The sequence below is a fragment of the Natator depressus genome, chromosome 20, assembly GCF_965152275.1.
Source record: "Natator depressus isolate rNatDep1 chromosome 20, rNatDep2.hap1, whole genome shotgun sequence".
Taxonomy (NCBI): Eukaryota; Metazoa; Chordata; order Testudines; family Cheloniidae; genus Natator; species Natator depressus.
The window spans coordinates 19,609,206-19,679,460 of NC_134253.1; the positions used below are offsets into that span (position 1 = coordinate 19,609,206).

The 70,255-nt window shown below is 52.4% G+C and overlaps 2 protein-coding genes across 2 annotated transcripts; both read right to left on the reverse strand.

Moving 5' to 3' along the window:
* Positions 1-30,680: 30,680 nt before the first annotated feature.
* LOC141974837 (ultra-long-chain fatty acid omega-hydroxylase-like) lies at positions 30,681-31,390 on the reverse strand. Its single transcript, XM_074934848.1, has 2 exons — positions 31,332-31,390; positions 30,681-31,003 (listed from the first exon to the last, which is right to left on the reverse strand). Exons 1-2 carry the CDS (start codon positions 31,352-31,354, stop codon positions 30,799-30,801), a joined length of 228 nt encoding a protein of 75 aa, XP_074790949.1. The 5' UTR covers positions 31,355-31,390; the 3' UTR covers positions 30,681-30,798.
* Positions 31,385-50,799, reverse strand: LOC141974836 (ultra-long-chain fatty acid omega-hydroxylase-like). Its single transcript, XM_074934847.1, has 11 exons — positions 50,615-50,799; positions 48,641-48,896; positions 47,113-47,257; positions 39,814-39,867; positions 37,648-37,775; positions 35,599-35,720; positions 33,964-34,231; positions 33,269-33,335; positions 32,711-32,840; positions 32,112-32,245; positions 31,385-31,414 (listed from the first exon to the last, which is right to left on the reverse strand). The coding sequence occupies exons 2-11, from the start codon at positions 48,893-48,895 to the stop codon at positions 31,407-31,409; spliced, it is 1,311 nt and encodes a 436-aa protein (XP_074790948.1). The 5' UTR covers position 48,896; positions 50,615-50,799; the 3' UTR covers positions 31,385-31,406.
* Positions 50,800-70,255: the final 19,456 nt, after the last annotated feature.

Here is a 70,255-nt window from a genome sequence, read left to right on the forward strand (position 1 = left end):
CTTGGACCTGGCCTCTGTTCAATTCCAGGGTTAGAGATGGAAAATAAACTGAAAAGTGGAAGCTATTGAAACAATGGACCTTCTTCCATTTACAGCAGAGTGGATGACCTTCTGGTCGAGTCAGGGTCTCCCCGCTTGTTGGGAGCACGGAAGGGAGCCAATGGAGGAACCTGAAGCTTTCTTTGTATTGGAGAGCTTCTGTAGCGTGGTATTCAGAGGTAATAAGTCTCCAGCTATTTCAGGCACAGGTGACAATATGAAAAGTGAGGCTTATTCATCTCTCATGTATTTTCCATCTCAATAGAAGGACTGAGCCCAGTTTCACATTTTACCATGTGATCATTCTGCTCTGGTACTTCAAGATTCTGTGACCACGCTTAGCTGTGATTTGACAGTCTGTTCACTAACATGTTGTCCTCTGTCATTTCAGCTCTCCAGGTCCTCGAGAAAGACCCAAGTCCCTCTGTCCAGCTGGTGGCAACTGAGGTCATAAGTGACATCTGTCCTGGCCGAGTGCTTGGGGAATGAAGCGGAACAGAGACAAACAGAACAAGGCGCTCCAGTAGTATAAGGGCCCTACTGTCAATCAAACGTTAACCCCACCCTTGGCCCCCGTAAGCCCTGCCCACCAGTCACTGGAAGTCCCAAGCCATGAGGTATTACTTCCAGGTTCAAGGCGGACAAATGACCGGAAGCAATCTGTGTCATGTGACCCCTCTAAGAACTCCTCCCATTCTCCTCTACCAATCGGGATGGGTTTCGCCCTGATAGGAACGCCCCAAGAGAAGATTTGACCAATCGGGGGAGTTCTGGGGCAGGGTGACCTGTCTGGAAGTGGTTCGTGTGACCCCTCTAAGAATTCCTCCCACCACCCTCTACCAATCAGTAGGGGTTTCAGCCACTGGGGACCACCCCGAGAGGAGATTTCACCAATTGGGGGGAGTCAAAATACCTTTGACTTTCATACAGGCCTTTCCTCCCGACAGCTTATACCTGTATGTTTTCGGGCCTGCCGACACAAACTCGGTGATGTGTTGATCTGGCGGGATCTCGCTCATGAGGGAATTTAGAAACAGTTTAGCGATTTGGCGTTTAGCGGGGTTAAACCTGATCTTGTGTTGGCACAAACGCACGCCTTCTTTCTGATAGAAATCGTTCATGTACTTATTTTGTTTTTCTTCATCTGTGCACCAGCTGGGATACCCTGAAGCCTCTTGTTTCTGGCGGAGGTGTCATTTGATGTACTCTGAAAAGAGTTCATCAGATTTTTCATTAAAAAGCCAGATTTCATATATTTTTGCCACCGCGTACCCCTTCGCTATGGCCACGTTCAATTCCACCGTGCACCAAGTCCCCAGGATGGCCCCCTCCTCGTCAGTATGGATGCACGTTGCGCGGTTTCCGCACAGGTTCGGCATAGCGGGAACATAAGCTTGCCACCCACTCTGACAGGTGACAATGGGAAAAAGAAGCCTTGTGTGGGGTACACTTTAACTTTTGCAATTCCAAAATAATTTGCAAGGGGTCCAAATTTGTCATAAACTATATCGGGGTGTCCGATAGGGTATTCTTTGGTTTTCTTTACAAAAGGGTAGAAGCTGGTAAAGTCATAATAGTGGATTTCTTCCCCGGAGTTAAGTTTCTAATATAGGCGCATAGCGTTTGTCCTCCCCCCAAAAAGAGCATCCCTAGGCACGAGAGGCTAGGGCAACTGGGCTCAGTTTAAAAAACCTGCAAGCTCCCTGTCTGTTTCTTTCATCACTTCCCACTCTTGCTCCCAAAGAGTCCTCACTATAAAACCAAGTTGTTTCAGATAGTCGGTCTTGATCTGCGTCTTGTAATAAAGAAACCCAAAAGTTGTCCCCGTCATAGGGTTTTGTGCTTTTTCACAATGACAGGTGACACAACTGTGGAAAAGAACACCCGTTAAACTCTAAGGCTGTGTGTACCCTGTCAACACTGGCATAACCGTCTAAAGAGTAGGAGCCTACCTGTAGTTCCCCACCCTGTAAAGCATGCCGTATTTGTATAGTTTCTTTGTGAGAGGTATACAACAGCCACTGAATAGATGGGGTCGAATATCTTTTTCTGCCTGTGATCATTGTCTGGAGGGAGAAGAGCTACCGTGTTAGGCTCCAAAAACATAAACCTGTACATAGCCATGCAGACAGATGCCAGTGTTATGTACCAGAATGGATCTATACACGGTTTTATCTCGGTGAATTTACCAGGTTCTCTCTCTACTAGATCTCCCTTCTCCATCATTTTCATAATCTCTTTTCTGTATAGGATACAAGGCTGTCTCAAAATGTTGACATCCTGCTGACAGTAATACGCGAGCTCTTTCTGCAAGTCTCTGTAGGGAGCCAGGGTGGCTCCCCTCCGAACCAGAGGGTAAAGAGCCACCCTCTCAGCCTGAGTGGGCGGGGCCAGGCCAAGCTTCCGCCAATCCCCGGAAGGGGAGGGGTGGGACAGGAAGTACAAAGGGCGGGGCCCTTTGCCCAGTGAGGAGAGCACCAGGGAGGGAGACAGACGCAGGCTGCTCCCTCGCGATCCTGCTGCTGACCCAGGTGAGGCCCTGGGCAAGGAGGAACCGGACTGGGAGGAAGGCCTGTGGCAACCAGGACTGCCAGCCGCTGAATACCCGGAGGACCTGGAGGGGCTCGGCTGCAGCCCGGGCCGGCGTGAGTCCGACACAGAGGGAGAGCTGGAGCTCCAAGCAGTGGAATACCCGGACGAGCTGGAGGGACCGGAGAGACCCGCAGGAGAGACCGGGGAGGAAGTAGCCCGGGGCAGAACTGCACTGTGGGGTGGGTGTGTTTGGTCAGCGGGCGCGGACGGCCCCGCTGACCCAGCGGCAGGACCTTCGCCTCCCGCCACTGACCGGGCCCAGGGTTCTGGAACGCAGTGGAGTCGGGTGGGCCTGAGTTCCCCTACCCCGGCCAGCCTGCCTTGGGAAGCAGAACTGTGTGCTGCAGACTCGGGCCGGCGCCCTCTCTGCCTGAGGGGCGCGCTGCAGACTCGGGCCGGCGCACCTTCCCCACTAATTCCCCAGCGCCCGAAAGGTGTGACTGAGGCCTGCCAGTGGGATCATAGCTCTCCATCGCCCCTAGGGGCTCAGAGGACCGACTGAAACCTGTCACAGTCTCCTACCTGTGGGCCTGCTACCAGTCGAGAAACTCTGCTTTTTCCCTGGGCATCATGCTTTCTACACCATAGTGCTCCACACCAGGCATAGGCCCCACGTCATTTTGATTTTCTAAAGTGTTCAAAAAATGTGGAAAATACCCTTTGCACCCTTCAAACCCCATCACCTGCAGGAGCTTACCAAGCTTCATGGGCAAGAAGTTTAAAGAGTCTATAAAACGTATGCCCAGGGCCTTAACTTCCAGACACATTAGCTTACTACCCTGAGTGATCAGTTCTAGGCACATCTTTTCCTTCAGTAACTGGCTAATGATGAAGTATGCATCGTAACCTTTGGAATTGTGCGCCTGGAACGTGTAGACCTGGAACTCTTTGCCAATAAAGATCTGAACAAACATAGACACTCATCACCCTTAAATTCCCAGGACTTTTCCGGCTTGAGGGACACAGCAAAAATACAATTGGGAGTGTGCAACCCAGTCTCCTGTGTGTATTCAGAATCATAACAAATACACTTTTCTGAAGATTCGGGCTTTCTAAGCCTGTCCATAAAACCGAGGTGACCGTCTACATCACCAGCGATCAAACCCTGACCCTGCTTACAGCGCCTCCCTTTACACCTGTGCCACTTGTCCCTTATCGGACAACGTTTTAGACAGGCATTCAGCTTGTTCTGTCGATGCCCAGTCGATGTGTCTGTCTAAACGCTCTCTGGACTGACAATACAGTCTACGGCGAGGACATCTCAGCTGCATGTCCACGCTGTCTGAGCATGTTACGCTCAAGCAGAGGCAGCAGCTGGACCTGCAAGAGTGGCCGTGACTGTGCACTGTGGGGCAAAACTCACCATAATTTTTTGCTCCCAACAACTTTTTCACAACCAGAACCCCATAGTAATGCTCATCGTGCAACAGGATGAAATAAGTCTTGGGGTACACTGCCCCCCCCGTTTTAAAAAAGCCCCTTTCGCCGCATACAGCACCACCTGTATGTTGACTCCTAAATGCTGTTCAGACATTGCTACGTCACTGAGCATAATCTTTTTTTGATCCGACCAGCCCAGTTTCTCATGCAACTTTCTCGCCCCCGCTAACGATTCCGCGTCCGTAGGTTTATGGTCGGACATGACGGCCAAGAGCCTATGTACAAAACACAGATGGGTTCCCGTGTAAGTCAGGTCTACTAAACATTGTCTCTTTTTTATGGATTATTTGACTACTGAGGATAGAATTTAAAACTCTACGAGCGGCCCCCACCCCTGTTTTTTTACAACTGTCACAACGAGGTGCAATGTCCCATTGACATGCAGCTCTATTGCTCTGTAGCAGCTTTGAGGTCTGATTGAAGAAATCCTCAGCAGACAGCTCATCCCTAGTTCTTCAGACCGAAAACAATGGGTTAGTTAAATTACGGCTCTCTAAATGTAACTGAACATAATCATCAAGGCCTACCCTACCATTAACGTCATGGAGAACTAACTGTATCCCCCTGTGTATGGCTTCAACAACCTGCTGAGCTTAATTTATTCGCTCAAGATTGACAAAATGAAATTCCTCACAATACACCGACCCCCCCAAATCTAGGTAATTCACGTTGCCAACTTCTCACTCTCTCCATACACACCTGTGCATTTTCAGGGTTACTTGGGGGTTCCTCTACGGGACCATCAGCGGCATCTTCTACATCAGGTGCTATTTGAGAGTCAGACTCTGAGGCGCCTCTGTGAGGGTCATTGGGAGGAGATGGGGACCCATCATTCTAGAGAGCCCTCTGGGGAATTTTCTAAACCAGACTCTGTGTGAGAGTCTGATTCCACCTCCCCATTTTCAGACATGCCAGTTTGAGAGCCTCCAGTCGAGGGCATCTCTTTTTGTCCCCCCCTCCCCATTACCTCTTTAGCCCTTTTTAAAATTTTTACAGCGACCCTGGCCTGGAACTTTTTGGCAGCCATTTGTTTGTCCACCAAGCGCTGTCCCCCCTTTTGTTTACACCTGAGCTGATGTGTATCCTTGAGGCTGCCCCTTTTACCCAGGCCCCTTTCCACGACTAGTCACGCCTGCGCAGAGCCAAAAATTGAAGTATTTTTCAAAAAGTCACCCGCCAAAGCTTTTGCTTTGTTGATGTGCTTTCCAGCCCTCCTTTCTTTTAGACCCCTGAAGATACACCGTTCACCGGTATTCTGAAGGAAGCATTATATTTTCCCCAAACCTTTTTAGAATACCGTTCTTTTAGAACCCCCGAGAATACAGCGTCCCTCGGTCTTCTGAATGAAGCATCGTAGGTGGGCGTTTTCACTCACGGTTTTCTCAGGGCTTGGTGTGGAGGTCGCCGCTGAGGAACTGGAGTTGTGTTTGCGTGGTTGGTTTTTACCAGAGTCTTTTGTCCTTGGGTTTGACGTATTTGAGGTTTGGACTGCCCTGATGCTTCATCTGCACTCTTGTGCTGTTTTGAGTTGTTAAAGGTCTCAAAGCAGATTTCTGGTTCTTTGGCTGGTCTGGTGGAGGTGTCTCTGTAGCTCTGACTACAGCATTGTCAGGAGAACTGCACATACCCGATTAGGGGGGAAGGAACATATAACAAAACTTAACTTTACCATCTTTCTCACCCACACCGATGTATTTACTTAAAATACAAAACCTCATAACCTCACAAACACAGTATATTTACTGGGCTTCATCCATCCATCTGGTGAATTTTTCTTTTCAGCTGTCTCTTTTCTTTTTCTTTTAAGCTTGTTTACCCTCTGGTCTAAGGGTCTCTCATGTTTTGACCGTACTCTGGAGCAGACAATATTATTATGATTATTATTATTGTAAATCACATGAAACTGTCTTGTAAACTTAAAAATAAAATATTCATTAGGGTGTTTTTCTATTTAAAAAGTCAGAGCTTTAAAACAAAATAATCCATTTCAGGCTGTACAACAAAGAGGAGTTTTGAGTTTATTTCTACCACTTTAAAATAAAAAACAACAAACCCGCAAACATTTTTTTAAATAGACCTCATTTTGCAAAATAAAAACCAAACTGCTTTTAAAATCAACTTTTAAAATCCAGTTTAAAACACATTTTGCACATTAAAAAAACACCCTGTTAGTTTGAAACACACCATTACCATCAGTTTGCAGCCATATACTTTAAAAAAAACCCACCTATGGTTTTTTTACACATACAGAGAGAGAGAGAGAGTTCAAAGCACAAAAAGAAAAGTAAAAAAAAAGAAAAATCCAGGTTTTCTCCCCCCCCCCAAAAAAGAAAAGAAAAACCCACTCTCCTGTTGGTAATAGCTTATCTAAAGTGATCACTTACATTGTAAGGAAACCTGGATTTGTGCTGGAAATGGCCCACCTTGGTTATCATACACATTGTAAGGAGAGTGATCACTTTAGATAAGCTATTACCAGCAGGAGAGTAGGGTGGGGGGGAGAGAAAACCTTTTGTAGTGATAAACACCCATTTTTCCATGGTTTGTGTGTACAAAAACATCTTCTGTATTTTCCACAGTATGCATCCGATGAAGTGAGCTGTAGCTCACGAAAGCTTATGCTCAAATAAATTGGTTAGTCTCTAGGGTGCCACAAGTACTCCTTTTCTTTTTGCAAATACAGACTAACACGGCTGTTACTCTGAAACCTGTCTTTAAAACACAGTTTGCAACAAAATACTTTTCAATAAACCCACATGCATTTAAAAGCCAATTGCAGAAAGTTACGCCCCCCCCCCCGTGTGTGTTTGGGCCTTTGGATTAAAGAACAAGCAAAAATGTTAGTTAGTATTACCCCCAAATCCCTATCCAACCTGTGTAATACCTGAAGTTATTAAGCAAAACTACAGTTAAAATGGTTTTTACCTTGGCCCGGTGATGAAATGCAATTTAAAGTTACTGGTTCCATGCTAAACAGATCACTCTGCAATAAACATAGGCACCATTATTTACTAAGACAGCATGGCCAACGAGTGATATAATAGAATATATATTTTCAGAGTTAAAAACAGGGCGCATGGGACCCTTTGCAGATCTCAGTAAATGTCTTTGGGGCTTGTTTTTTTAAACATGTTTCTTTCATGCTTAAAGTTTGGGGTGGGGGGTTGAAATAAAATGGTTGTATCACAACCATAATAAGCACCCACAGCTTTTAAATGTTTGTTTGTCTTTCGAGCAAATGCTTGTTCTAAAGCATGGTGAAGGTTTGTGAACCCTTCAAACATTTCAGTTTTGGGTTAGACCCGTGTGTGTGTGTGTGTGTGGTGGGGTTTTTTGGTTGGTTGGTTGGGGTTTTTTGGTAAATATAGTATTTTAAACTTTTAATGGCTTTGAATTGCTAGAAAGAGTGACCCATAGCATTCAAACAACTCCTGGGTCATATTTAAACTGTCCAATAGAGTTCTGCCAGTTCCTGGGTCCTTTAAACTGTCCAGTAGTGCTCTACCAACTCCAGGGATTATATTTTAAACTGCCCAATAGCATCTGCGAATTCCTGAGGTTTTATTTCATTTCATATTAATCCGAACTCACCCACCCACCTCCCTTACTATGGGTGCACACCCATCAAATTTATCCCTATAGCAACAAGGGTAAGGAATCACAGTTACCTTCGCTATTCAGTGGGGGTGTGGTTAAAACCATTCAGTTCAACAGGATGAGTCAACTCTGTTGTACTCAAACACATGTCTGAACCATCCCTGTTTTGTTTTCGTGTTGTCAGCAGAGGCAGGATGAGCTCTACCCTGACATCTGGTGGTGAGTTGTGGAAAAGGACTTCAGGAGCTGATCTCGTTTGCACAGGCACACCCACCCCGCCTAGCATGAGCCCACAGGAGCCCAAATGCTCACTTTGGCTGCTGTGGGATCCCCAGTTTCTCTGTTCTTGGGGCAGGAAGAATAAAGTGTCGTTATCCTGATTATGTGAATCAAGGACAGTGGAACTGTCCTTGGCCTTTTATGACGGAGGGACTCGCCATCAACTAAGTAGCACTCGCTAGGCAAGGGACAAGGATTCCAAAACCCAGTGAATTGAGAGAGTTTTTGAGGATGGAGGTTTGTGCCTAATGGTGTGAGCCCCCTTCTGAGGGCCCCAAACACCAATTGCACTTTCTCTCCATTGTGTAATGTCAGAGATAATTTTGATTCTATTAAGAGTTTGGTTACAGACTGCAGAGCTGAATTCACTTTGGGTTCATGGTGCCCCAGCTCTGAGGCCCCCTACTACTTAACACAGTATTCAGTGATTTCAACTTGTCATAGGGGAGCTTCAGTGCCCCACTGGTGGAGGCTTGACCTGGTTTTGCATTGTGTTACTGGAATGGAACTCCTAGATACTGAACCTAGCCCCTGTTGTTGCCAACTCTGGGCAGAAGGGTTACACTGTAAACACATTTTTAGGATTTGTTCCCCTCCCACTTCACAGCTTTTTGCTGTAAATGGGTCTCTTTTACACAAAGACACAAGACCTAGGTTCTCACAAACCATTTTTTTAATTTAAAAGTCATACAGCTTCTTGAAAACAAACCCAGATGCTCCATAAAAACTTTTAGCTCACTTAAGGGCCAGAGACCTTCTAACAGAAACACAGATAATCACAAAGCCCTTTTCATTCGATTTTTTTAAAATGTACAGTGACCAAGTTTTGTATTGCATGTTTGTCCCCTCATCATTCTCTAAATTAATCCTTTTAGATTTCTTACAAATAGTCTTTTTCTTAAGCAGGGTTCTGTCACTTTTTGTGTGGACCAGACAGTCAATGTAACGCTGTAAGCAGGCATCTTCTGGTTTGGACATTTTCTTTAAAACACAGTCAGGGCCTCCACTGAATTGCACAGCATTTCTCAAGGTCACCCCTTGCGCTAAATGTTCTTGGGTTAGGCACAGACGTTGCATAACATAACCTATGGCAATAATAGTGTTCAATAAGCTTTCCAAAGACAGCTCAGCACACAGGCCCCAGAGCTTGCAGTTTCTAGCCATTGAAGTCCAAGTCACAGTCATGGTGCCATTGGGCTGGGGCATCTATGACACAGCCCTCACAATTTTCAAAAAGCTTTTCCCTAAGACAGTGATGAAGAACAGCATAAACAGCAACGCGTACAATAGTCCGCATAACATTTTTACGCTCGTGACGTGGCACTGGCTCAGCGAGTTCCATGCCAAGCCTTCTCCTAAACTCCTCATAGCCGTCCCCCTCGGAGTCATCTTCAACAATTTCTAGCGGTGTTGAGCAAACACAAGGTGGGCCTGGTTCACCTTCGCTGCTTGATGCAACGCCATCCAGGGCCTCCGGGTCTTCTAGAAAGGCATCGTCAAGCTGTCGAGAGATTTTCAGACAAGAAACAAGTGTAAGTTCCCACTGTTTGTTTTTAGATTTACACAACCCCTGGTTCCTAACCCCATTACACCCAATCATCGACCGTCGCTTCTTAGTCATTCATTTACCTGAGCTACGTCTTTTCCATTCACCTTGTCTGCCAGTGCCTCCCTCGAGCCATGATAGCCTTCCTCCTCCAGGGTGACAGATGACGAGAGGCCACCATGCTCATGGAGGTGTCTCATGAGCAGTTGGGCTTCAGGTTCGGATTCTGGCATATCCATCAATGGCTGGGCCAAAGGAATCCCCTTGGCTTCTCTCTCATCCTCTTCAGAACTGTCGCTGCTGTAGTGCTTTCTCCACACAACTCCAAAGGTCCTCAGGGCTAAAACAAAGTCCTAAGTTCTCACAGGGGTGGTAAAAGAGTCCACATTTCCTCTCAGCCTTTCCAAAATTTCTAAAACACGTCTTCTTGGTAAGAGATGGCCTCCTCTTCCCAGCGCTGGGACTTATGAGGTGATGGTGCTGCACTCTGATTGGCAGAGGGCGTTGGAAGGAGTCCTTAGAGGGGTCACACGCCCCTCTTCTGGGCGGTTGACCCCGTCCCAGAACCCACCCTATTTTGGTCGAATCTCCTTTCGGGGCTGTCCTCTGTGGCCAAAACCCATTGGGATTGGTAGAGGGTGGTGGGAGGAGTTCTTAGAGGGGTCACATGAGCCACTTCCTGACGGGTCACCCCACCCCAGAATTCCCCCCAATTGGACAAATCTCCTCTCGGGGTGGTCCCCAGCGGCTGAAACACCTCCTGATTGGTAGAGGGCAGTGGGAGGAGCTCTTAGAGGGGTCACACAAACCCCGGAACTCCCCCTGATTGGTCAAATCTTCTCTTGAGGTGTTCCTGACGGGGCAAAATCCATCCTGATCAGCAGAGGACAGTGGGAGGAGTTCTTACAGGGGTCACATGACACACCTTGCTTCCAGACATGTGTCCGCCTTGACCCCGGAAGTAATACTCCCATGAGGTGGGACTTCCAGTGACCTGTGTGCAGGGCTTACGGGGTCAAGAGGTGGGGTTAATGTTTGATTGATGGTAGGGCCCTTATACTACTCGCTCCCACTACCCAAAATTGGAACAAAAGAGACTATAATACTGGAGAGAAAGAAAGGAATGTTTTCAATGTTTTAAATTCTTGTACTGTGCTGTAAATTCTTTCCCCCAAATTAATTAAAAACATTAATTTGTATTTTTTATTTTTCTATTTTTTTGTTGTTGTTTTATAACACAATACAGCAACTATAATACTGGCCAGTATTATACTTTTTATAAATATAATACAACTGGCCCGTATTAGCCATTATCCTACTGCTCAGATGCTGTAAGGGAGAGAAGGATCAGGCCCTGTAAAGTAGGCTGGGTTGATTTTTTTTATGACTCAAAGTGTTTTTATTACACATCAGGACATCTAGTCATTCTGATGGACGTGCAGCCTCTGGACAAGCTCAGTGATAAGCATGTACATTACACTGCTTGCTCAGGGGTCATTACTATAGAAACAGCCAAGTACGGGCCCAGATCCTCAAATACACCCGCGCTTTAGACTCTGGGTTGTTCTAAATGATGCTGTCTTGTAACAGCCATTGCTGCACGGGAGATTGCTGTAGTACCGGGGTCGGCAACGTTTGGCACACAGCCCCCCAGGGTAAGCCCCCTGGCGGGCCGGGCCAGTTTGTTTACCTGCCATGTCCGCAGGTTTGGCTGATCGCGGATCCCACTGGCCGCGGTTCCCCGCTGCAGGCCAATGGGGGCTGCAGAAAGCCGTGGCCAGCACATCCCTCACCCCCGCACCGCTTCCCACAGCCCCCATTGATTTAGGTGCCCTAATCAACACCACTGCAGGTGGCTATAATGGGTATTTAGGCATCTAACTGCAGATTTTAGTGCTTAACTTTAGTCACCCAAAGCCTTTGTATTTGTATTGCCCAATCCTATGAGTTGCTGAGTGTTCTCAAACTCCCACTGATGTTGTTGGGAGATAAGGATGCTCTGCCCTTCAGAGAAGGCACTCAGCAGATATAACTCATCCTCCCAAGTTACCTACTGTGATCCTCCACCTCCATATAAAAAGGTCACTGAATGGTCAGGTTTCTAGTCTCCATCACCACCTCATTCTCCAGTTTACTGGCCCCCTGGGTTCAGGGCCTGTGAGGATTCCTCAGTTAGCAGAGGAGGGCGAAAGGCAGAGGGAGTCTGGGATGTTATTGCTTGCAGCTCTCAATGGGGAGACAATGTTCCTCTAACAGTTAGATATTGGAAGGAAATCAATAGAGACCCCTGTTGAATTGACACATTCTGCTCATTCAAAAGCCACAATATTAAGTAATATGGGTTCTCCTAATCTTGTAGTCTTTCCTGTTCTGGTGATTGCTTTCTATACCGTATCTAGCAGCTTATTCCCGGTCCATGTCATCATATTATTGTTCCCTAGTATTCTCCACTCTGTTTATGTGTAGTAAGGGGCACTCTACAAAAGACTGATGACTCTTCACATTTCTTTTTCAGGTGCTGGCCATGTATCTCACAAACAAGGTCAGATGTAAATAACCCAGCCCCAGACTTTGTATTTACTGTGCACACATTTCCTACGAAACTGTTTAAAGTATCTGCTTCAATTGCTCAGAGGCCTGATTTCTTCTTTCAGAGAAATTGGGGCTTCCTGCCTGTCCACTGTAACCATGATGTGCGGGCTTCTTCCCTTGCCCGTTCTCCACGGAGATGGAAGAAGACCTCAGTGCCTCTCTGGGGTCTCTAACCACTCTTTCGGGATCCTCACAAAGCTAGATCTAATCTCTATAGTTCGTGATCTGGGGTCTGGTTCTTAATCATATTCTCTTCTTTGTTTTTCTGGGAATTCAGTGTTGCTGATGAATTCTGGCTTGTAAGTGGCACGGACTGTGTTCTGGTGAGTTAGCCTCCCTCCTGTCTAGCCTATTTCTGGGTCAGAAGGCTATCTGTGAACTGCATCTGTTTACTTACAGACTTAGGATAGGTGCCTTTAATAGTGTGTGTGGGAAGGCATCTCTGCTTTTCTAAGCCAAGTCCCTGTTTGTATACTGCAAGACTTTATCAGAGAGGACCCATAGGATTCCCTAACTTCCCCCACTGCACTACAAGGGAACGACTGTCACTGGGTATCTCTGATAGGGTATGTCCTGCTGTGCTGACTGGTCTTGTGACTTCTCCATATCAGGGACCAGCTCATTTTGTTAATAATTCACATTGGACTAGAGCTGGGTGAAGGCTGAAGGGTCAGTTCACTGTAGGGCTCACCAGTTAAACTCCACAGTTCAGAGAATCCTAGAAATGTAGGGCTGGAAGGGTCCTAGAAAGATCATCCCAGTCCAGCACTATACTTAGACTCCCTTACAGTTCTTTGTCTAATGGGTTCTTAAAAACTTCCAATGATGGTGTCATAAATATAAAGGGAAGGCTAACCACCTTTAAATCCCTCCTGGCCAGAGGAAAAAACCCTTTCACCTGTAAAGGGTTAAGAAGCTAAAGATAACCTCGCTGGCACCTGACCAAAATGACCAGTGAGGAGACAAGATACTTTCAAAGCTGGAGGGTGGGGCGGAAAACAAAGGGTTCTCTTGGTCTCTGTGTGGCCTTTGCCCGGACCAGAGCAGGAATGCAGGTCAGAACTCCTGTAAAAAGTCAGTAAGCAATCTAGCTAGATGTGCGTTAGATTCTGTTTTGTTTAAATGGCTGATGAAATAAGTTGTGCTGAATGGAATGTATATTCCTGTTTTTGTGTCTTTTTGTAACTTAAGGTTCTGCCTAGAGGGATTCTCTATGTTTTGAATCTGATTACCCTGTAAGGTATTTACCATCCTGATTTTACAGAGGTGATTCTTTTATTTTTTTCTTCAATTAAAATTCTTCTTTTAAGAACCTGATTGGTTTTACCTTGTTCTTAAGATCCAAGGGTTTGGGTCTGTGTTCACCTATGCAAATTGGTGAGGATTTTTATCAAGCCTTCCCCAGGAAAGGGGCTGTAGGGTTTGGGAGGATTTTGGGGGCAAAGACGTTTCCAAGCAGGCTCTTTCCCTGTTGTATATTTGTTAGACGCATGGTGGTTGCAGCAATAAGGTCCAGGGGCAAAAGGTAAAATAGTTTGTACCTTGGGGAAGTTTTAACCTAAACTGGTGAAAATGAGCTTAGGGGGTTTTTCATGCAGGTTCCCACATCTGTACCCTAGAGTTCAGAGTGGGGAAGGAACCTTGACAGATGGGGATTACACAACCTCCCTTTGAAGCAAGTTCCAGAGATGAACTATCTTTATAGTTAGAAAGTTTTTCCTAATATCTATCCTAAATCTCCCTTGCTGCAGATTAAGCTGATTCCTACTTCCAGTGCACATGGAGAAGAAGTTGATCAGGGTCCTCTTTAGAACAGTCCTTAGCCAAACCTCAAATATGTTAAGATAAAGAGGCATCTGGAGGAGGGAAAGCAGGTGACAGGGGTATGTGTGCAGCTTTCTTGGCTTGCCCAGGGCTCTGAGTCACCTTGTTACCCATCCAGCGAGAGGAAGATTTTCTCAGGGAGCTGATATCTAGTCAAGCATAATATCACCAGTCTGTTAGCCATCCTACCAATCTCCACAGGGCTCTGCCAGCCCTTGCTCTGCCTTGCACGGTAACAGTAGTTGCACCACAGCCCCCAAGCCTCTCTGAAAGTGTCCCCCAGTAGCATCAGGTTACAGTCATAGGACACTCACAGAAATTACCAGGTTAGCTGTCCCCAAGGGAACAGAATCCAAACAGTGTGATTGGTACAGCTCAGGATCAGATCTTTGATAACCTCGCAGCACTGAGATATATGTAGAGTGGAATAATCCTAAAGTTATTATCAAAGGTTAAGAGGGACTGAGTCAGGATAATGGAAACAGAACTGGTTACATACAAAATGAAAATCATAACACACTTCTTAGTCTAAATTTAACATTAACAGGCTAAAATCAACTATTACAGCAGTTTTTCCACCTAAAGTAATCTCCCAGCATCATTAACCACCGTGCCTTGGATCCAACTTTCATGAGGAAGGAAAAAGGCTTTTTGCATGCTGTGACCCCAAAGTAACAGGCACATCTGGTAGGCTCATTGATTAGGGTTACTCTTCTGGGGAGGGAGGGGTTCTGTAATTCTATTACTGTGCTGCTTATGTCACTTGTGTGTTCCTATGGAGCTCTACTCCTTCCTTCTGCAAGTGCCCTCCCAATGGAGCTACCCTGCAGGACCTCGGTTCCCCAGGGCTGGGTCCCTCCAGCCCTAGAACTAGATGAGCGAGCGCGCACGCACGCACACACTAGCAGAGCAAGTCTGAGCGGACCAGGTCCATCAGCCCTCTCCAGCTGATCCTCTCGTATGTCCCTGTGCTCACTGGGCTGGGTTACGCAGCACTTCCAGCTTCCCATCCCCCTTATGTGCCCCAAGTTTAACACATCCCTATCCCACTTTCACGTTACAATTGTACTGGTAGTAACCCACTTCATGAGCAAACCCCACAGTATTTTTGGGCGCTACTGGGATCTTTAGCTTAGGTAAAAGAAGGGTTGCTGCAGAGTAAATGGGGGGAAGGGGAAAACACCAAAGAGTAAAATTCAGAGAGAGAGAGAGAGGCAACCAGCTGAACCATAAAAGTTGTTTATTGAATAATAGTGATAACTACACAAGGAGGGCTAAACAAACATAACAGTTACATTTGAAAGGTTAATACCTGAGGAAGAAAAGAAAACGGAGGGGCGAGGGGGGGGAATCTCACCCACTCCATGAGGCTTGAACTCGGCAGGGTTCCCAGGTGATGGTGGTAGCTCAGGGTCCTGAGTGCTGGAGACAGGCAGAGCCCCCAGCACGATCAGTCAGGAGATGGAATCCCAGTGGAACTGATGCAGAGTTTGGGTCTATACATCAGAACCCTTACTTGGGCATAGGTAGGGGGTTTTGTAGAGAAAATACAATAGTTCAAGGGAGAACACTAGATTTGTTTATGGGTAAACTGATGACTCAAGGGTTTTCTTTTTTGCCTTTGTTTCTGTCTTTCGTGAACAGCACATACCCTTCAATCCCTGTACTCCAGTCATGCCTATTCCACCAGGTTTCTGTTATCCCTAGAGCATCTGGTTTCACTTCCTGTATCAGTCGCTCTAGTTTCTCCGTTTTGTTACCCAGCCTCCTTGCATTGGTGTACAGGCATCTTAATTGCTGCTGCTTGGCTTCACCCACATTCCTCGCCCAATTGGGTACAGTCATTCTGCTTCCAATATCGCCTTCCTGAATGGTATCGGCACTGTCCTTCCTCTAAATGTCCATTCTCCTACCCACTGCTGGTCCTTTCTCCATTGCTGTGTCCGTCCTTCTTGATTTTTTCCTTCTGGTCAATATTAGAATCAGGCATGGAGATTACATGAGCATCTCCCAACCATCTCCTGTGAGTTCCTAGTTTAAAGCTCTTTTAACCAGTTGCACCAACTCCATCCCAAAAGGCTATTTCCTTCCCTACTCAGGTTTCGGTCCATCCCATGAGAACAGTCCTCTGCTCGTGAATGCCTCCCAGCAGTCAAACATCCCAAAGCCCTCCTCCTAGCACCACTGCCTGAGTCCTCTGTTGATCATCTCGTCTTGCCTTCACTCTCCTCCTCTAGGGAGGGGAGAATCCCACGGAAGATCACCGAAGCCTCCATTTCCTTAAGCATCTTCCCTAGCCTGGCACAGTCTCCCTTGATGCGAGAATCTAGTGTCATTTGTTCCCACATGAGGGACAATCAGTGGATTCTTTCCTGCTCCCATTAGGATCCTCTTCAGCCTCAGATCCACATCCTGAATCTTAGCTCCTGGCAGACAGCTCATCCTGTGCTCCGGATCAGCTCTGGTGACAGGCCTGTCTGTTCTTCTTAGTAGGGGAGTCCCCAGTCATGTAGACCTGCCTCCTCGTGGTGGTGGTGTGATTCTCAGGCCTAGCTCTTGAGCAGCTTTCTCCCCAAGAGGACAGAGCTCCTGCATCACCACAACTTGCCCCCACCCCGGCCTGCCCTTGCCTGGACAGCAGCACCCACAGCGTGGCCAGCTGAGGCATGGGGATGGGCTGTTCCCATCCCTCCCTGCAGGAAGTATCTGCACTTAATATTGTTCAGGGTGCCCTCGGGCAGCTTGGCCAGCTCTATGTCTCTCTCGGCATGGAGGGTGGTGGCTCGGGTTTGCCGGGTCAGGGCTTCCACCTAGAGAAGAACACACAGGCCACAGTAGAGACCAGGTAGGGGAGTCCTTTGCCCTCCCAGCCAAGGGCTGCCTGGCATCCAAGAGAGAGGCACCTGGAGAGGTACAGAACCCAGGCATCCTGGCTCTCTGTTTTAACCCACAAGCCCTCTCCGAGCTTGGAAGAGAACCCAGGAGTCCTGATGCCCAGTCCCACCCTCCTCACTCTAGCCAGGAGACTTATTGAAACATCTCTGAGGGTGAGATTTTATCTGTATTTAGTTGTATTACTGTATTAGAGATAGATTTGCATGTTTTATTTTATTTTACTTGGTAATTCACTTTGTTCTGTCTGCTACGACTTGGAACCACTTAAATCCTACTTTCTGTATTTAATAAAATCACTTTTTACTTTATTAATAAACCTGGAGTATGTATTAGTATGTGGGGGGGCAAACAGCTGTGCGTATCTCTCTATCCGTGTTATAGAGGGCGGACAATTAATGAGTTTACCTTGTATGAGCTTTATACAGGGTAAAATGGATTTATTTGGGGTTTGGACCCCGTTGGGAGTTGAGCATCTGAGTGTTAAAGACAGGAACACTTCCTAACCTGTTTTCAATTGAACCTACAGCTGTTAAGGGACGTGGTTCAGACCTGGGTCTGGGTTTGCAGCAGGCTAGTAGGTCTGGCTCAAACCGGGTAGGGCACTGAAGTCCCAAGCTGCCAGGGCAGGAAAGCAGGGGCAGAAGTAGTCTTGGCACATCAATTGGCAACCCCAAGGGGGTTTCTGTGATCCAACCCGTCACTCTGGCTCAGCCAAATTTCCTGCAGACAGGCAGGGCTGGCACCCAAGGACCACGTTTTGGGCCTACCCTGTGTAACTGTGTGGTCCTTGGGACCCATCACACTGAAGGGGTCAGTCCCAAGGGACTGGGTCCAGGGGGGTAGGCATAGGCTAGACCCTGTAGCTCTGTGACAGGGAGGATGACTCAGGGAGAGAGAAGCAGGGAAGCCTTGGCATTTAACCTCCTGCAGTTGTGTGGGCACGTGTGTGCGCCGGGGCTGCACCAACACCAGTGTCCAACCTCACGGAGTCCATCCCGGAGCCAGGAATAGAGCATGGGGATCTGGATCCCACGGCCAAAGGCCAGGCAGGACCAGGAGCCTGCGGCCAAAGGTGGGGCTGGCAGAGGAGGGTGGGCGGGGGGCAGGCAGGAGCTGGTTCTGAGCTGGGAAGTGGCCCTGCATGGCACTGAAGAAGGCACAGTGAGTGACTGGGAGGCCGTGCTGCAGCCCACAGGGCATATGGCATGATACCCCCACATGTCACCTCTGCTGCCAAGGTTCCTCCAGGGCAGGCCACGGAGCCTCACCCCCTCCTGAGGCCGAACTGCTGCGGTGCTGGCAGCACTCCGGCTTCACCCCTTGAGATCTGCTCAGCGAGTCCAATGGAGAGATTCCTGGTAGAGTCCACTCCGCAGGGACCAATGCACCAGAGACACTCACCCAGGCGGGTTGATTCGGCAGCTGGAACCCAGCATGGGAAGTGCTCGCTTCACCATAAGCGTTAAAGCACAGGCAGTTCCCGCTAGCCCAGAGCAATGCCATGCCAGCTGTCTCTGACTTCCTTCCTTGGGCCAAGCAGTGAGAGCTCCCAGCCTCTTCCAGAAGCGTACTCTTTTCCCCCCACCTCCTACCACCCAGTCCTTTGGTCTCGAGCCAGGGTCTCTGCTCAGCTTCCCTGCTCAGAGGCGGTGGGGCACTGGTTGCCAGTTATCCATGTCCTGGTGACCGGAGTTTTCCACTGATATGGGTCGGCCTCAGCCAGTCCTGTCTAATGACCACTTCGGTCCCTTCAGACAGCAAGGACACACACACACACCCCTCCCCCTCCCCCTCATGTCTCTCAGTCTGCCCTGAGAGCAAACAATCCTTTTCCCCCACTGGGTAGCCATGCAAAATATAAGGGAAACTGAGGCAAGCGGGACTCCAAAATATTACCAAAAATTCCCATTTTGTCACACCTGCCCTGTGGTGTAGGATCCCAAAGAGACCACAGAGCCCCAAGGACTGGGCCGTTCACAGTTAAGCTGAGGCAGGCTGGGCATGGGCATTCAGCCTGGCCGGAGACCAAGGGAACAGATGGCTGCAGGGTGCTTCTGGGAGCAGAGACTCCAAATGGGGAGACCACGAGGATGGAGCTCAAAGGATCAGGATGTGGCACAGCCCTGGCTCCCACCAAGACAAACTGTCCCATGCTCACCTGTCTCATGCTAACCTAAGGGTCCCCAACACCCTATTGCAGGGGATTAGTAACTACCCCCGCTCTGGAAAGGCCGCACAGTGTCACTGCAGGTACTAGCTTATGCAGCAATCCCTGACAGGGAAAATGTCCCCAAACATGAGCTCACTGTGAGCAGCAGGGGACGCTGGAGCCCAGAGGCCCAGGCTCAGAGGTGCTGAGGCTGTGTGGCTTGCCCTGCGGAGACAATGTGACCCCTGGGATCTGACGCATTACAGGGCTCACCCCAGGATGCTCTGCAAAGGGCGCGGCACAGACCCCAGACCCTGTGAATTAGGAACAACCGGTCCCAGCACATAGTGCAGCACCACAAGCCAAGCACCTGACCTGCACAGGCTGCGACTGCATGGGCCACACCACAGGGAGGGAGGCTGCACTGCAGGGTGCCCGGGCTGTACAGTAGCTGGGTTGGCTGCTCCATCAGCAAGGCTGCCCCTGGCCAGGTCTTGGGAGAGGAGGGAGAACCCCCCGCAGCCTGCCCTTCGGCTAGTGACTACTCCCGCCTGCCACACACCCCACCCCTGCTGGCGGAGGGACCAATGTGAGCGGGGCAGGGCAGCCACACGCAGCACTAGAGGAACTGAAAGCCAGCAGGCTCCCCACAGCTCAAACCAGGGGGAAATTCTTTCCCAGCCCCTCCCCCAGTCCAAGAACAGTGTCTGACCCCATCAGCCCCTCCACCCACCTCCTGGGCAAGTACCAGAGCCTCCCATCCCACCAGGAGCTGTGCTGCCTTGGGCCCGGGACCGTCTGCTATGACAGCGGGCCAGCACTTCCACTGCCCATGAGAGGGACCACTACACTGCTCCATATCCCCCAGGAACACAATCCCTCCAGGAGACACCACACCTGGCCCCAACTCCAAGGCATAACTCCCCCAGCCCCCCTCCTCACCATGCTGGTCTGGAGCTGATCTTCCACAAAGAGCTTAAGATTGGGCAGCACGGCTGTAAACGCTGCATCCTGTGTGGAGAGAGATGCAGACAGAGCCTCAGCGCCAGCAGGCAGGCTGATGCTGCCATCAAAGCCCATGGGCCCAGCCCAATGGCTGCTCCCCACATCTGGGCATAAAGGTCTCTCTATAGCACCTTCCATCCCAACACGCTTTGCTGAGTGTGCAGTGTGTGCGGGGACCACTGGCCCACCACTGAAATGCAGCCACCACTGCAGTGAGGCTGACAGCTGTTCAAGGGGCACATAACAGTGCAGAAGTAGAAAGGACGTTGAAGTGGAGGGCAAGTCTCCAGCAATCCTGGGACACTGTGTCCTGGGCAGGCCCCAGGAGGCCACACCTTCCCAGACACACCCCAAAGGGCCGCTGGGCTCTGGAGAGGCTTCTGCCAAACCCAGGACCACATCTGGGAAGAAGGTACCCATGGGAGATGGGGGATCCTTGGAGCTGGAACATGACCTGGATGCTGGATTTAACATTCCCAAGTCAGAGGGGAGGGGCACCCTGCTGGGGCAAGTGGGGGTCCTGGGGAGGACTCTGACTGGGATGCCAGCCAAGGTGCCCTGCACTAGGGAAGTGTCCCCAGCCCCCAGGAAATGGTGCTGGTGGGGAGGGTCTCTTCAGGTCCTTGTCCAGTCAGTGGTCAGCACCAGAAGGGGGAGCTCTCTGAACGTGGGTGGCAGGGGTAGCACGATGGGTTGAGAGGCTGGGAACTTGCTCGCTCCAGCGACTGCCAGGCTGCGGAGGACAAACTGCCAGGGGCCCCAGCAAGGAACTAGACCTCCTGCTCATCCTGGGGCTCGGACTCACTCTGCCCCTTGTCTGCTCCCAGCCCTGGTCCCAGGCCGTCCCAGAAAGGTGCCTGAGAACAAGCAGAGACCTTTATGCTGTGCCCTTTGGGGGAAGCCAGGGTCCACCATGCCCAGCTCCCATGACCCCCCAGCACCACAGATCTTCTTCCTCACCCTCCCAATAGTTTCCCTCCCTCACAGAGGGCCCCATTCCCCCCACCCCACCTCCCCAAGACAGCACCCTCCCAGCCACCCTGTTACCTCCTGGCTGGGAGCACAGGTCACGGGGAACATGGGGCTGGCCCTTCCCTCACTGATCCTCACCCTACTGCCCTTGACCTGAACTGCAGACACACCTGGGGAGCAGCTGGTCCTGTGCGGCTCCCCACCAGTGCTAGTCCCACTGTTTGGGGCAGGAGTGTTGCTGCTTGACATCTGCCAAGGAGAAAGGTCCCAGGCAGAGTCCAGACCCTGCCCACTCACCTCCTGAGCCAGGGGTGTCCCTGCCCCATTCCAGGGCAGATGGGCCCTCTGCACCTGCCCTCCAAGTCACCTCCTTGTCTATCACCAGACACAGACCGGAGATGCTTTGCCCAAGAACACAGGCACCATGACTCAGACCCCAAGCCCCTGCCAGCCGTGCAGAGTGTGGGGTGTGGAGGAGAGAGTCCCAGTTCGCACTGTGGAAGTGGGCAATTTCCAGCTCAGGACAGGGCTGGGCACTGGGGGTCAGGCCTGTACTGAGATGCAGGGGCTGCCTCCCAGCATGGGCAGACAGGTACACAGGAGTTCTCCTGCTTCCAATGGCAGCCCGGCCACGGCAGCCGGTTGACTCCCACCTGAGTATGTTCCCTGGGGGTGAGCGGGATTGTACTCTGGCGGCCACCCGCACACTGGGGCCACACTGCTATTGTTCGCGTGCCAGCTTGCGTAAAACTGTGCCTCTCTCCACCTGGCTAGGGAGCAATCTCCTCGCTCCTGTGCAGATAGACCGGGGTGACCAGCCTGAGAAGGAGCCAGAATTTACTAATGTGCCTTGCCAAAGAGCCACAGTAACACGTCAGCAGTCCCCCGTCAGCTCCCCCCCCCGCCCCCCAGTGTCTCCCAGCCGCCAGCAGCACCGCCGATCAGCGCCTAACTCTCCATCCCTGTGCCTCCCGCCCGCCGCGATCCACTGTTCTGTGGCGTGCAGAAGGCTCGCGGGGGAGGGGGGAGGAGGAGCAAGGGCGCGGCAGACTCCGGGGAAGGGGCGGGGGCCTTGGGGGAAGGAGTGGAGTGGGGCTGGGGGCTGGGGGCTGGGGGCTGGGGGCTGGGACAGAGCCCGGAGTTGAGCAGTGAGCACCCTGTAGCACACTGGAAAGTTGGCGCCAGTAGCTCCAGCCCTGGAGTTGGTGCCGATACAACAAGCCACATATTAACCTCTGACGAGCCGCATGTGGATCTGGAGCCACAGGGTGGCCACCCCTGAGATAGATCATAGGCAGGGAGAGGCCAGTTAAGGCCACCCAGGCCGTGTGTTGCCTGGGGCAGATGAGGAAGGATGTCCAAGAAGGGTGCCAGTCCCTAGAGAGGAGGGGGTGATAAGACAGACTCACTCATTCCCTCCAAGAGGGACAACCCCCCCCCGCACCCCTACCCCCCCCCCAATTCCATCAGAGTAGCAAAAGCCAGTGCTGCCCCTGCAACCTCTCCTGCCAATGCTGCCCTGCCCCAGCACCCCATGCGGGCGCAGACCCTGGGCTGAAATGGCTCCAGCAGGACATTCTCGCTGCACACCAGGACCTCACCAGGAACTCGCTTGCTGCAGCTTGGAAAAACAGGCAGGGCAGGCAAAGTGGTAATACACAGGGGCAGCTTAACCTTCTCTGGCCAAGGCAGAGCTCTGTGGTCTCAGGGAAAGGGGACGCCAACAGAGCCCTGGCCGGCCAGGGAACACATGGGAAAGGCTGTTGGAGGGCCAGGGCCAGCACCAGTCCCCTAGGGAGGGCCGTTCACCCAGGAGTAACCTGGCTCCAATGCTGGATGCGTGTGCTCAGGCCAGCTACTATTCAGGGTGAGAGAAGAATGAGGGGGGATTTGATAGCTGCTTTCAACTACCTGAAAGGGGGTTCCAAAGAGGATGGCTCTAGACTGTTCTCAATGGTAGCAGATGACAGAACGAGGAGTAATGGTCTCAAGTTGCAATGGGGGAGGTTTAGATTGGATATTAGGAAAAACTTTTTCACTAAGAGGGTGGTGAAACACTGGAATGCGTTACCTAGGGAGGTGGTAGAATCTCCTTCCTTAGAGGTTTTTAAGGTCAGGCTTGACAAAGCCCTGGCTGGGATGATTTAACTGGGAATTGGTCCTGCTTCGAGCAGGGGGTTGGACTAGATGACCTTCTGGGGTCCCTTCCAACCCTGATATTCTATGATTCTATGATTCTATGATAAGGAGTTCTCCCAGAGGCTGTTGCAAAGCTGGGCTCATAGCTCCGGTCCTGTGGATTGGTGACAGAGACCTGTGCCATATGCTCTGCAATAGGCAGCAGAAAACCAAATGGAGGAATTGCAAAATGGTGTAAGGTCAAGATCATTGAATGGGCTGCCCCAGTTGTGTGTACCCCAAAGAGTGATGGCAGCAGAAGAATTTGTGGGGACTATAACATCACCATAAACTCCGGGCTGAAAGTGGCCCAATATCCAATTGCTAAACTACAAGATTTATTTGCAGAACTGGCAGCAGGAGTGATGTTTCCCAGGCTAGACTTGTCTCAAGCCTACCAGCAGGGCGTGCTGGAACCCGATCAAAAAATATCTGACCTTGAAGCCACATAAGGGGCCATTGGGTGTGAAAGCTGACCTTATGATCCCCTTGCGGGGAGCTAGTGCACCTGCTGTGTATCGAAGAGTAACGGTCAGGCACGGCAGGGGGTGAATGGTGAGGACGGTTATTTTGATGACCTATTGATAACAGAGGAATTCAGAAGGGATAGAGGAGGTTCTACAGAGATTGTTAACTCTAATGCTATATTTTTGCAAAGATAAGTGTTTCAAAATCAGGTTACTCACTTGGAGCATTGTGGAGGTGGCGAAGGGTAAACCCGTTAAAAGAGAAGCCACTGAGAATGCACCAGTAGCACAGAATGTCTTGGACCTTAGATTGTTTCTGGCCCCGTTAAACTGCTATGGAAGGCTACTTCCAAATGGAGCCACATTAAGCAGTCCGATGTCCGCGCTGTTATGGACAAATATGAAGCCAGTTTGGACAGAAAAGGAAAACAAGGGTTTTGAGGCCGCAAAAAAGAATCGGAGTCATTCCAGGCTCCTGGAACATTTCAGTCCGGGATCCCCTAGCACTGGTCTGTGAGTGAGGCCTCGTCTGTAGGCGCTGGGGCTGCCACTGCACACACTGGTGAAGATGGGAGTGAAAACCCCAGAGCATTCACTCCAGAATGTTCTCAAAGGCTGAGAGAAACTATTCACAGATAGAAAAAGAGGCTTTCGGCACCATTTTGGGGGTAATGAAACTCCATGAGGACCTGTTTCGACAAATGTTTGCCCTCATCACTGATCATAAACCCTAGGCCCAGAGGCAGGGGTTCCACTGATAGAGGCAGCTGAGCGTCAGAGATGGGCTGAGGTCTCGGCTGCCTATCGTAGGGTGTGCATCATACCCCATCAGAGGCGCTGTCCCATGTGTGTCTTTACACAGGGAAGCAGAGAGGAAAACCCTGTGTGTACAGTCTCTTGGCTCACCGCCCTATTACAGCTAAGGAAATTGCTCTGGAAACAACCCCAGACCCCGCTTTAGTTAAGGTGATGCACTAAGCACTTTCAGGGTGGCCAAATCACACAATCAAAGAGCAACCTGGCCCTTGCTATTTCAGGAAAGTGGAGTTATCCATGGACAATGGTCGTTTGCCATGGCGCCCATTAGTGATAATACCCGAAAGCTTACAGAAAAGGCTGCTAGTGGAATTACATGAGCAGCACCAAGGGGTGGTAATAACGAAAGGGGAGGTGTGACATAGAGACTCCTTGGCAAAGGGTCCCCTGTTCTTTGCACACATCTCTCACCTCTGACCTGACAAACTCTCTACGCCAACCAGGACTTGCAGGATATTGCTCCATAAACAGTAACGTATAAGGTATCTACAGAAAGCTCAGAACTTGTCAAGATTCATACTCATTACAAGACATACATATGTACAGGTAATATTTAAGGAATAATGTATTAATATTGACAGCATGCTTTATAAACGTGGAGTAAAAGTCAGTCACCAGGGGATAATATGTCTCAGTGACGGCCTGTTTAAGCAGGAGAGAGTTGTACCTGCCCTGGTTGGCCAGTGATGTAATGCAAGGCTCAGTTGTCCAGCCTTGCTCCATCCCAAGACTATCCATGGAAAACCATCAGAGAGAACTGCAAGTAATCAAAACCTCTTGGAGGTAAAGAAAGGAACTTTACAACAGACAGGGGATCACCCAGACTAGGAATAGAGACTGTGAAGCTGGCAGACCAGGTGCCAGCTCATGTCAAGGCCCCTAGGCCTCAACTGAACCCTAACAAAGACATAGCTGGAACCAGTCTGGCTCGCCTGGGTGTTAGTGTTGTTAAACCAGGTATTAGGTTTGTGACACAGGGCCAGAAAGGGTTACACAACTAGCAGGCTGGTTGACCCAGATTCAACCTTTAAAGACATAGTAGTAGATAATGATTGTGTTTTTTGTCTGTTTACATATTGTTAGAGTTTGACAATGTAAGCAAATGGTTCCTGTCTATCGCTGGATTCTGTTAATTCAGAGATCAAAAGGAAATGTTAACATTTAGATGAATTGTGAATGTAGTAATATCATCGTCCTTATTTCTCTTTGAAGGTTGTGGTAAACTACCTGTAAATGGCTGAAGATGGGCAGTTGCCTTATGTTAATCCATGTAGCTAATTATCGGTGATGCTTAGGAAATAGGAGGTCTCCTTCAAAGCTGGGATAATTGCCTATTGTTCACCCAAGGACTGCACGCTGTCAAGAGGCTGCTAGAAAACTATAAAAAGAACTCTAGGGCCCTGATCCTATCATCTCTGATCTGCTTAAGCTTCATCAGGGGAAGTTTGAGTCACAAGAATGATGTCTCCAGTCCCACCTGAATCACCCTGATATTGGACATTGGACTGCCACACATGGACTAATTCTGAAAGTACTTTTTTCAACTCTAAAGCTCACCATCTCTACTATGAAACTGATCTAAGAACTCTATTCATATCTGTATGTGTAATGATCTCTACCCGATACTCTCTCCTTTCTTTTTTAATAAATTTTAGTTTAGTTGATAAGAATCGGCTGTAAGCGTGGATTTAGGTAAGATCTGAAATATTCATTAACTTGGTGGGTAATGTGTCCGATCCTTTGGGACTGGTAGAACTTTTTATATAATTAACTAAGATTTTCAGTAATCCTCATCATATTTGACTTGGCTGTCTGGGTGGGAGCTGAAGGCTGGGTTGCTATAAGGGAACTGTATTTCTGGCTTCTGGGTAACCAGTAAGGTATTGGGGAAGCTGTTTTGTTGCTGGCTTGGTGAATCTAAGTATTAGAATAACTGCCACTTTAATGTATTCTGAGAAGGTCTCTGTCTAAAAGATCTCTGGCTGTGCTATGCAGGACAGACTGACTGAGCAGAGTGGTTCCTTCTGGCCTTGAAATCTATGACTCTATAACCCATTAGATCCCATTCCCCTCCCAGAGCCAGAAATAGAACCCAGGAGTCCTGCCGCCCAGCCATTGGCTGTGACCACTGTCTCTCCTCCCCAAGACAGAGGCAAAACCCAAGACTCCTGAGCCCCAATATCCTGCTGCTGTCTAGTAAATAGCTGTGTAACCCATCATCAAAGTGAGTGCCACCCCACACCCCAGTAGGCTCACATGGGCGGGGCCAGGGGCTAATCCCTGGCCCTTTTGCCCAGGCAGCATAGCTGGGGCTGGGCTCCTACCCACATGGTTTAGAAGCAGCTACACACAGGATTTCTGTTATTCTGGTTTTATTTTTCAGCCACTGGGTTATTTTAGCACCACCCCATTGGCCGGTTCAAATGCCTGGAGCTGCCGGTCCTGGTGCGCTGGGCAACCAGGACCAAGGTTCCCTGCTGCAGATGGCGTTACTCCATATGGATGCTGCTGTCACACCCAGCAGGCAGAGAAGACGAGGGGTGTGACGTTATTGACATGAACTGTGACAGTATAGATCATTGTTGCAACCAAGGTCCTATAGTTGCACCAAATCTTGTACAGAGGTCTAGTAAGGTGTCTATGAAAGGGTTGTAAGTTGCTGGTTATGATTATGCTGTCTGTATGTGTGTATCATTTTTGTATTTGAAGTTATGAATATTGGCTATGTACTTGTATCTCAATGTGTTTGATTCTAAGTAGCATCAGTGAAGCATTCAGTTGGCTTCTTGAGAAAGGACTGTTCTGCGTAAGTGTCCAATCAGGAAACACTTAACTGACAATGGACCTTGGGAGACTCCAATCCACATCTGAGGAGCCTTCCTGGGAACGTTCAAGGTAGCATGTGAGCAATGGCTGCTGGCGGCAAACTGAGTCATGCATGGACATGTACTTGCCCACATGACTCCAAACTCCATCTTGTTGCTGTGATTTTCCACAGAAAGAACAAATGAGTCCTTCCACATGGCAGAGGATATAAAAGGCCCTGGAAACCCCTCCATTTTGTCTTCAGTCCTGCTTCTGACCTCTGGAGGAACTGTGCTTGAACCTGAAGCTCTGAACAAAGGACCGAACAACCCATCCAAGCTGGGATGTTTGTAGTCCAGAGACTTGATTGGTTTAAATCAGCAGTAATCCCATCAAGCCTGAACTAAGAACTTTGCAATTGTTGTATGTATTTGATTCCATTTGACCAATTTTAACTCTCATCTATATTTCTTTCTTTTTATGAATAAACCTTTAGATTTTAGATTCTAAAGGATTGGCAACAGTGTGATTTGTGGGTAAGATCTGACTGGTACATTGACCTGGGTCCGGGGCTTGGCCCTTTGGGATCGGGAGAACCTTTTTCCTGTTACTGGGGTATTGGTTTTTATAACCATTCATCCCCGTAAGGAGCGGTGCTGGTGGTAATACTGGGAAACTGGAGTGTCTGACTTCTGGTTAGCCAGTGGGATAAAACTGAAGTCCTCTCCGTTTGGCTGGTTTCGTGGGCCTTAGTAGTAAAGGACCCCCAGCCTTGGGCTGTGACTGCCCTGCTCTAAGCAATTTGTCCTGAATTGATACTCTCTGTAGTGTCCCGTCAAAGGCTGCTTTCTTACAAGGGGGTGGTGATAACACACAGAACTGGGCACTGAGACCTGGGCCCTTGCTGCCCCTCGCCCCGCTCAGTTGCCCAGAGTTTCCCTGCCAGTGACTGGGCGCTAGCCTAGGGGTCACAGCAGGCAGAGGTGGGTTAAAATTTATTGAGGCCCTGGGCACAAAGAACATTTGGGCCCCCACCCCATTAAAACACAAATGTATCAAAATGTATTAATACAAAGACTCCATTCACTCTTTACACAACGCATTATTAATGAAGCAAACCAGTCCATGATGTCTAAATAAACTACTCAATTTTTCCACATAGAAAATGAATACGGCTAGATATCACTACACAAAGGTGTTCACTGCGACTTTGGACAACACCGATGTTACAAGAATCAGTCGTTCACAGGTCAACAAGCAGTTCTTTCATCTCCCCCAATTTTCTTAAGCCTGACCGTTACGCAGGGGCCCCTCGCCAGCGGCAGTGACTCTTGCTGGTGGCCACTCTGACACTTGTTCCTAAAATACTTACTTAATTAACTTTAAGAAAAAAACAAACAAATATGCACATACACACACGTCCAAATCAGTGTAATTTATTTACGTAGGGTTTGGGGTTTTTTTGCAGACTGAATAATAAAAATAAAGTACAGTTTTCTCTATTCTTTACTGGCCCTAAACAGAATAGAAACGCAAACAAACGTGCTTTGCATGTTCTTGTCTTTTTTGTTGTAGTTTCTTTTGCTTTTTTGGTTGCTTTCGTTATTTTTAGCCTTGCGAGCTAGTAAATCTGCTGCCGTGAAAAGTGATACTTGTATGTTAATATCACTTTTCACAGCCTCCCAGCTAGCTACTAAGTCTGCTGTGAAAAGTGACATTACCAAACATACAAATATCACTTTTCACAGCACTTACACAGCCCTGGCAAGCCCAGAGACAAATTAAACCCTGGATGGGGAGATGGATATGGAAGCAGTGGGGGCCCAGGGCACTGGGTGGAATGAATAGGGAGCTGGTGGAGGCAATGTGGGACTGTGGGGGTGGGAGTGGCAGCAGGGGCCAGAGTTGATGGTGGAGAGGGGGGAGCTGGGGGCCTGCACCTGCTGCTGCATGGCCAGGAGCCAGAGCCAGAGAGCCCAAAAACCCGGGGCTGGAGGAGGCAGAGTGGGCTTGGGCAAAGGGGGGGTTGGTGAGCCTGGGGCTGGCGCTTGCTGCCTCACAGCTGGGGACCAGAGCCAGAAGACCCATGGCCAGATCCTGGGGCCTGAAGCCCTGTGGCCAAGGAATGGAGCACGCGGTTGAAGTCTGGGGCTCGAGGAGGCAGCAGGGACTGGGGAGATGGCGGGGGGGGGGGGGTGGGCCTGGGGCTGGAGCCTGCCGCCATGTGGCCGGGGGACAGAACCCAAAGCTCAGTGGCCAGATCCTGAAACCCCGAGGCCAGATCCCAAAGCCTCGTGGCCTCGACCCTGCAGCAGGGGCCTTGGACTTCGCCATGCTCCGGAACCAACTTAGAAATATCATGAAACCAACTGTCCCCCAGCTCCAGGTCCATCTGCCCCAGCGGCCACATATGGCCCCCTGCTCGCTCTCTCAACCATTGTTTGTCTCTGAGCCATGAGTTCCCTGTGGGAGGGAGTGGGTCCCTGCTGGGTCTGCAGCCAGCCCTCCCGGGCACGGTCTGGCGATAAACACACACACAATGGGGAATTGTATGTGTGTGTGAGTAACAAAGGCTTCCCTGCCCCAACTCCCCCAGGTGACTGCAGGCAGCAGGTTGCGATTGCTGGGCAGCTGCCCCCTGGATCGCTAGCCCACCCCAAAGCCACCTACAGCAGAGTGAGAAATGGCCTTTGCCAGCGCTCACCTGGGCCACTGGGGGCCCCTCAGGAAGATCGGCCAGAGCACTGAGCCACCTGCCCGCAGGCCTCTCAGCTGTTCATGCCCCAGGCCAGGCAGGTGGATTGATGAGTGCAGGAGTCGGGGGAGCAGGACAGAGCAGGAGGGAAGATGCCTACCCTCCGGGGAAGAGGAGTGAGAGACAGACCAGACCCTCAGCTCCAGACAGCAGCATCGGGGCACAGGTGGGCTGGCGAGAAAGCAGGGGCTGATCCACTAACAAGCCCATAGCATTTAGGGTTATTGACCACGTCTTCTTAGATGCCCCACCATAAGTATGTGGCACTTCACCCCCCAACTGCATTTACCCTCATCCCCTGTGGGCAGGGCCATTAGCCCCATTGCACTGATGGGAGTTGAGGGCCAGAGGCTGAGTGACTTTCCCAAGGCCACACAGGGAGCCTGTGGTAGAGCGGGGAATTGAACATGGGTCTCCCACATCCTAGACTAGTGGCCAGACAGCTTGGCACCCTGCCTCTGGCCAGTGGGAGCAGGGAACGCAGGCCAAGTGGTCGCCCAGGCTGTGAGCGGGCAGGGCCGGGAGCCAGGCTGCTTGGCTCCATTTCTAGCTCTGACATTGAGTCACCAGGTGGCCGTGGGCATCCAGCGGGGCTGGGGAGAGGCACTTGTCACCCTGCCTCCCAGGGGCAGGTAGGGGAGGGCTAAGCAGCTGGTGTCTGAAAGGAGCCTGCAGCACCTGAGGGGCCCCATGCCTGGACCCACAGCGCCTCCTTTGGTACAGAGGGCTGGTCTAGATTAGAGGAGAGAGCTGGCCCCACCATGATCCCCACCTGGTCCTCCACTCAGCAGGCCCCTGAGCTGTGCGGAGCAGGCTGGATCCCCGCAGCGGGCCGGAGTGCACGGCCCTAGGAGCGCGGTGCGGGGGGCCGGCTCTCACGGCTGGGCCCCAGCGGCTCCAGGTGCAGCCACAGCCCATTCTCGCTGCGCAGGATCAGCTCGGGCTTGCGCCGCACAGGCCTGCTCTCGTCCAGCCGCAGGGCGAAGCGCAGCAGGGTCAGCGCCAGCACCACCTTCATCTCTGCCATGGCGAAGTTCTGCCCGATGCAGTTCCTGCGAGAAAGCCAGGGGTGTCAGCCGGTGCTCTTCGCCTGGAAACCACACCCCATGTGAGGGCAGGGATGGGGGAGCAGGGACAGACAGACACCCCAAAGCCCACTGCCTGCAGGGACAGACAGATGCTGAGGGGAGCCCACCCCCCTGTGGGAGAAGGGACAGATCCTCAGCAATAACAGCTGACCCCAACACTGACCAGAGGCCACCTCCTGCGTATCCCACAATTCTTCACTGCAGCCAGGGAGCCGCTTGCTGGTGGGCAGCTGGGGTTGGGGGAGGGGGCAGTTCGTGCGGCGAGGGGCTCTGAGCCCGGCAGGCAGGTTACCTGGGTCCAGCAGAGAAGGGCATGAAGGCCAGTGGGGGCTGGTTCTTGGAGTTCTCTGGGTCGAAGCGGTGTGGGTTATAGACCTGGAGCAGCAACCACAAGGCACGGTGAGGGGAGCGAGGGTGAAGGGTGGGGTGTGGGGCTGGTCCCTGAGCCAAGGGGGAGCAAAGGCAGCCCCTCTCCGGGTGCAGCTTGGGCACCAGGCTCCCCAGGAGTGAGCTTCCGACTGGGGCCATGTGCTGGCAGCGGGGATGGTTCTGCCTCCACCCAGCACTCAGTGACCCAGCCCCACCCAGTGTGAATGGGGGTGCAACCCTCACTCCCCTCTAGGCGAGCTGGGGGGGGGAGGAGGAGCTTCCTCTCTGGGGAGGGTCACTGGGAATAGGAAGCTGCTACTTTGATGGCACTTCAGCACCCCCTAGTGCCACGCTGGGGCATTGGGTCAGCAATGACTCCGAGGGGACAGTGCCCCTACCAAGCCCCGCAATCCCACTCTCTGCAGCACAGCGCCCCCTGGTGCCACGCTGAAGGTGGCCGTGGGGTGGAGTAGAGCCAAAGGGGCAGAACAGAGTGACCAGTGGTACCTAGGGCTCCGGCCAGACAGCAGGATTGTGATGTGTCCCATAGATACTGATCAGACAGACGTTCCCTGCCAGAGAGGAAACTGCCTCATTAGAGAGAGGAAAGGGAGAAGGAGGGGAGGGGTTGTGCGCCACAGGGGTTATGGGCCCAGTTCCGGTGCCATGCCCCTGGCTGGGGGGCAGGGAAGAAGGCTGGTACCTTTGGGTAGGACACGTCCGTCAGGCAGTTTGATGTCCTCGGTGCAGCGCCGGGACACAGCCGTGACGGGCGGGTGCAGGCGCAGACTCTCCTTGATGCACATGGTGGAGAAGGGCATCTGGGACAGGTCCTCCCTGCAGAGAGCAGAGCTTAGCGCTGGCCCCAGAGGTGGATGCATGAGGGGCCCAGTGTGAGCCCATGAGCCAGACAATGGGGCTGGGACAGACTCGCATAGGCATGTAGCTGGCACTGTGGGGACAAACAACACTGTGATGGGGGGGGGAGCATGCACATCTGAGTGGCAGGGTCCTTGGGCATCCAGGGCGGGACATGCAAAACCCAGAGCAGCAGGGCCCTCGGGCACTGGGGAGCAGCCTAGGCCCATCTTGCAGGGGAAGCCCTCCAGCTTGTGGGGCTGGCAGAAGTGAAGGGACCCCAGTGCTAGGCATAGACTGGTGGGGAGGGGAGGGCAGCAGCTGGGCTAACCCTCACAGGTGGGGTGGGGGCTGTGCTGGAACTAAAGGGTGTGGAAGTGGGGGTACTGGGGGTCAGCACTGCACTGGACAGTGCCAGCACTGCAGCTGAAGCAGCCATCTCACCATTCAACCTCCTCCGATTCCTTGTCCCGCATTAAGTCCTTGATCTCCTCCCGGCAGCGCTCCTGGTACTCGGGGTGACAGGCCAGGTTATACAGCACCCAGGAGAGGCCGCTGGCTGTGGTGTCGTGGCCTGCAGAGAGAGGCCAGCGCAGCGTGAGAGCCGCGGGGGCAGAGAGGGACCGTGGAGAGTCCGGGGCTGGAGGGACCCTCCCCCTGCCAGCACCTCCTCCGGGGCCTTCCTCACCATGACTCTCTGGCAGCGCCAGCTGGGAACTCCAGGCCCCTCGTGCCTGCGGGGCAAATGGGGTGACTCTGAGCATCTGTCTCCACTACCACCACCTCCTCCGTTGCTGGGACTGTCTGGCAGTGCCCAGAGGCAGATCTGTCTTAGCCCCATTTCACAGAAAGGCACACCCAGGTCACTCAGAGCCAGGGACTGAACCCAGCTCTCCTGCCCTCCCCCCAGAGCCATGTCATCTGCGGAGGCCCCATCCTCCCACATGAGGCTGTGAGGTCAGCAGGAGAGCCCCCCACCTCCTCTCCAGGGGGGCTCCTCACCCTCAAACATGAAGGTGTCGGCCTCAGCTGCAATGTCCTCGTCTGACAGGTCCTGGCCGTCCTCATCCTGCACAAAGCACACACTGCTGGACGGGTAACCTGGCTCCCCGTGACTCAGGGACCCCAGCCCCACCGGCCCACGCCTCCCCCATTTCAGATCCTGGGAGGATGGGACATCTTGGGGTGGAGTGAGCTTGGCCATCTTCCCTCCACCCAGCCCGGGGAAAGAGGCAGTCCCTGCCCTACCCCACAGCCCCAGGCCCCAAGGTGGGCTCCCCCCTTCCCAGCCTGGCTCTGGTGTTAGAGCTCCCCAGAGGTGCCAGCCCCATGTCGCCAAGTGCAGTTCATATCGCTCCACGCTGAGCATGCTGGGAAGGCAGCTCTGGCTGGGCCGCCCCAGAGAGCTGGGCCGGGGGGCAAGTCCTGGTGTGACAGACATCACACAGCACCTTCCACCTGGCTCCCCAGGACTCTCTGGCAGTGCCAAATGGGAACTCCAGGCCCTGCCCTGGACGTCAACGAACCCCCATGCTCCCGAGGGCATGATCTCCTGCTGTGTCCCCTTGGCCAATCGCAGGACATCCGTGACCTCCCCCCACCCCCATGGGGCAGGCCCCCCCATGTCCCCTTGGCCAATCGCAGGACATCCGTGACTTCCCCCCACCCCCATGGGGCAGGCCCCCCCACCATGTTACCTTGGCCAGGAGCAGGATGTCAATGAAGTCCACCGTCCTGCCCTGCTTGGATTTGAGCCAGGCCTCCCTGCCCAGGCGGCTCAGGGCCTGGTGGCGCCGCTGCACCACGTCGGCCGTGAAGCGGTGCACGGTGTCGCAGGCGCGCCGGAAGCGCCGCCCGTCGGGTGACAGGCGGTACAGGAAGTCGCAGTGCAGGAGCAGGCGGTGCTGGCGTCGCACCACCAGGGAGCTGAGCTCCAGGATGGCTGCAATGTAGTCACTGGGTGTCCTGCAACACAACAGGCCAGCATGTGCCTGACAGGCCGGGGCGGGGGCGCCCTGATCAGAGCTGGGGGATCCCCGTGGGCTGGGCCTCGCCACAGAGCGATGGCGTGATCTCCCAGCCACGGGATCTCCGGGCCAGCCGGCGGGGAAGGGACCAAGCTTGGGTGCCTCTGACTGCTGCTGCGGCTCAGCCAATGTGGGACGGTGACAAATGACCAGAAAGGGTTAAGCATCCTGCAGGACAAATGACTCAGATTGAACCCTTAAAAACATATGGGGAGATTACGTTTGTGGTTTTGGGTATTTACGTACATATTAGTAGAGGTCAACAATGTAATCAAACAGTCCTTGTCCATGCTGTATTCGGTTAATTCAGAGATCAAAAGAACATCAATGAACTGTAAACGCAGGATATCGTCGCTGTATTCCTCTCTCTTTGAAATGTATAGCCAATCATCTGCGACTGGTGGAAAAACCGGCAACTGCCTTGTGTTACTTCGTGTAGCTAATTACCGGTGATGGACCTACTTCAAAGTCGCCCCGATTGCCTTTTGTTGGCCTAAGGACTCCGGCCTGTCAAAGAAGGCCTGGAGTTGTATAAAAGACCCTTGGGTCCTGATCCTGTTTATCTCAGATCTGCTTGAGGCTTCACACAGGGGAAGCCTAAGCCACAAGGACTGAGATCCCAGTTCTGACTGGACCGCCCTGAATATAAACACTTGACTATAACCAATGGACTATTTCTGAAAGAACTCTTTGCCTCTACAAAGCTCTCCATCTCGGCTATAAATCTGAACCTCAAGAATTATACTCATGTCTGTAAGTGCACCAGTGCAGTAAAACAGGTACAAGCTGCCGACGAGGGCCCTGCAGTACATGTATAAACTGGGGGCAGGAGGGTTCTGGGGTGATGGGACTGAGGTGAGGAGCTTCCTGGCAGCGAGAGGCATGCAACAGCAGGATCATCCCCCAAGAGAGTCACAGCACAGCCATGCCGACCCCACAGGCGTTAGCAGACAGACCTGCGAGTGCAAGCACCAAGCACCAGCCTCCGCGCAGTGAGCTGAAGGAGCTCCACCCCCAGTGCTGACCAGGGCCTGGCGCAGCCACTATAGCAACCCCCCAATGCCTCCAGACACCCCACTGGAGAGCCCCTGCCCAGGCCTGCAGTAACACCCTCCCCTCCCTGGGATCTCCAGTTCAGGGACCCATTCCGTGAATCTGGCCAGGCTCACTGGGGCCAGGCCAGGAAGGGAGGGAGGGAGGGACCCTGCAGCCCATTCTCCCCACTCTGACCTCCCCCAGTGAGGGGGCTCCCACCCTCGGGTCAGCGCGGGGCCCTGCTGGGGGAGCTGCCCCCGCGTCACTCACTCCTGGCAGTTGCTGTTGTAGCCGAAGACGCATTTCTGCAAACTGTCCAGGGCCATGAGGCTGATCTGACCAAACATGTCCAGGGAGGTGGAGCCTGACGCCACCAGCTGGCGCCACTTGGCCTGTGGGGGAACAGTGCCCGTGAGAGCCGCCCCCGAGCAGCTGCCTGCAGGGACAGCACTGCGGAGCCCAGTGCCCATGCAATGCGGGTCAGCCAGCGTCAGAGACAGGCAAACAGACAGGGGAGGAGGCTAGTGGACTGGTGCAGTGACAGGGCTGGGCATGTGGTGGGGGCAGGTGAAAGAGCAGTGGGCAGGCGGGTGGGTGGGCAGGGTATTGGTGCAGTATATGCTTGGGGGGCGGTGCAGGGCCAGAGGCACAGTGTAGTGATGGTACAGCATATTGCATAGGGTGTGGGGGAGGCATGGGGAGGGCAGGCTGCTGGTTCCACATATGCCAAGGGAGGAAGGCACTAGTGCAGTGTGTGCCAAGGGGGGAGGGTCACGGGCAGGCTGGGGGTGGCAGGGTGCCAGGGCAGTGTGTGCCATGGGGGCAGGGTCATGGGCAGGCTGGGGTTTGCAGGGTGCCAGGGCAGTGTGTGCCGTGGGGGGGAGGGTCCCAGGCAGGCTGGCAGGTGCCAGGGTAGCATGTGCCATGGGGGGGAGGGTCCCAGGCAGGCTGGCAGGTGCCAGGGCACTGTGTGCTATTGGGGGGAGAGTACACGGGCAGGCTGGGGGGTGGCATGGTGCCAGGGCAGTGTGTGCCATGGGGGGAGGGTCACGGGCAGGCTGGGATTTGAAGGGTGCCAGGGAACTGTGTGCCATGGGGGGAGGGTCACGGGCAGGCTGGGGGTGGCAGGGCAGCATGTGCCATTGGGGGGAGGGTCACGGGCAGGCTGTTGAAGGGTGCTAGGGCAGTGTGTGCCGTGGGGGGGAGGGTCCCAGGCAGGCTGGCAGATGCCAAGGTAGCATATGCCTTGGGGGGGGAGGGTCCCAGGCAGGCTGGCAGGTGCCAGGGCAGTGTGTGCCAAGGGGGGAGGGTCACGGGCAGGCTGGGGGTGGCAGGGTGCCAGGGCAGTGTGTGCCATGGGGGCAGGGTCATGGGCAGGCTGGGGTTTGCAGGGTGCCAGGGCAGTGTGTGCCGTGGGGGGGAGGGTCCCAGGCAGGCTGGCAGGTGCCAGGGTAGCATGTGCCATGGGGGGGGAGGGTCCCAGGCAGGCTGGCAGGTGCCAGGGCAGCATGTGCCATGGGGGGGGAGGGTCCCAGGCAGGCTGGCAGGTGCCAGGGCACTGTGTGCCATTGGGGGGAGAATACACGGGCAGGCTGGGGGGTGGCATGGTGCCAGGGCAGTGTGTGCCATGGGGGGAGGGTCACGGGCAGGCTGGGATTTGAAGGGTGCCAGGGAACTGTGTGCCATGGGGGGAGGGTCACGGGCAGGCTGGGGGTGGCAGGGCAGCATGTGCCATTGGGGGGAGGGTCACGGGCAGGCTGTTGAAGGGTGCCAGGGCAGTGTGTGCCGTGGGGGGGAGGGTCCCAGGCAGGCTGGCAGATGCCAAGGTAGCATATGCCTTGGGGGGAGGGTCCCAGGCAGGCTGGCAGGTGCCAGGGCAGTGTGTGCCATTGGGGGGAGGGTACACGGGCAGGCTGGGGGGTGGCATGGTGCCAGGGCACTGTGTGCCGTGGGGGGGGAGGGTCCCGGGCAGGCTGGCGGGTGCCAGGGCAGTGTGTGCCGTGGGGGGGAGGGTCCCGGGCAGGCTGGCGGGTGCCAGGGCAGTGTGTGCCATGGGGGGGGAGGGTCCCGGGCAGGCTGGCGGGTGCCAGGGCAGTGTGTGCCATGGGGGGGGAGGGTCCCGGGCAGGCTGGCGGGTGCCAGGGCAGTGTGTGCCGTGGGGGGGGAGGGTCCCGGGCAGGCTGGCGGGTGCCAGGGCAGTGTGTGCCGTGGGGGGGGAGGGTCCCGGGCAGGCTGGCGGGTGCCAGGGCAGTGTGTGCCATGGGGGGGGCCAGAGGCACAGGCATGGATTTGGTGCCATGACGGGAGGGGGTTACTCACATGCATGATGTCAGTGCTCTGGCTGAAGATCTTCACGTAGGGCTTCAGGATGTCGAAGTGGAAGGCTGGCGTCAGCATGCGCCGGTGCCGCACCCATTTCGGACCATTGCTCAGCAGCAAACCGTCCCCTGAGATGACAGGCACTCAGCTCAGAGCCCTGGCAGAGATCCCGCAGCCCAGGCCCCCTCCAGCCTGCTGGGTCTCAGCCAGCTGGGGTGCTCAGCGAGAATCAACCTCCCTGGTGCATGTTGGGCAGGCACGAGAGTGCGTGCACGTGTGCAATGCGTGCATGGGTGGGGGTGTGAGTGAAGCATATGTGTGTGTGTTTGTGGGGGCACATGTGGGCATGAACATGCAGGTGCATGCGTGTGTGTACGTGCAGGTGCATGGTGGTATGTGCATAGAGGTACGTGCGCACGTGAAGGCGTGTGTGTGTGATCCTGGGCACACCCATGTGCTGGTGCTCACGGCTATGGCACGAGTAGCTCCAGCTCCACACTGACATAAGAATGGACAGACTGGATCAGCCCAATGGTCCATCCAGCCCAGTGTCCTGTCTGCCAACAGTGGCCATATCCCTCCTTTGTCGTCTCTTTTCCAAGCTGAAAAATCTTTCCTCATATGGAACCTGTTCCATACCCCTAATCATTTTTGTTGCCCTTTTATGAACCTTTTCCACGTCCAATATATCTTTTTTGAGATGGCGCAACCACACTTGCATGCAGTATTCAAGATGTGGGGGTACCATGCATTTATATAGAGACAATATGATATTTTTCTGCATTAGTATCTCTCCCTTTTCTAATGGTTCCCAACATTCAGTTCGCTTCTCTGACTGCCGCAGCACATTGTGTGAATGTTTTCAGATAACTATCCACAATGACTCCAAGATCTCTTTCTTGAGTGGTAACAGCTGATTCAGGCCCCATCATTATTTATGTATAGTTGGGATTATGTTTTCCAATGTGCGTTACTTTGCATTTATCAAGCATTGAATTTCATCTGCCATTTTGTTGCCCAGTCACCCAGTTTGGAGAGATCCTTTTGAAACTCTTTGCAGTCTGCTTTGGACTTATCCTGAGTGGTTTTGTATCATCTGTAAATTCTGTCACCTGTTTACCCACTTTTCCAGATCATTTATGAATATGTTGAATGGGACTGGTCCCAGTACAGATCTCTGGGGGACACCACTATTACCTCTCTCCATTCTGAAAACTGACCATTTATTCCCACCCTTTGTTTCCAGTCTTTTAACCAGTTACTGATCCAGAAAGGACCTTCCCTCTTATCCCACGATAGCTTACTTTGCTTAAGAGCCTTTGGTGTAGGAACTTGGTGAGCCACCCCCCTTCCCTTGGTCAGTCAGGGACTGCGATGAGGTAATGCTCACCTGACGCTGAAGGGTCAGGGTGGGGGGGCATAGCCAAGAGGGAAGAAAGAACATGATAAAAGGGAGAGATGTTTGCCATGGTCTTCTTCTCTCTTCCACCTCCATCTACAGACCTCACCAAGCCACTGAAGCGCTGATCAAAGGGGAGAGCCTGGCTGAAGGACAACCAGCTAGCCTGTGGTGAGAAGCATCTAAATTTGTAAGGACACTAAAAGTGTTAAGATCAGCTTAGAATGAGTTTTGCTTTCATTTCGTTTGACCAAATCCGACTTGTTTTGCTTTGACTTATAAATCACTTAAATCTATCTTTGTAGTCAATAAATCTCTTTGTTTATTCTACCTGACGCAGTGCATTTGGTTTGAAGTGTGTCAGAGACTCCCCTTGGGAGAACAAGCCTGGTAAATATCAATTTCTTTGTTAAATTGATGAAGTCTCATAAGCTTGCAGCGGACATAACTGGACACTGCAAGACGGAGGTTCCTAGGGTTGTGTCTGGAACCAGAGATATTGGCTAGTGTCACTCGGTTGCACAGACCAAGGAGCAGCTTACATGCCAGGGGCTGTGCGTGAACAGCCCCGGAGTGGGGGTTGTCACAGCAGAGCAGGGTAAGGCTGGCTCCCAGAGTCAAGGATTGGAGTGACCTAGCTGATCATCGGTCCAGATAACACCAGAGGGGAACATCACACCCTCCATTCCCCACAAGCCCCTCCCCTGGGGTTCGGGCCCCATGACACCAAGCACAGCAGATCCAAGCCCAGAAGAAAGGGCACTCACCCAGCCAGGGCTTCAGGAAGCCGTAGAACAGGTAGTCCTTGGGTGCGATGGCAACTGTGGGGGAGACCAGAGACGGGCAGGCCCAGGGGTTAGTGCTGAGACACACATGGCTCGGGGGTGCAGAGATGCGGCACATCTGGGGTTTAGTGCTGAGACACACACACACGGCAGAGTGGAACAGAGATGGGCGCAGCCCGGTGTTAGTGCTCAGACACACACGGCACGGGGGGCGGTAATGGGGTGCACCCTGGCGTTAGCGCTCACACACACATACACGGCATAGGACACAGGGAAGGAGTGCAGGACTACTGTTATCAGAGCCCCGGCTGGAGCTGCAGCACCTACGGGCCCCGTTTTGGTCTGGAAAGGGGCAGCTGCAGGAATGTGGGTCTGTCCAGTGCCCGCCTGCTCCACAGGCTGTTTCCTAAGGAGCCTTGGCGCATCGCCCTGTGAAAGCAGCCCCCATCAGACAAGGCAGAACCCTGCTGGACACCCTGCTCCAGGCTCCACCCTAGCAGCCAGGAGGGCGGCTGCTGGGGCAACAGGACAGGCTCAGTGAACAGCGTGAAGGAGCCACACGACAGGGACCAGGCGTTGAGCCACCAGGCCCCTCACACAGAGCAGGCTCTGCTCTGAGCGAGTGGAGGACACGGGGGGCAAGCAGCATCCGCAGCCTGGGCCGGGCCTGCAGCGCGACAGAGACTCCTCCTGGGGCAGTGCCTGTGACCCACGGACCGCGTGAGCTTGGCAGTCACGTGGGGCCTTCACAATAGAGAGCTTGGCATCTTTAAAACTCCCTTATTAGCTGTATTCCCTGGCTCTGTGAGCAGAGTGGGGATCCTGTGGCTACAGCAGGGTCTGGAGGGGGCTGGGAGCCAGGACTCCTGGGTTCTATTCCTGTCTCTTACATGGACATGCTGTGTGAGTCCCCTGCCCCCTCTGTACCTCAGTGACTCCCTACCTCGCAGGGCTGTGCGAATGGCTGGCACTCGCGTGGGTGGCACGGGAGACGGGCAAAGGTGGCTTGGCAGGCCCAGCTCCCTGAGACTGAGCTGGCCACAGCTGCTCCTCTCCCTGGGTCAGCCAGAGACAACAGGGGCAGAAACTGCCCCCTCTGCACCACTAGCCCCAGGACCACCCCCTCTCTGCACCATTCTCCAGATTCCCCCACCCCCAACATCCCACTAGCCTCACGGCCATGCACCCCCACAACAGTATCAGCCTCACACTCTCTGCTGCTCCCCATAGGCCCCCCCAAGAACATCGGCCATTTGGTCCTTATGACTCCCCCTGACCTGTTTCTCCCCCGGACCACCTCCCTCATTGTCCCCTTCACCCCACAACCCTGCCGTGCCCCCTTTGGGACCATGGACTGAGCTGATGAAGGGCGTAAGATGTCCCTGAGCCAGCTGTTTGCTATCAGATCCCCCATTCGCCTATCACCAGCCAGGGATGCCGGCAGGGCTTCAATGAACCTTTGCTCCCATGGGTCACTGGCCCAGAGGCTGACAGCAGCTCCTGCTGGGCTTCAGCCAGCGGGATGTGCTCCTCTCAGGATGCTAAGGGATGGCTACAGCCTCTGCCCTAACTCCTCTGGGGCCAGGGGGACTCACTAAGGACCCTGGGTGGGCAGCACCCAGCCAGACAAGCAGCCCAATGAACAGCCACCTGCCGAGCTGAGCTCGGCCCAAGACCCGATACCTTCCCCCAGCCCCGACAGCCAAACAGCTTCCTCCTCAGCCACGTGGAGGAGGGCTGGTCTCAGCAGCCAGTCCTCCTGGCCGGGGGCTTTTCTAGGGAGCAGCTGCCCTCTCACCACTGGGCCCATGTCCCCAGAGGTCCCGTCATGGCGGGTGCAGCACACGTAACATCGAGAGCTCCAGGCGCCTGCTGGGAATCCAACCCTCCTGAGCCCCAGGACAGACAGAGAGACAGACAGGCACACAAACTCCTGGCGCTGGAGCCACCCTCACTACCTGACTCCAGCAACACAGGTTTAACGGCCTCTGGGTGGAAGAGCCGGAGAATGGGAAACCAGGGCCCAAACCACCAAAGGCAGGAGTGGCTGTAGCGCCCGACGAGCTCATCTACGCACTGCATCCCCTCCTCCGTGTTCTGACCCTACAACGAGGAGCCATGGGTTAGCCACGGGCCAGCTGGGACTCCGGCCACGTCTCCGGCCAGGGTGACATGCTGGGCCCAGCGCCCGACTCAACCCACTGCAGGAGCGGCAGCTCCCCAACAGAATCACTGCTGCCTGCTCTCAGAGCGCCTCTGGCTTCATTTCTAATGGGGGAGGGGGGGCTGCCCTCACCTGGCAGTCGGTTGGATGGGGCCACTTGGGGCTCCCTGTGTTATTGCAAACACGGCTCCCAGCCATTCTCCGTGCAGAGGTGAACCCGGGGGCTCAGTGGGCAGCGAGCATGAGCCCTCAGCCCCGGCATGAACTGGCTACATGCATTCACACAGCCCCAGCACTGCATCCCCGCCCTGCGCTTCTCTGCTATCCAGCTGAGCTGAGCAGGAGACTGAGGGCTCCTGAGCCCCGAAGCACCTCTGTCCTGGCCCCGTGACATCCAACTCTGCTCCAGGGAGCAACGCTCATTGCTCAGACCCAGCTGCTGGCTTTGAGGACTAAAGCCAGACCTCCCCTCTCTGTGTCCTGCCAAGCCCGCCTGGCACTGGGGGAGGGAGCTGGACTCTGTTCCCGCTGCTGCATCAGCAACGGGATTGTTTACATAGTTCCCGCACACTGCACTGGGTTCCTGGGCACAGCGAGTCATGCAAAGGGCTGGCGGGGTGGGGCTGGATGCCAGGCTGGCGGGGAGGGGCAGCATTTCTATTTGTTGCTTTAGCTCTGGACTCAGGGCCCTGGTGAAACTTCCAGAGTCACTTCTCAACCACCCTGCAGGGCAGCAGTTCAGGGATGAGCAAACAAGCCCCAGCGTAGCTCCACGTGCCCTTGGCCCTGCGGGCCCAGCCGCCACTTGGAGCAGGGCTAATTGGGAAGAGTGGCAGCAGTACGTTAACGGGGACAGAGATGTCCCCTCCGCAAGGGGGCAGAAGAGGCTGGAGCAGGAGCCCCCAGGCCAGGGAGCACCGACCAGGCTGGGGGCTGGATTCCTTCGGAGTCTGGCTTCAGCTCATCGCTCGTCCCCCTGCAGCGCACAGCTCCAGCAACTCGCTCACCAGAGAGGGGCCTGCGCTGGCGGTGCTGGGGGGCCCAGCTGCACAGAACCCTCACCCTCTGCTGCACCCACTGGCTCCTCTCAGCCCCGGGGGTGACTGGCGCTACAAGAGACACCAGAGCACTGGGCAACCGGCCCTGGCCGGGGCCACTCTCCCTGGCCGGCAGGGAGGGGACAGGGGCAGCACGAGCTCCCCACGTCACTGATCATTGCTGGCCTTCACTCCCTTGCCTCTGGAGTGTGTGCATGTCTCCCCTCTCCCCCGCAGGGGCCCCAGCTGCTCCTGCAAGACCACTGATGACACAGGTCCCCAGTGGGGAGGTGGCTCTGCTTGCTGCCCCTGAGGAATTCAGCCAGGCAGTGCCCCTTGGCCCTGCTGCCCAGTCTGTCCCGAGCCATCACCCTGCCCGGGCTGGAGGGGTCTTGGCTGTGCAGCAGCTCCCGCTGGGTGCTGCCTTAGGCCTGCCCTGCATGGCTGGGTCTCTCCTGCTGCTGTTCCCAGGAGCCACAGGCACTGTGCTGCTGGAGCCGAGAGCCTCAGTCCCCCCTATGGACCTTTGGCTCTCCATGCCGGAGACAGCCAGTCCGCGTGCCCTGTGCCCAGGAGAGGAGCCGATCGTGCTCAGTGGCCTGGATGGGGTGAGGGACAGTCCATGGCTCTCCGGCAGCACCAGGGGCGGCTATGCTGCAGGGGCGCCACTCCCCCGCTTGCAAAGGTGCCAGGGAATAGCTCGCAGGCTGCAGCACCTGGAGCCGTTCTGCCTGCTCCTGCACTCCTCGCCCACACCCCAGTGGGACTCTGCCCATCCCCTTATGGCAGCCTTCTGGGTGCCCCTGGATCCAGAGAGTGGCAGGGGCTGGGCTGGACTCCCCAAAGCAGCAAATGACACAATCTCTCAAGAGCCAGACAGGAACTGGTACAAACTAGGACACAAGGTAGACCCCCCCCCCCCCAAACACCTGGCCCCTGCAGCTACATGGCCCCATTTTATTCCCCTGCCTCCCTGCACAGAGCACGTTGACGGCCTTTGCCCAGGGTGAGCTGGTGCAGACAGTGGCCTGCAGCAAGAGCAGTCACATCAAGGGAGCTGGAGGAGCTGGACTAAGGCAGCCTATACTCCAGGGCGGATCCAGAACCGCCCGGGGGGAAAAAGGGGATTCTGTAGAGCTGCGCAGCCCAGCCTGTCCGACAGGGTTTCCATTGCAGCACAGCCCCAGAGACAGGCTGAAGCTTCCTGGGGCTGCCTGGGCAGAGCTGTCCCACAACGGAGCAGGGAGGCAATAGCCCCTCCCTCCAATGTGCCCCCACCTCAAATAGCACAGCGACAGCTGGGGAGGGGTCTGGGAGGAGCCACCAGAACACCTCAAGCTCTGGGAAACCTGCCTCTCTGGGGGAGGCTACAGGAGCCCAATGGATTTAATTTCTTCAAGAGCAGGAAAAGAGGTGCCTAGATCCCAGCTACCAGCCCCTCCATGGGCAGGGATGCCTGGCAGCAGACGGCTCTGCCATCCAGCAGACAGCGGCAGAGTCAGATCCAGCAGGAACGAACTCAGACTGGCAACACAGTGCAAGTGTTTAACAGGGAGGGGATCGAGCCCTGGGAACAGCTGGCCCAGGGACACAGGGGCTTTGCCATCCCTGGGAGTCTTTACACGGAGATGGGCTGTCATAGAATCATAGAATATCAGGGTTGGAAGGGACCTCAGGAGGTCATCTAGTCCAACCCCCTGCTCAAAGCAGGACCAATCCCCAATCAAATCATCCCAGCCAAGGCTTTGTCAAGCCTGACCTTAAAAACTTCCAAGGAAGGAGATTCTACCACCTCCCTAGGTAACGCATTCCAGTGTTTCACCACCCTCCTAGTGAAAAAGTTTTTCCTAATATCCAACCTAAACCTCCCCCACTGCAACTTGAGACCATTACTCCTTGTCCTGTCATCTTCTACCACTGAGAATAGTCTAGAACCATCCTCTCTGGAACCACCTCTCAGGTAGTTGAAAGCAGCTATCAAATCCCCCCTCATTCTTCTCTTCTGCAGACTAAACAATCCCAGTTCCCTCAGCCTCTCCTCATAAGTCATGTGTTCCAGACCCCTAATCATTTTTGTTGCCCTTCGCTGGACTCTCTCCAATTTATCCACATCCTTCTTGTAGTGTGGGGCCCAAAACTGGACACAGTACTCCAGATGAGGCCTCACCAATGTCGAATAGAGGGGAACGATCACGTCCCTCGATCTGCTCGCTATGTCCCTACTTATACATCCCAAAATGCCATTGGCCTTCTTGGCAACAAGGGCACACTGCTGACTCATATCCAGCTTCTCGTCCACTGTCACCCCTAGGTCCTTTTCCGCAGAACTGCTGCCTAGCCATTCGGTCCCTAGTCTGTAGCTGTGCATTGGGTTCTTCCGTCCTAAGTGCAGGACCCTGCACTTATCCTTATTGAACCTCATCAGGTTTCTTTTGGCCCAATCCTCCAATTTGTCTAGGTCCCTCTGTATCGTATCTACCAGTCCTCCCAGTTTAGTATCATCCGCAAATTTGCTGAGAGTGCAATCCACACCATCCTCCAGATCATTTATGAAGATATTGAACAAAACCGGCCCCAGGACCGACCCCTGGGGCACTCCACTTGACACCGGCTGCCAACTAGACATGGAGCCATTGATCACTACCCGTTGAGCCCGACAATCTAGCCAACTTGCTACCCACCTTATAGTACATTCATCCAGCCCATACTTCTTTAACTTGCTGACAAGAATACTGTGGGAGACCGTGTCAAAAGCTTTGCTAAAGTCAAGAAACAATACATCCACTGCTTTCCCTTCATCCACAGAATCAGTAATCTCATCATAGAAGGCGATTAGATTAGTCAGGTATGACCTTCCCTTGGTGAATCCATGCTGACTGTTCCTGATCACTTTCCTCTCGTGTAAGTGCTTCAGGATTGATTCCTTGAGGACCTGCTCCATGATTTTTCCGGGGACTGAGGTGAGGCTAACTGGCCTGTAGTTCCCAGAATCCTCCTTCTTCCCTTTTTTAAAGATTGGCACTACATTAGCCTTTTTCCAGTCATCTGGGACTTCCCCCGTTCGCCACGAGTTTTCAAAGATAATGTCCCTTTGCAACGCTCCCTCCAGCACAGCCAGGAGCTCGGGGCTGGCTGAAGGGAGCTCTGGGGAGGGTCTCTGCCTTGTGTGAAACTGGCAGTCAGATTAGAGGAGCAGAATGGTCCCTCCTGGCCTGACCCACCCTGCATTCAGCTCTGGGCCCCCTGGACAGTAACCCAATCCCAGGGGTCAAGGCCAGAAGAGGCTGCTGGGCCCACACAGTGCAGAACGCAGGGGAGAGCAGCCAAGGTGGCAGGGAAGGATTGGTTCACCCGGGCAGAGGAGCGAGTCAGTTGAGCCAAGGGGCCTGCACTGAATATGTATGAGAACACGAGGGTTGTAACCCATGGGGCTGGGGGGTTGACCTGGAGCAGAGGGAAACCCAGGCTGGACAGTGCGGACCCTGGGGAGCTATTGCAGGGAGACGGCCATTAGCTCCCCAGGCGGATTGTCCCCTCTGGTGCCTTCCCCAGGGCTCTGGTCGGGCTGCTCTGCAGGGTCTCAGGTGACTGGCTCCCAGCCCTGCCCTGGGGAAGTCAGGAAAGCCTTCATACCACCATGATGTCACACTGGGGGTAAGGGCCTGGCTGGGAGCCCTGTCCCTTGGGATGTTCACAGCTAGCCTGGCCAGGGCCCTGGAGAACAGATTGCTGGGGCCAGTCCTGCTTAGGTTCCGAGGTCACGGGCTAGAGGGGCCCAGCTGGTGTTTCCCATCTCTGGCCCCACAAGTTGTGTCTATAGTGCATGTAGACACCCGTGACCTGCCCATGTCAGCTGACTCGGACTCAGGGCTGTAAATCTGAGATATAGACATTTGGGCTCAACTGGAGCCCAAGATCTGGGACCCCACAGGGAGGAGGTCCCAGAGGCCAGGCTCCAGCTGGAATATCTACACTGCAGGGTAACAGCCCCACAGTCTGAGCCCGAGCCAGCTACAGGTGTCTATGTGCTGTACGGACATACCCTCAGAGCCTCACCACCACCCCCAGGAGTCAGCGTACCTGAGGCTGTTGTGATCGGCTTGAGGAAATCAGGGTGCACCAGGCACAGGACTGGCAGGAAGGGCCCCATCCATGTCACAAAGGCCTGGGAGAATGTAGCCACTGTTTGGGACACCAGGCTCAGCCCCTCCTCACCAGGTATGAACTGCAGGAGGGACGGGGCAGAGTTAATATAGGAGGGACCCAATCTTACCCGGGACTCCTGAGCAAGTCAGTGCATGCCAGGCAGGGGCAGAATCGGATCCTGTGATCAGAGGCAGGACTGCCGTGGGCAATGCCTCACCAAGTGTATCTGTCAAGACCCTCACTCCTGCCCAGTGCTCACATCCCATCCATCTTGGGGGATGCTCCCCGGAGCAGGCAATACATTTCCGAGACTGCCCCTCTCCCCAGGGACCTACACACTGACCTGACCCCTAGTGTCAGGGACCCTCTGACACCAACCCTAACTCCCCTCACTGCGCTGGTGGCTGCTCTGAGGCCAAACATGCCTCACTCCAAGCAGCCAGTTGGGTCCCCTAGGTCCCTCTGTGCTCTGAGGGGCAGAGTTCCTGCAATGCCCGATGTCACAGCACATGGTGATTGGCTATGCCCTTGCCAAAGCTACCCCAGGTGGGGCCATCCTGCCAGGGGCTTTATAACCCTCCCTGCTCCACAGCAAAGGCGGCCGAACAGGCCCAGGGGCCACTTACCACCAATGCAGGCAGAGCCATTGGGGTGCAGCTGGCTGGCAGGGGTGTCACGGGGCTGGGCCAGGGAGCATGGCAGGGGCCAGTGGTGAGCAGAGATGCTTCTATGGATTGGTTCCCTTAGAGCCCCTGCCACTGGGCAAGTGTCTGGGCACCAGCACCCAGAGACACCCACCAGGGCACATCCCACGCTGAGCCTGGGGCCCTGCCTGGAGAATGTGGCATTTGAGTGCAGGGCACTGAGTGGTTAGGGGGTCATTTGCACCCCCGTCTCACTCTGCATGTGGGCCGGCATCCCACCTGCCCCATCCAGTGCCAGAGATGGATCCCAGGGCCCTGCCGTATCGGGGGTGCATCAGAGCCAGCAACCATAGGAAGGGCCCCACCCACAGCAGGATGGGGAGCAGCAGTGTGGCCAATGCCTCTGCCTCCAGCTCAGGCCCGCCTTGTTGGGTCAGGAAGTCTGACTGAGTTCAGACGCTGCTCACTCTGGTGCCAGACAGGGCGTGTGCCGAGAACCTGGTGGAGCTGTCCCAGGACCCTCGTCTCCTACCCCTGCTCGGTCCCAACCCCATTCCCATGTGTCATGCAGCTGCAGTGAGCACAGCGCCCTGAGCAACCTGCCATGCCATGCTCCCCTTGCCAGCACCAGCTGGGGCCAAAGCCCTTCACCTGGGAGAGAGGGAGAGGCTTGAACCAGCAGGGTCACCTGCCCCCAGCCCTCTCAGGGGCTATTCTACCAGCCCCTCCCTTGGGGTGGGCAAGGGTGGCTCCTCCCAGCAGGGGTCAAGCCATGTGTCAGTGGCAACAACGAGTAAGAGGGGAGAGAAGACACTCACCCCCTTCTCGCCCCCACGGGACATGACACCTACCGTCCCCAAGTGTCCCAGCAGCCAGTTGCGACGTGGGGGCTCCGGGAAGCAGCGCAGCCGCTGGCAGGTCACATAGTAGCGGTGCCAGGATCTCCCAAGTTGCAGGAGGGTGCGGAAGAGCAGGGCCAGCAGAGCAAGGAGCAGGGCGGAGATGGTGTAGGCGCAGAAGGGGGTCCGCTCCATGCTCAGCAGCTCCAGCACCCAGTCCGTGAGCAGTAGCATCCTGTGGGGAAAGACCGGGCTGTAACCGCGGGTGAACTGCCACTGGGTTCCTTTGTTACAAGCTGTATGTACGTTACTGAGCTGCTGAGAGGTAGATACGCTGGAGGGTAGGGAAGGGTCCAGAGTGACCTAGACTAATTGGAGGATTGGGCCAAAGGAAATCTGATGAGGTTCAACAAGGACAAGTGCAGAGTCCTGCACTTAGGAAGGAGGAATCCCATGCACCGCTACAGGCTAGGGAACCAACTGGCTAAGCAGCAGTTCTGCAGAAAAGGACCTGGGGATTACAGTGGATGAGAAGCTGGATATGAGTCAGCAGTGTGCCCTTGTTGCCAAGAAGGCCAACGGCATATTGGTAGGAGCACTGCCAGCAGGTGCATTAGTAGGAGCACTGCCAGCAGATCGAGGGAAGTGATTATTCCCCTCTATTCGGCACTGGTGAGGCCACACCTGGAGTACTGCATCCAGTTTTGGGCCCCCCACCTCAGAAAGGATGTGGACAAATTTGAGAGAGTCCAGCGGCGGGCAATGAAAATGATTAGAGGGCTGGGGCACCTGACTTACGCGGAGAGGCTGAGGGAACTGGGCTTGTTTAGTCTGCAGAAGAGAAGAGTGAGGGGGGTTTTGATAGCAGCCTTCAACTACCCGAAGGGGGATTCCAAAGAGGATGGAGCTCGGCTGTTCTCAGTGGTAGCAGATGACAGAACAAGAAGCAATGGTCTCAAGTTGCAGTGGGGGAGGTCTAGGCTGGATATTAAGAAACACTATTTCACTAAGGGGGGTGGTAAAGCACTGGAATGGGTTCTCTAGGGAGATGGTGGAATCTCCATCCTTCAAGGTTTTTAAGGCCCAGCTTGACAAAGCCTTGGCTGGGATGATTTAGTTGGGGTTGGTCCTGCTTTGAGCAGGGGGTTGGACTAGATGACCTCCCGAGGTCTCTTCCAACCCTAATCTTCTATGATTTTGTGTGTGAGCCAGGAGAGAACCCAGCCCCCTTAGCCAGCCAATAACCCTTCCTGCTCCTAACCCCCCGCGCTCCCCCACACAGCCAATAGCTCTTTCTGCTCCCCAGAGGCAGCGTGTGTGTGTGTGTGGGGGGTCACACAGGGTCACATGTCCCCCTCTCCCCCCAAGACTTCTACCAGGGCTTATATCCACCGGAGCCAACTGGCTCTTCCCCAGGGCACAGGCTGGGGCTGGCTGGTGTATGAGACTCGCTGCCAACTTCTCCCCCTCCTCACACAGGCCTGGGCTCTGCAAAACTGCCGTGAGCTTCCCCTGGGCGGGCAGGGCAAGGTACTTGGCAGCAGGGCGCTGGCTCCCTCGACCATGCTGCAGAGTGGCTAGTGCTCGCACCTCTTCCCGGCTCCTGCTCCCTCCGCATACAGCTGGCTCTAGCCCTCCGTGCCCAGCACCTCCCTGGCACAGCTAGCTCCTTTCCTGCCCTTCCCCCTGCACAGAGATGGCTCAAGGCTGCCGCACAGAGCTGGACCTTGCCCCAGCTGCCTGCAGGCTCAGGGCGGTTCCCGCCCAGCTAGAGCCTCTCCCGGACCCTCCTGCACACAGCTGGCTCCAAGCTTTTACTCCCGGCGCCTCCAGCTCCTGCCCGTCTCCCCCCATCACACAGCTGGGGCTGGGCTCTCCTGGGGGGCACAACGGCCATTCCCCACCTGTCTACCTACCACAAAGCCGGTCTTCCCCAGGCCCTGGCTTCCTTACCTGCCAGAGCTCCCTGGACACCAGCTGCAGTAGCCTTTCCCTTGGGTCCTACAGCCTGACAAGTCTGGTGCAGCCAAGGAGGGACTTCCCCGTCGCGGTGGGCTGTAACCTCAAGCAGCTGCCTGCAAGACCGGTCCCCAGCTGAGACTCCATAGCACGGCGTGCAAAGCCGCTCCGGAAACCAAAACGCCTTTGTCTCCGGCGCGCCTGCCCCGAGCCCCGCTGCGTGCCCCAGAGCCTTTGCATCGCTCCGCGCCCTCAACAGTTATGGGGCACCTCTGCTGCCGCCCCGCCAACAGGCCCCCGCCCCCCGCCCCCCACCCCCGGCTCCCGGCTCCCCCTCACAGCCCGGGGCATTCGCTGCTGCCAGGATCCCGGCTCATGGGAAGCCCCGCTGACACCGAGCGGGGGTCTGGACCATGCAGAGCCCAGCCCAGGCCGGGCAGGGGACGAACCAGGCGCTCCGCTCACCTGGGCCGGGCACGGACGCTGGGACTCACGGGCTAAGCTCCGGGAGCGGCCTTCATAGCCAGGCGGGGCCAGAGGAGGGGCTTGGCTCGGCTCGGCTCCGCTCCGTGGGTGATGGGCTCCAGGCTGGGACACGATCGCCCCCTATCGGGGGTCCGCGCGGGTCGGGGTGTGGCTCCGAGCGGCCGCAGCCCGGGGCCGTCGCTTGGCTCCAGCACCGGCAGAGCCCAGCCCGCCAGCTCCAGAGAGCGGGGACTGCAGCTCACACCCCAGCCCGCAGGGCCCGGGAACCACCTCTGCTCTTGTATCACCAGCTGATTTGTCTGCCCGGTTCCACCCGGGGGGCACCTGTGCCGCTGCCCCTCCCCAGCTCTCCCCATAGCGACTCCAGAGGCCGCAGCGCTATGCTGGTGCCAGCCAGGGGCCCTTGTCCCTCTGGCGAGGGGGCAGGGAGCCCAGCCTGGTGCTCAGGGCCTCTGCAGCTGGCCGGAAGCGGGAGGGGAAAGCCCACCCTCCCCCCACCAGCCAGCGTGAATTGGCTCTGCACTGGATGAACCCGGCCCCATCGCACGAAGCCACTGCACAGACCCAAACACACACCCAGGGAGCCCATCCAGAACAGTGTCATTTTCAGAAAAAGCCCAGCTAACCCGCCACTTTACACCCCGTGAACATCTGACACCCACAGCCTGGGACTGCTCCATTGTGTGTGTCTGAAAGCGAAGTTAGGGAGCGTAAACAAACAGTAATCCAGGTTGCTTTGAGACCTCATTCAAAGTTAAACATGCAGGAAGTTAACACACTGTTAATCTTTCATCAATTTACCTCTACTAGCAAATTGACACCAGTTATGGTACAGAATAAAAAACTAGCTTGGAACGCAGTCATAACTCCATATTAATAATGGTGCTCGCTGGTCACTGGCGGTGAGTGACCCTGGGCCTCAGCACATACAAGTGTGAGTCTCTTCAGGGGCCAAAGGAGCAGCTCTGGAGCTTCAGTAGACCTCTAGGGCTATGGCGTCACTGCAAAACCAGATGTGTTTTTACATGGGCATAGGACTGATCAAGTACAACCCTAGTGGAGACAAGGCTCTGGAATTTCTACTTCCATCTAGCTAGGTGAGCTCAAGCTTAAGTGTGTGCGTGCGGGGGTCTAGTGTTGACCTCAGCAAGTTGCATGTAGGTAAAAACTACTTGTTCCTCGTCTCCACTAGGGCTGTATATTGAGATGCAGAGAATTTAAGGCCAGAAGAGACCATTAGATCAGCGTTTCCCAAGCTGTGCTCCGCGGAACACTGGTGTTCCACACGACGTGAAGAGGTGTTCAGTGAAAGAATCGAGAGTTTAATTTTGACTCTTGCCCTTGATTTTTGTACTACTTTATACGCGCTTTCCAGTTCGAAATTGTTAGTTCAAGTTATTTTAAATTTATATTTTTGCTTTGTTTTATAAAATAAAATATATTTGAGCATAAATAACGCAATTTTTTATTTGAAAACCAAACAACTACAGAATAATATTATAAGTATTCGGTAATAGACTAAAAAGTGCTCCGTGGCCAAAACAGTTTGGGAGACGCTGCATTAGATCATCCAGTCTGACCTCCACAGGCCCTTCCACGTCACTCAGCTACCCCTGCATTGAGCCCAGTAACTTGCGTTGGACTAAAGCATCTCCCAGAAAGGCCTCCAGCCTGGATCTGTAAACATCAAGAAATGGAGAATCCACCACTTCCCCTGGGAGTTTATTCCAATGGCTAATCCCCCTTTACAGAGCTATCACCCCTGTATAGGGTGACCACATGTTCCGATTTTTGGCTCTCTCTCTCATATAGGCTCCTATTACCCCTCACCCCCCTGTCCCAATTTTTCACATTTGCTGTCTGGTCACCCTACCCCTGTAGAAACAACTGTTTTGTCAGTGAAGATGTAGCCGACGTATGTCAAAGCTCACGTCCGTGTGACAAGGCTGAATCCCCACTCTGTCACTCCGAGTGCAGAAGGTGGGGGCCTGCAAGGCTTCTAAAAATTAATACTGGCCACTCCAAGCTTGTATTACACTCCCAAGGTTACAGCTTTTCTCTGACCTTGACTTGGTAAACTGTGCCTCCACCCAAAAGCAAAAAAAAAAACCCCAAACCAACCCTTGGGAATTCCTCCCTGTGGGGTATCCTCAAGCCCTTTCACGCCCCTCCGGGGAAGAGCTGAGAAAGAAAACAAAGGAAATTAGCTGTTGCCACCAGCTAATCAAACAACATGCACAAACCTCTTAGGACACCAAAAACCCAACCCTGTTCTTAAAAAAGGTAAAAAAAAATTAAAAAGAAAAAAATATATCTAGAGCTTAGGCTTTTGCTAGATTTTAAAAGCTCAATTCCAAATATTAAGCACCCAACTAGCTTTTGGGGGGGTTCAGCTTAAAGGTTACAAGCAAACAATAGCATCGGGGTTAGCACAGAGGAGATCCCCAAGCCAAAATAAAAAAATAAACCTGATTGTGTCTAACCAAACATTCCCTGTCCAAATAATTTCTTCTAGATATGGAAGATGAAATTTCATACCTGGTTCAAGCCTTACACAGCACTGCTGCTCCATGTCTCCTTCTCCGGAGAACAGACAAAGGGAAAGTTTCTTTCTCAATTTTAAAAAGTTCTACCTTCCCATTGGCTCTTGTGGTCAGATGCCCACTCCTTTCCTTTTACCTGCGGGCTTGTTAACCCATTACAGGTAAAGCAAGCAGAGAACAGACAAAGAGAGATGTTACAGCTAACTGGATGGATGGCTCTTCATAAACGGGGGCTACCCCCCACCCTTCATTTATCACACCTTGTTCACTTACTCCTGGTCTCATTGGGTTCTGAGGATGTCTGAAAGCAACCTTAACTTCCAGCAAACTAAGTGTGGGGCTGGATTTGCTTCCAGGGCTTTTACAGAAAATAACTGAAAACAGCACACAGTAGCTGAAGACAACTGAAATAAGGATAAGAGATAAGGAGCTTTTCTGAGAGGGGATGCTCCCCAGGAAGGTAGTTTTTTAAACTTATTTCTTGTCTTCATGGTTATGAGCTATATAACAACAACACCTAGCTCTTATGTAAGCCGTGTCAGGATGAGCTCCACCCTGACATCTGGTGGTGAGGTGTGGCAAGTTGTGGAAAAAAACTTCAGGGGCTGATCTCATTTGCATAGGCACACCCACCCCGCCTAGACTGAGGCCATAGCTGCTCAAATGGTCACTTTGGCTGCTGTGGGATCCCCAGTGTCTCTGTTATTGGGGCAGGAAGAATAAATTGTTATTACCCTGATTATGGGAACTGTGCTTGGAACTGTACTTGGCCTTTTGTTATGATGGAGGGACTCACCATCAACTAAGTAGCACTCGCTAGGCAAGGGTCATGGGTTCCAAAACTCTGTGACTTGAGAGAGGCTGGGGGCAAGTATTAATACTTGGTGGCATGGGCCCCTTGGGGAGGGCCTTACATGCTAATTGCACTCCCTTCTCTCCCCACTGTGGAATATCAGAGCTAATTTTGATTTCATTAGAAGTCTAGTTACAGGTTGTTGAGCTCACTTTGAGCTAATGGTGCACCAGCACTGAGGGTCCCCTACTACAAGCTGAATTCACCAAAGAGCTGAGCTGAAATCACTGAGCATTGTGTTAAGTAGTGGGGGAGCCTGAAGATATATTATGGACCAGTTTGCGGGACGGCTGGAGTGCCTTGTGGACAGGCTGGTGGAGCAGTTTGTAGGATGGTGGGATGCGGAGCAGTTTGTGGGACGGCGGGAGCTGCTTGTGGGCCGCGGAGCTGAGCGAAGGAGTTCGTGAGGCGGCTGGTGGAGCGAAGGCCTATGGAGCTGTGGGGCGGTTAGCTTCAGATCAAGTAAGGTGCCTCTTACCCCAGTCCCATCTCCACCCAGGGTGGGAGGTAAAGCTCCGCAGATAAACTTTCGAACTCTGGGGCTGCCCTGACCAGGGACAGAGACTTTTGGGTCATTGGACTTTTGGGACTTTGGGTGATTTGGGGTTGCTGGACTCAAGAACCAAAGGGAAAGGGGCATGCCCCAATTTGCTTGGGGTGGGTTTTTTTGCTCATGGGTTGTGTTATGAATCCTGTGGGTGGTGTTTCCCCAACATTATGCCACATTGTTTCTCTCTGTTATTAAAAGGCTTTTTGCTACACTCAGACTATGTGCTTGCGAGAGGGGAAGTATTGCCTCTTGGAGGCGCCCAGCGGGGGTCGTATATATTTGTCCCAGGTCACTAGGTGGGGGCTCGAGCCGGTTTGCATTGTGTTATTGGAATGGATCCCCTAGATATTGAACCCAGCCCTTGTTGCTGCCAACTCTGACGGGCAGAAGGGTTACACTTATATAGCACTTTCCACCAGCAGGTCTCAAAGCGCTTTACAAAGGAGGTCAGTCAGTATCATTATTGCCATTTTACAGATGGGGAAACTGAGGCATAGGGTAAGGAAGGTCCTTGCCCAACATCATCTGAGAATCCACATCTCCTGAGTTCATTCCTCCAAGTTCACTTCCTCCAAACCAAGACCCCCATCCTGCAGCAACTGCAGCGCCAGGGGATGCACAATCTGGTGCAGGATCAGGTCCTACAGTTTTTGTCTGGATAATATTGTTCTATAGAGTCCTGTGGAAAAGAAAACCCAGCCGCCACCTGAACTCTGGGTCGCTCCAGCCCCACCAAACCAACATGGGTTCCCTTGGTCCTTCAGGGCACTGGTGACTGAATCCTGGGCTGTCCTATGCAAGGTAGATCTGAGCTAGAAGAGTGAGTCAGGTTTCCTTTCAGTCACACGACTCTATGTTTAAATGTTTGTTCTATTGAGGTAAAAGGTTAGCAAAATATACATGTAAGTACACAGGCCCTGCATTATCCCTACTGCAACCCAACAAACATTACTTTGCTTTTTCATTATCAAGGATACAATGTTTATGAGAGAGTTGTAAATACTGTTATATTAACCTCACGTTTCATGATTCTGTCGAGTGATAAGGCAGCATATACTGACCTTGGGGCATGCCACCTTTACCCCATTTCATACTCCAGCCTTGGGATATAAACACCTATGAGCCATCACTGGATTTTTTTTCTCCCTGAGAAATTCAAGCACTTTGCAAACCAATTAAATCAGATATATATTTAATTAATAGATGTTAAGGTCAGATTTAAAGACTCCAAGTGATGGAGACCCCACTATGTCCCTAGATCCATTGTTCTGATGGTTCCTCACTGATAAAAATTTCTAGTCTGATTTTTGTCTCACTTCAGCATCTCATTCAGCCATTGTCTCTTAGATTAAAGAGCCCTAGATCATCAGCAATCTCCTCCATAGGGACAGGATAACAGCAAGCGGCTAAGGGCCGAGTTTCCATGGGAGTTTGTAGAAGAGCGTTTGAAGCCTTTATCGGCACATTACAAGAGTGAACAGCTATTGTGACCTGCGCCGGATGTGCCACGCTCACTTCCTGCCTGAAGAGACTCCATCTGCATGAGGTGTGAGGATGGAGGAGAAGGTTTGTGGTCCGGAGGAACAGCTGATCATGTTGCAAAACACCACGGCTATGGCGAAATTCCTGGGTACTCAGATCCAGCCAGCACGACAGCAGATACCACACTGGGAGGCTGTGGAGTCCAGTGACCAAGGGAGACAAGAAAACAGAAAAGATGACTGGAAATTTGTTATCTCCAGAGGTAGGAGAACCCCAAGGATCTGCTCACAGCTGGAAGTATCAAAGCGCTGCCAGGTGCAGAGTAAGGCATCTGAAGAGAGCAACCTCCAAGAACGAACCAGAGGGAAGGACCTACAGACATTAGAGGAAAGAACTGAGAACTGCTGCCAGCTCAGGCTAGACAGACCCAGACAAGCCCAAGAGAACATCCACAACTGGCCAAAGGAGACAGCCAGTCCTTAGTGGGGACTGTATGCTAAGAAGAATGGACAGGGCATTCTGCAATGGGTAGAAGCACGGCAGGACAGCTTGCTGCCTTCCGTGAGTGAAGATGAAGAACACTACCACCAGAATAAACTAGATTCTGAGGTCAGCAGGAGAGACCCCTTCTGCAGTGACCTACAAAGACGCCAATTCAGACACGCTTCTGCAGATCCTGGAATGTGCCTGCACAGGCTGGAGGCAGGGCTTAAAAGGGGAAGCAGAGCATCTCAGAAGGGGGCAGGCAGCGGAAGGGAGCAGACCTGTGCTCTGAACTCTTGGGAAGGGGCATCCCAGGAACTCTTGCAGCCTGAGGCTTGGAGATACAGACCTAACCAAGAGGGACGGGGGACTTTTGAAGCTCAGAGACTTTAATTTGCCCTGCAGGAAGAGATGCTGGTAGGAAGCGATCCAGGGAGGCAGTTGCATCGCACTCCAAAGTGCCTATCTCAACAGCCTACCACTGGGCCCTGGATCAGAGTCCTGTGGAGAGGGTGGGCCTGAGCTCCTCTACCAACCCCTGAAAAGGTGACAATGACAGAAGTCTATCCCTTGGTGGGAACCTAACTGGGGATGATCCTGAAGGTGCAAGGGTCCAGAATCCCAAACCCCAACCCAAATGGGAAGCCTGGGAAGAAGACAACTCAGCACACCTGGCCTGATCACTAGGTGGAGCTGCCAGCGAGTGTTCCCCTTCACATGGTACAAACCCCCAGATATGTAAACCAGCATCAGTGTTATGCATCTGACAAATCCAAGCACAAAGGGGCATGTAAGGAGCACATGTTTAATTATCTCTATATTAATGCCCGGAGCCTGGGGAATAAACAAGAGGCGTTGGAGACACTCAGGTAAGAGAGAGGACACATGACACGGCTGGTATTACTGAAACTTGCTGGCTTGGATTTGTGACTGGAACATTAAAAATCAATAGTTAAAACTTGTTCCGTCAGGGCAGAATGGGAAAAAGGGGAGAGGTGGTACTTTACCTCAAAGGCGCCGTTACCTGTCCCAGACCATGCAGAATCACAGGACCACAAAGGCTAGTGGATTAAAGTTCTCACTGGTAAAAGTAAAACTGAGGATATGGGGGGGCACTGGTGGGCATCTGTTACAGACCACCTAATCTCACTAGGAAACAGAACAAACTGCTTCTTAAGCATCTGTCAATAACGTGTAGGAAGAAACACTGTTATTATGGGGGACTTCAACCTGGGAAACACTTGCTACACATTTCCTTTGGCTGGTAACAAAACTTCCTTGGGGTGTATAAAAACAATAGATGATAATTTCCTAACACAGAGAATCCTGCTCGCAATGCAAAGGAACTCAGTATGGAACCTCGTTCTGAGGGACAAAGAACAGTTAATCACTGAGCTGAACATTAGCAGTTGCCGAGGTACCAGTGATCATGATCCGGTTGCATTTACTTTGTGCGAACAGAATACGGCACCAACTAGGGTCATGTGTACTTGGAGTTCTAGAGGGCCAATTTCCCAAAGCTTAAAGCAGCAGCTGGCTTAAGTGAGTGGGACCATGAATATATAGTGGGAAACGGTAATGAAAACTGGGAGGTGTTTGGGGAGAACTTACTTGATGACCAAAAAGTTACAATTCTGCAGACACAGAAAAAGTGAGAGTGGGCCAAAACCCAGCCTGGGTCAAAGGAGATGTGGGTTCAGCGATAAAACACACAAAAATCAGTATATAAGGGGCGGGGGAAAGGGGAAGTAACTGGCAATGAATGTAAGTTACAGTTAAACAATGTCGGTATCCTGGATTTCCAGGATGGTCTGTGCCCCCTGGCCTTTACACAGCCATGCTTCATTGTGCTGGGTCTGAGGCCTCCATTGTTTGCCCCATGGCTCTGCTAGTCAGAGATGGAGCCCTTGGGCTCCAGCCCCTCTGTTTTCAGAGGTGCCACCACTTGTTGGAGGTGATTTAATTATGTTGACAGAAGAGCTCCTCCCACCAGTAGAGAGCGGCTACAAAAGTGGTTGTACAGCGGCACAGCTGTATCGGTACAGCTGTGTCACTGGAAACTCGCTAGTGTAGACATGGCCTAAGTTCCGCTTCCAGCCAATGGAGCATGTTAAGATTTTTTCTGCTAGATTGAAGAGCTGATTGTTAAATATTTGTTCCCCATGAAGGTAACTATAGCGTGTAATCAAGGCATCCTTTAACCTTCTTTTTTGTAAGCTAAATAGATTGAGCTCCTTGGATCTATCATTGTAGGCATGTTTTCTAATCCTTTAATCATTCTTGTGGCTCTTCTGAACCCTTTCCAGTTTATCAACCTCCTTCTTGAAATGGGGGCAGCAGAACTGGATATGGTGTTCCAGCAGCTGTCAGACCAGCGTCAAATCCAGAGGTAAAATAACCTCTCTACTCCTGCTCAAGAGTTTTCTGTTTATGTGTTTAGCTCTTTTGGTAACAGCATCACACTGGTAGCTCATGTTCACTTCATTATCCACCTCTGCACCCAGCGAATCCCCGTCCTGTAAGTGTGGCCTACATTCTTTGCTCCTAGATGTATACATTTACATGTAACCATATTAAAACGCATCTTGTTTGCTTGTGCCCAGTTTACCAAGAGATCCATATCGCTCTGTATCAGTGACTTGTCCTCTTTGTTTTTTACTAGTCCCCTTATGTCAGGGTTCCCTCCCCACTCTGAACTCTAGGGTACAGATGTGGGGACCCGCATGAAAGACCCCCTAAGCTTATTTCTACCAGCTTAGGTTAAAACTTCCCCAAGACACAAATTCTGCCACCACCAAGTGATTTAACAAAGAATTAGGGAAAGGACCACTTGGAGTTCCTATTCCCCCAAAATATCACCCCAAGCCCTTACACCCCTTTTCCTGGGGAGGCTTGAAGATAATATCCTAACCAATTGGTTACAAAGTGATCACAGACCCAAACCCCTGGGTCTTAGGACAATAGAGAAATCAGTCAGGTTCTTTAAAAAAAAAAAAAGGTAAAAATCACCTCTGTAAAATCAGGATGGAAAATAACTTTACAGGGTAACAAAAGATTCAAAAACACAGCAGAACTTCCTCTAGGCTTCGTTTCAAAGTTACAAAAAACAGGAAAAAACCTCCCTCCTGCAAAGGAAAAATTCACAAGCAAAACAAAAGATAATCTAACACGCCTTGCTTGGCTTTTACTTACAACTTTTGTAATATGGGAGACTGTTAGGATGGTTTGTAGGAGAAGGAGTTTTCTGACCTTATGCTTCTCTGCTTCCCAAGAGAACACACAAAACCAAAGCCTTCCCCACCCCAAGATTTGAAAGGATCTTCTTTCTCCATTGGTCCTTTTGGTCAGGTGCCAACCAGGTTATTTCAGCTTCTTAACCCCTTACAGGTAAGGAGGAATTTTAGGCTACCCTTAGCTGTATGACACCTTAGTTTTGTGATTTTATGTTTCTTCTAGGTCATTGATAAAAATGCTAACTAACGTAGGGTCAAGAACCGATTCCCTGTTTACTGTTACATTTTGTGACCTATTAGTTAGCCAGTTTTTAATCCATTTAATCTATGGCATGTTAATTTTATACTGTTTTAGTTTTTGAATCAAAATGTCACACAGTACCAAATCAAATGCTTTACAGAAGTCTAAGTATATTACATCAACACTATTATCTTTATCAACCAAACTTGTAATCTTGTCAGAAAAAGCTATCAAGTTAGTTTGACAGGATCTATTTGCCATAACCCCATTTTGATTTGTGTGACAAAGTGGTAATTTTTTGTAATATTTATATAAAGCCTATGTGTGCCTCAGTTTCCCCTATATGCTGCATTGTTACCTAGTGGGTGGAAAGGGACTGTTTGCTCTCTGGGCAGGCTAAACCAGAGGTGTGAGTGTTGTCTAGCTGTCTGGGCCATGCTTCCCATATCAGTGGAGCATCTGAGAAGAAAATGCCAAATCCAATCGTCAGGACACTGATGCCTAGCAACCAAAAGGCAGGGGGATAAGGATGTGACTGGTTCCCCCCAGCTCTTTGAGGTGCTGCCTGGAACTGGGGTACCACTGACTCTGCCTGACCCATCAGCCTTGACTCCCTTTCACCCTGTAGTGCTGTGACAAGCTGCAGACATGCTCCCGGCCTCACACTTTCACCAGCACACAAGTAGGGACACACCTAGCTGCAGAAACACACAGACACTGAAATCAGCTTTGCATGGGAAGGCTCAGCTAAGGAATTGCCCAGTACTCAAGTGCACACATCCCTCTAGAGGGTAAACCCAAAATTGTTCCGTCTTGCACTGCAGAGATAACTGTACAGCATAAGCTCGTGAAATTCACCCCCTCCCTCAGTGTGGAGAGGGCTATACACAGCTTTCTGCCCCAAGTTATGATTTCCACACACTACTTTTAGACAAAACAAGCTTATTAACTACAAAAGATAGATTTTAAGTGATTATAAGGGATAGCAAACAGATCAAAGCAGATTATCTAGCAAATAAAACAAAAACGCAATCTAAGTTCAATATATTAACATAATTGGATATGAGCAGCAAATTCTCACCCTAAAGGCAGTTTACAGAGAGTCTTGAAGACATGCTGCCATTGCTTGCAGCTTAAAATTAATAGAATAATAGAAGATTAGGGTTGGAAGAGACCTCAGGATTTCATCTAGTCTAATCCCCTGCTCAAAGCAGGACCAACACCAACTAAATCCAACTAAATTCCAGATATTCCAGTCACAGGCAAGGCAACACTCTAGCCTGGGTTCAGCCCTTCCCCCTAGTTCAGTCCTTTTGTTTCTCAGGTGTTTCCAGCAGTCTTCTTTCTTGGGTGGGGAGTCAGTGAAGAACGAATGACAATGATGTCACCCCCCTGCCTTAAATAGTTTTTGCATATGGCAGGGACCCTTTGTCTCCCAGTTTGATTCCCACTCCTGGTCAGTGGAAAAACACTAGTATTATCATGAAGTCCATTACCAAGTGACTTGGTCACATGTCCCTGCAGCCATAACTCAGAGACTGTTTGCAGCGTCCCCAGGAAGGCTCCCTGGCGGGTGACTAGCATCTTCTAAGACCTATTGTTCTCCCTAATGGACCTTCCCAGCCATCCATCTAGACTGATTGCATTCTGTCTAGTGGGTGTTCCCCAGGTGTAAACACATTTGTAATAGATGCATAGACAATATTCCAAACTTCAGATACAAAAAAGATACATGCATACTAGTACGATAATCATATTCAGTAAATCATAACCTTTCCAATGATCTCTCACATGCCTTATCTTGCACAAAATACATCATAATTATGCCATACTCACATCACAGTAATATTACTATAAGGAATATGGGGCGTCATGCCACAATGAACTTCCCCACCTCTTCTTAGGGAGGCTGAACAGCTTCTTCCCAGCTCAAAAACATAGGACCGGAGAGGTAAGAGGTGTAGGTTAAGGGTGGGCTGCGGGAAGCAGTCGGGACGCACATCTGGGAGTCGAACAAAGGGGGTCAGACAGACATAAGAACATCCATACTGGGCCAGACCAAAGGTCCATCTAGCCCACTATCCTGTCTTCTGACAGTGGCCAATGCAGGTGCCCCAGAGGGACTGAACAGAACAGGTAATAATCAAGTGATCCATCCCGTCACCCATTCCCAGCTCCCGGCAAACAGAGGCTAGGAACACCATCCCATAATAGCCATTGATGGACCCATCCTCCATGAATTTATCTAGTTTTTTTTTTAATCCTGTTGTAGTTTTGGCCTTCACAACATCCTCTGGCAAAGAGTTCCACAGGTTGACTGTGCGTTCTGTTAAGAAATACTTCCTTTTGTTTCTTTTAAACCTGCTGCCTATTAATTTCATTTGGTGACCCTAGTTCTCGTGTTATGAGAAGGAGTAAATAACACTTCCTTATTGATTTTCTCCAAGCCAGTCATGATTTTATAGACCTCTATCATATCCCCCCTTAATCGTCTCTTTTCCAAGCTGAATAACTCAAGTCTTATTAATCTCTCCTCATACGGCAGCTGTTCCATGTCTCTAATCATTTTTGTTGCCCTTCTCTGAACCTTTTCCAAGTCCAAAATATATCTTTTTTGAGATGGGGAGACCACATCTGCACGCAGTATTCAAGATGTGGGCGTACCATGGATTTATATAGAGGCAGTAGGATATTTTCGGTCTTATTATCTGTCCATTTCCTAATAATTCCCAACATTCTATTCTCTTTTTTGACTGCCGCTGCACATTGAGTATCCACTTTTCAGAGAACTCTCCACAATGACTCCAAGGTCTCTTTCTTGAGTGGTAACAGCTAATTTAGACCCCATCATTTTATATGTATAGTGGGATTCTGCTTTCTACCTTTTCTGTATTAGGATTGATTATTCTACTATTTCCCTGTAGTAATGGTCTGGATCAGGGTTCACTTCCCAATGTTTAGTCCTCTCTGCACAGCTCTATAATATGCCTCTCAAGGAACTGGTTACATGCCACCTCCCCCACTGTTTTCTGGAACTAAGCTTGCTTCTACTGTTGCAGTCACTTCTTGCAAAACTTTGCTGTTGCATTCAGCATCTCAGCTCTCCCGCCAGCTGTCGTGGATTTACAGGTTGCTCTGACCCAGCTCTGGGACTGCTCCCTTCGTTGTTCTAGGCCTGAGGCCTCCACATTTTGCAAGGGGGAGTGCCATGGCCCCACAACTCTGAGATGGAGGCCTTGGCCTCCAGCCCCTCTGCTTCTCGCCGGGGCTCCCCAGTGAGTCCAGCTGAGTGTAGACCCCTGTGAGAGACTCGACCCCTTTGGCAACGATGCAGCCAGCAGGGATTAGCAGTGACACCACATGGCCTGTTCAGACCACGCCCTCTTCATTGGTCACCTGGACTTCAGAACCAAGGGGGGCAGGTTTGTCTGGGAAAGCCAAACTGAGCTCAGAGCCCGTGTTGGCAGCATCCCCTGCCCCTCTGCTCCAAAATCCCTGGATTTCAGCTCTCTCTGCTGCACAGCAGTCATCTTAACACCCCACACATCCACTTGGTCCCTTTCTCTCAGGTGCCGTCCTGCTGAGCACACACATTCTCCTCTCCTTGACAGTTCATTCAAACCAACCCAGACCTGCCTGCTTATGACCCACACCCCTTGTCTCACCTTGTCCCAGAGGAAATATTAACCCCTTTACACCCAGGCTGTGGCAATACACTGTGAGTGGGGAAACGGAGTCATGCATATTGTTCATAAAAATATTACAAAAATGTCCACATTCTCCACAACAGGTGACTGAGAAGGGAAGTCAAAGGAACCACTGAAATATCAATGGCCAATACAGTTAATGACAATAACATCAAGGAAAAAAAAACACACCTTGTGATGGTACAAGTCCTTTGCTAGACATAGACAGTTCAGTGTCAGGACCCCTGAGCTCTGCTGCTGACTGGCTGGGTGACCTGGGGTAAATCCCACAGTGCCTCTGAACCCCACTTCAAAATAACCAGAGTTAAAGACACAACTCCTATCAGAGCCTTTCCAAACAGATTTTACTGGACCAAATCACAGCCAGTTCTCTTCTCCACTTCCCAGCCCTCCAGAGACTGATGGGCTGTGGCCACAGACAGAGCAGGAGGGACCGAGATGCCACCAAGGCCTCAGGCCCCTGCAGTGGCAGAGAATTGTTTGGGTGAGACAGGTTCAGATGATCCTAGCAGGATCCCTGTTCCATGCTGGAGAGGAAGCCGAACCCCAACTTTCCCTGCCCCCCAAGGTCCCTGCCAGACTTATATAATACCTTCCTGACCCCAAAACTGGCAATCAGTGTGACCCTGAGCCTGGGAGCAAGAATCACCAACTGGGCATCTAGGAACAAAGCACTTACTGTAACAACTCAGGGCCCTGGCCCATATCATCCTGTGTCCTTCCTCCAGCTGTGGCCAATCCCTGATGCTTCAGCCGAAGGCGAGAGAAAACCAAAATGCACCGGGCCAATTGTGCATCTGCGGGGAAAGTATTCCTCCCTGACCCCTGCAGGTGACAAATTGAAGCCCTGAAGCATGAGCATGGATTGTAGAAATTGTCTAAGTGCAAAGCTGTGAGTGTTCTCAGCATGGTGAGGGCCATGCAGCGCTTCCTCTGCTCTCCAAGACAGAGCAAAGAGTATGGTATTTTATCCTGGTGCTGGAGCCAGAGATACAGGACAGGGGTGGGGTTATTATAAATGATGTGAACAGTGCCTTGAATGTGCTCTGCGCTTACACCACACAAATCGGACAAGGCCTTGCCCAAAGAGCTCGCAGACTGAATGAGGCAAGAGAGATAAGCAGGACAAATCCATCCCACCTTCTTCTCTGCATTGGGTGAGAGCACAACACGCTCCCTGCACTGGCCCTGTGGGGCTGCCAGGCTTGGTTGCCGGGCTCCCATCTCTTTCTCTTGCCCTCTCTGGCTGCATGTGGAAGCAGGATGCTTGTGCACTAGGAGACCTGTGGGAACAGATTTCCTTCTGAGAGCAGTAATGCTAATCCCCGCTAGGATGTTGCTCTGCCACCCAAGTCTGTCCCCTAGCAACAGGAGAGACAGCAGTGGACATTGGGACAATCCCCAACATCATGCCATCACCATGGCAGTCCCCACCCCTCCAATTGCTTCTGCCTGCAGGCATTGCTGAATTTCAGCTGCTCTCTCTCCCTAAACCATGCTATGGGTCTGTTTGCCCCGAGCCCTGTTAGGAGCCAGTCCGTCTCCTCCCCTCTACAATGAGTCTGTTCTGATTCCATTACAGAGCCACTGACCTTGGGGCCTGAACGCCCCGCCCGGGTTGGGATTTTACACTTGGCAGAAAAGCTTTGAGCCAGGATGTTCCAGTTACTTCAAAGGCAAAAGTGGCTCCAGAGTGGCAGGGTCAATGGAACAAGGTCTCTCCTGCTCTGAGCACATTCTAGGGTCACTCGTCACATCTCTCCTTTATCTTTATCCCCAACCTCCTAACCCTTATCACCTCAGACCTCTTGGGCCCAAACAACAGAGCCCTGGGCCCCAAAGCCCCACATCTATCAGAGATTTCAAACCCAGACTGGGATCTGGGTCCCAATTGACGCCATCTTCACTATGAGGTGAACCACAGCCCCAGACCCCGGCAATTTGGGCTGTTAGAGATGGAGCCCAGATCTGAATTCGGTATCTTGGCCCATCTCTTACAGTGACCCATAGCACAGGGTGGGACTAAGGGGACCTTATGGCCTCTTCTTTCACGGACACACACACACACAAACACAGAGGGAGCCAGGGAGAGGTGGAGAATGGCCAGTCACCTCAATTTACCCCATCACGCTGTGTGGAGAGGCTCACAACTGTGAGTGGTGACCTCCAGGCAGCCTGTCAATAACAGGGCAGACACCCCATGCTGGTGCTGTGTTCTATCATTAGATTTCACCAAGCCAGTAACAACTGTGAACTCCTGGATCACTGTACCAGCCTTACCATGGAGTCACAGCCAGTCCCCTTAGACTCTCCAGTCTATCCTGCCACCCAGACAAACTGGACTTAGTGATAAATGGTCACCTACACCAAAAATCGCACCACATTCAGGTTGCTTCCAGTCCCAAGGCACCAGTCACTTATCCCAGATCAGTTGATACCTTCAATCTTCTACCAAACACAACGCCCGCAGCCAGTCCTATCTGAAAGTTTATTAACTAGGAAAAAGAAATAAATAAACAAATGAGTTGCAATCTAGATCCTAAGAGTGACAGAGTTGTAGTGATCTGTCAATTCAAAGTGTCTTTGAGGGCGGACTCAAAAGGCAGCCCCTGGTGATCTCTGGCTTCAGTTTGGTGTCTCCAGCCCTGTCAGAGTTCAAACAGTGAATTAGGAACTGTTTAAGAACACTTTACTAGATGCTCCAAAAGCCACAATAATGACAGATGAACATATTGGTTAAAAAAAAAAAAAAAAAGGCCTGGTTTAGAGGGGAAGTGAAGGCAACTATATACATATATATCTCAAATAAATGGAATAAATGGGGAAGTTGGTAGTAGTGAATATAAATCAGAAGCTAGGAATTGTAGAAAATTGATAAGGGAAGCAAAGGGACACAAGGAGAAATCTTGTGGCCAGAAGAGTTAAGGACAATAAGGAGTTTTTTAAGTCTATTAGGAACAAAGAGAATCCTAACAATGGTATTGGTCTATTACTAGGTGGAAATGGTAGAATTATCAATAATAACAGAGAAAAGGTAGAAGTGTTCGATAAATATTTCTGTTCTATATTTGGGAAAAACACAAATGATGATTCATTTCATATGATAACACTCTTTCCATTCTACTAGTATCTCAGGAGGATGTTAACCAGTAGGGACTCATGTTTAATCAGTAGGTCTGGATAACTTGCAAACAAGAGTATTAAAAAAGCCTGCTGAAGAGCTTGCTTTAATGTTCATTTTCAATAAGTCATGGAACATGGAGAAAGTTCCAGAAGAGTCAAAGAAAGCTAACACTGTGCCAATATTTTAAAAAAGCAAACAGGATGACCCAGGTAATTGTATACCTGTCAGTCTGAGATTGATCCCAGGCAAGATAACAGAGAAGCTGATACTGGAATTAAAGAACAGTAATATAATTAACATCAATCAACATGGGTTTATGGAAAACAGATCCTGTCAAAGTAACTTGATATCTTTTTTGTTGAGTATATAAGTTTGCTTGATAACAGCAGTAGTGTTGATTTAATATACTTTAATATTCTGAAAGGCATTTGACTTGGTACCGCATTCAAACTAGAACGATATAAAATTAACATGATGATACACATTAAATGGACTAAAGCTGGCTAACTGAAAGTTACATTTTGAGACTACATATGGTGAATCATCATCAAACAGGTGTTTCCAGCAGTGCACCACAGGGGTCCGGTTTTGGCCCCACATTATTTAACGTTTTTTTCAATGACTTGGAAGAAAACATAAAGTCACTGACGAAGTTTGCAGACGACCCAATGAGTAGGGGATATTTATAACGAACTACATTCAAAAAGCGACATAAAAAGAATTAGCTGCAAATGCGAGCACCAAACAGGCAATGGTTAATTAAGGTTACCCCCGCAACTTTAATTTGGCCCTTGTGCATATGCTTTATGACATGGCTTTTAATGCCATGATCGCTCACTATTACCCACAGGACCCTGGCCCCAATACTGGCATTTCCACACTTTTGAGTACATGGCTTTGCAACCTGAAAAAAACAAAATACCACCAAGTGGAGCCAAAATAACCCTCCTCGTGGGACCACAGGAGAGTTGACGCATTTCAATATACAGCATGGACCTCTGCCACTGGAGCTAACGGAGGAACTGGTAGAAGTGGTCGACTCTTATCCTCTCGCTGCACCAGCCTCTAGAGAGGGATGGGACACACGCTTTGCCAGTGGGTTCACAGCTATTTGCCTGACAGCGGAGGAATGCTGAGAGGCAGGGCTTGTCTACGACAGCGGTTTAGTCCACCCTAATGAGAATGAGTGTGGCTTGAAAATGCCTGCGTACACACGACACAGACCCTTAAAGGGCGCTAACTCAGGAATCCTGGGCTCTGTGCCAGCTTTGGGAAGGGCATCTGTTCCGGGGGCTATTGACTCTGCTACCCCCTCCCCTACCCCGCCCCTTCTGCCCCTGCCCCTAACATCTCCCTCCTCTTCCCCCTCTCCCCTCTGCGCCTATGCACCTAGCCCTTATCCTTTTCCCTGACTACTCTCCCCTACTTCTCAGCCCCCCAAACAGCCAGCCCCGCTGTGCTCCCTTCTCCCCTCTTTCTCACCCCAATGGTTAGGCTGTTTCCTCCGTCTCTGGGGGAGCATTGAGTGCACAGGAGGGACAGTCTGGGGCCCGGCACCACAGCATCCCCCAGCAGCCAGGAGGAGCCATTATAGGAAAAGCCCTGCTCATCCCTGTAGCCTGTTTCTGGTGATTTCTGGGCCCGTTTTGCTGTGATGTCCTGCCCTGCTCTTTGCACATCTGAAGAGGTAAATTATTGCAGCTAACTCCATAGCTTCACCCCACTGCTTCTCTCCCTCGCTTTGGGCCAAACAAAGTCCATGCTGCAGTGCTGGTCATTTTCGGGAACCGCCAAGGTCAGCACCGCCTGGCTGGAACCCGCACCCACTCCCACACTCAAACTCCCTCCCAGAGCCCGCACCCTTTATCCCCTCCTGCACCCCAAACACCTGATGTCCCAGCCCTGAGCCTGCACCCCACACCCTAACTCCCTCCCAGAGCTCTCACCCCTCATCCCCTCCCGCACCCCAAACCTCTGCTGCCTCTGCCCTGAGTCCCCACCCCACAACCAAACTCCCTCCCAGAGCCCACAGCCCCTCCCACACCCAAACTCCCTCCCAGATCCCGCACCCCCTCCTGCAGCCAAAACTCCCTCCCAGAGCCCGCACCCCGCACCCCTCCCACACCCAAACTCCCTCCCTGAGCCCTCAAACTGCACCTCCCCACACACCCAAACTCCCTCCCAGAACCTGCACCCCGCACCCCTCCTGCACCCAAACTCCATCTTAGAGCCTGCACACCCTCCCACACCAAAACTCCCTCCCAGAGCCTGCTCCCCCTCCTGCACCCCAACCCCCTGCCCCAGCCTGGTGAAAGTGAGTGGGGTGGGGGATGGTATCAAGGCCTGCATCTCAGACAGCCTTCCCGGGCCCTGATACCATCCCCCACCCCACACACTTTCCCTCTCTGCCCCGATCCCATCTCCCGACCCCACACACTTTCCCTCCCCATCCCTGATCCCATCCTGCACCCCACACACATGCCCTCTCCAACCCTGAACCCATCCCCCACCCACACATTTGCCCTTCCCCCAAATCCTATCCATGTGACCCCAGGGACCTCTTGGTGCCAACTGGCAGAGGGGACAAAGTGGATGCACAGGGTTAACATGGATCCCCTGGGTCAGGAATAAGTATAATAATTCACCAAAGGTGACATGAAAGGTCTCTACCGAAAGCCAGTAGCTCACTGGTCATCACAATCACTGTGAAACGTATGTATGGATAATAGTTAAGAAGTTATGTATAGATGCTGAAAAATATGTGGTTTAAGTTGGGGGCTTCTTACCAGAAGGTGATTGTGACAGGGCGCTTGCCCCGCACTGGCCCTAAGAGGGTTAAAATCCACCTAGGGAGGCTGAGGGGAAGGCAGCCAAAGGAGGGGCTGCTGGGGAAACAGCCAATTAGGGCAGCGGCTGCAGAAAATTAGGGGTGG

Coding starts and splice junctions, on each gene's coding strand:
- LOC141974837 (XM_074934848.1), bottom strand. CDS start 31,354: ATGCCCTTCTCTGCTGGACCCAG. Junction 31,004..31,331: donor CCCTTCTCTGCTGGACCCAG/GTAACCTGCCTG, acceptor GCTTTCTCGCAG/GAACTGCATCGGGCAGAACT.
- LOC141974836 (XM_074934847.1), bottom strand. CDS start 48,895: ATGCTACTGCTCACGGACTGGGTGCTGGAGCTGCTGAGCATGGAGCGG. Junction 32,841..33,268: donor CGACACCTTCATGTTTGAGG/GTGAGGAGCCCC, acceptor CTCTCTCTGCAG/GCCACGACACCACAGCCAGC. Junction 32,246..32,710: donor GAATCGGAGGAGGTTGAATG/GTGAGATGGCTG, acceptor TGCTCTCTGCAG/GGAGGACCTGTCCCAGATGC.